Source organism: Electrophorus electricus, chromosome 18, assembly GCF_041902795.1.
Source record: "Electrophorus electricus isolate QZ-2024a chromosome 18, ASM4190279v1, whole genome shotgun sequence".
NCBI classification, from domain to species: Eukaryota; Metazoa; Chordata; class Actinopteri; order Gymnotiformes; family Gymnotidae; genus Electrophorus; species Electrophorus electricus.
The window spans coordinates 15500186-15569662 of NC_137514.1; the positions used below are offsets into that span (position 1 = coordinate 15500186).

At 40.0% G+C, this 69477-nt stretch overlaps 15 protein-coding genes and 3 pseudogenes across 15 annotated transcripts in view; 2 read left to right on the top strand and 16 right to left on the bottom strand.

The window, feature by feature from the left end:
* The first annotated feature begins 11071 nt into the window (after nucleotides 1-11071).
* LOC118242697 (histone H4) lies at nucleotides 11072-11500 on the top strand. The gene has a single exon (XM_035534813.2). The coding sequence runs from the start codon at nucleotides 11110-11112 to the stop codon at nucleotides 11419-11421; it is 312 nt and encodes a 103-aa protein (XP_035390706.1). The 5' UTR covers nucleotides 11072-11109; the 3' UTR covers nucleotides 11422-11500.
* A 472-nt stretch (nucleotides 11501-11972) lies between these two features.
* LOC118242693 (histone H2B 1/2-like) lies at nucleotides 11973-12467 on the top strand. Its single transcript, XM_035534808.2, has one exon. The coding sequence runs from the start codon at nucleotides 11973-11975 to the stop codon at nucleotides 12345-12347; it is 375 nt and encodes a 124-aa protein (XP_035390701.1). The 3' UTR covers nucleotides 12348-12467.
* A 134-nt stretch (nucleotides 12468-12601) lies between these two features.
* Nucleotides 12602-13249, bottom strand: LOC113568371 (histone H2B 1/2). Its single transcript, XM_035534802.2, has one exon. It carries the CDS (start codon nucleotides 13231-13233, stop codon nucleotides 12859-12861), a length of 375 nt encoding a protein of 124 aa, XP_035390695.2. The 5' UTR covers nucleotides 13234-13249; the 3' UTR covers nucleotides 12602-12858.
* Nucleotides 13250-13772: 523 nt separating this feature from the next.
* LOC113568370 (histone H4-like) lies at nucleotides 13773-14048 on the bottom strand. The gene has a single exon (XM_026996562.2). It carries the CDS (start codon nucleotides 14046-14048, stop codon nucleotides 13773-13775), a length of 276 nt encoding a protein of 91 aa, XP_026852363.2.
* Nucleotides 14049-22219: 8171 nt separating this feature from the next.
* On the bottom strand, nucleotides 22220-23509 carry LOC118242673 (histone H3). The gene has a single exon (XM_081700921.1). It carries the CDS (start codon nucleotides 23507-23509, stop codon nucleotides 23099-23101), a length of 411 nt encoding a protein of 136 aa, XP_081557047.1. The 3' UTR covers nucleotides 22220-23098.
* Nucleotides 23510-23616: 107 nt separating this feature from the next.
* LOC145652000 (histone H2A) lies at nucleotides 23617-24525 on the bottom strand. Its single transcript, XM_081700922.1, has one exon. It carries the CDS (start codon nucleotides 24507-24509, stop codon nucleotides 24123-24125), a length of 387 nt encoding a protein of 128 aa, XP_081557048.1. The 5' UTR covers nucleotides 24510-24525; the 3' UTR covers nucleotides 23617-24122.
* A 1105-nt stretch (nucleotides 24526-25630) lies between these two features.
* LOC145651999 (histone H1 pseudogene) lies at nucleotides 25631-26705 on the bottom strand (annotated as a pseudogene).
* A 4649-nt stretch (nucleotides 26706-31354) lies between these two features.
* Nucleotides 31355-33599, bottom strand: LOC145652001 (histone H2B 1/2-like). Its single transcript, XM_081700923.1, has one exon. The coding sequence runs from the start codon at nucleotides 33586-33588 to the stop codon at nucleotides 33214-33216; it is 375 nt and encodes a 124-aa protein (XP_081557049.1). The 5' UTR covers nucleotides 33589-33599; the 3' UTR covers nucleotides 31355-33213.
* A 432-nt stretch (nucleotides 33600-34031) lies between these two features.
* Nucleotides 34032-34405, bottom strand: LOC145652002 (histone H4). Its single transcript, XM_081700925.1, has one exon. The coding sequence runs from the start codon at nucleotides 34403-34405 to the stop codon at nucleotides 34094-34096; it is 312 nt and encodes a 103-aa protein (XP_081557051.1). The 3' UTR covers nucleotides 34032-34093.
* A 5134-nt stretch (nucleotides 34406-39539) lies between these two features.
* LOC118242684 (histone H3) lies at nucleotides 39540-41090 on the bottom strand. Its single transcript, XM_035534795.2, has one exon. It carries the CDS (start codon nucleotides 40827-40829, stop codon nucleotides 40419-40421), a length of 411 nt encoding a protein of 136 aa, XP_035390688.1. The 5' UTR covers nucleotides 40830-41090; the 3' UTR covers nucleotides 39540-40418.
* A 196-nt stretch (nucleotides 41091-41286) lies between these two features.
* LOC113568938 (histone H2A) lies at nucleotides 41287-41829 on the bottom strand. The gene has a single exon (XM_026997077.3). It carries the CDS (start codon nucleotides 41827-41829, stop codon nucleotides 41443-41445), a length of 387 nt encoding a protein of 128 aa, XP_026852878.2. The 3' UTR covers nucleotides 41287-41442.
* Nucleotides 41830-42962: 1133 nt separating this feature from the next.
* Nucleotides 42963-44037, bottom strand: LOC118242677 (histone H1 pseudogene; annotated as a pseudogene).
* A 4717-nt stretch (nucleotides 44038-48754) lies between these two features.
* On the bottom strand, nucleotides 48755-51116 carry LOC145652140 (histone H2B 1/2-like). Its single transcript, XM_081701734.1, has one exon. The coding sequence runs from the start codon at nucleotides 51114-51116 to the stop codon at nucleotides 50742-50744; it is 375 nt and encodes a 124-aa protein (XP_081557860.1). The 3' UTR covers nucleotides 48755-50741.
* Nucleotides 51117-51602: 486 nt separating this feature from the next.
* Nucleotides 51603-51933, bottom strand: LOC145652091 (histone H4). Its single transcript, XM_081701542.1, has one exon. The coding sequence runs from the start codon at nucleotides 51931-51933 to the stop codon at nucleotides 51622-51624; it is 312 nt and encodes a 103-aa protein (XP_081557668.1). The 3' UTR covers nucleotides 51603-51621.
* Nucleotides 51934-59456: 7523 nt separating this feature from the next.
* Nucleotides 59457-61007, bottom strand: LOC118242682 (histone H3). Its single transcript, XM_035534790.2, has one exon. The coding sequence runs from the start codon at nucleotides 60744-60746 to the stop codon at nucleotides 60336-60338; it is 411 nt and encodes a 136-aa protein (XP_035390683.1). The 5' UTR covers nucleotides 60747-61007; the 3' UTR covers nucleotides 59457-60335.
* A 196-nt stretch (nucleotides 61008-61203) lies between these two features.
* On the bottom strand, nucleotides 61204-61746 carry LOC118242690 (histone H2A). Its single transcript, XM_081700933.1, has one exon. The coding sequence runs from the start codon at nucleotides 61744-61746 to the stop codon at nucleotides 61360-61362; it is 387 nt and encodes a 128-aa protein (XP_081557059.1). The 3' UTR covers nucleotides 61204-61359.
* Nucleotides 61747-62873: 1127 nt separating this feature from the next.
* On the bottom strand, nucleotides 62874-63948 carry LOC145652005 (histone H1 pseudogene; annotated as a pseudogene).
* A 4647-nt stretch (nucleotides 63949-68595) lies between these two features.
* The window catches only part of LOC145652007 (histone H2B 1/2-like), a 2243-nt gene continuing 1361 nt past the window's right edge, over nucleotides 68596-69477 (bottom strand). The window contains exon 1 of the mRNA XM_081700935.1: nucleotides 68596-69477. This exon is cut by the window's right edge and continues 1361 nt beyond it. The gene's annotated coding sequence lies outside the window, so the exon portion shown is untranslated.

Sequence of the window (69477 nt, forward strand, 5' to 3'; positions counted from 1 at the left end):
CAAATTGAGATTATGACTGCATGAATAAATGCCTTGTTGCACAATGAATGAAGAATGGGATAAATATGTTAAAACAGACTTTAAGAGAATAAGGACAAATGTGTGTCGGATCTGCCACTTTGGCTCCCAAACTTCCATATAATTGTGATGTGTTAGATGTAAAGAAAACCGATCCTGTGTGACTCGTGTAAAAAAAGGTTTTATTTAATAGAAAAATTAGACATGCAGTGTAGATAAAGATGACAAAGTTTGAGCAGTGATTCAGATGACAGACTGATTAATGGTAACTGAGGGTTGAACAGTACTCTAGTATGCAGACAATTTAACATGGTGGAAAAAGAACAGATATGCAGAGAAAGGTCTACAAGACTGCTGAAACACCTGGCTGATGGTTTTAAAATCTGTGCTTGATTAACTGCAATATTATCAAAACAAGCATCTCAAAAGAAGTCACAAACTCCCAGGAGCACAGACAGGCTATCAAGACATTTAAACCACAGTACTGTAATAACCGCCACAAGTACAGCTGTGTACTTAGATAATAGATAAATGTTAGTCATCTAAAAGATGTTAGAAACATTAAGGAGAACCCCCCCCCCCCCACCCCCAACAAATTAGAATTAGTGTGAAGTAGTGTGTGCATGTTCCTTTTTTGTCTTGGTTACCCTTTTCTCAGACAACATGACCTGAGGGGGGTTGTTTACAACCTGCTACCCACACAACTATTTTCACTATTTCACACTGGCACTTCTGTAGCATTGTAGCATTTAGCTGATTTTTGTTACAACTGAAAAATGACAATTATGTGGACAATGAAAGTTGTATCATGAGCAATGTTTTAAGTTACATAGCTGGCATGCATCTGAAAATCTCAAAGACTTGTATTATCTCTACAAATATCCATGACATGGACGTAAAAATCATATGAGATGTGTACCCGCTATATCGAATCACTTATGGATTTCTCATTTTCTAACCACTTACATGATAATGATCAGGCCAGCGCCACCTCATTGATATGAAGACATTTTAAAAAGAAATCCAAACAAATATCTTTACCTCAGTGAAAATATGCAAGTGTGGAATAATATGTGTTTAATGCTACTTTTCCATAATTAGTGCTTTCAACTGTTTCAAATGGGTTCACCCCATTTATTTCCAGTGCAACCTCTGTGACTTCTCAACATTGGACATAAAAGAAAGAGAATGAAAAAAAGGGAACACTCTAAAAGAAATGACTTGTGGAAACGCCCCAGAAAAAAAGAAACTGCTGTTGTGTAAAGCCTAGTTTCACAAAAATATGACATGGGAAAACATTTTAAGTGCCCATTGCACTCTCAACATACTGGGGTTCTCCTAGTTACATTATAGCCAGGGGGAATAGTCTTTGCCAATAAAATCCCTCACTTATATAATAACTTTTGCATGCTAGTTTGTATTCACACTGCATTGTTCAGACTCAAACAGACCATTTCTTATTAGAGGTCTTAACAAAAAGCTATATGGGAGGGGTGACATCAGCCTTGTGATTGAATAGGGTAAGCCTACAAAATTGTACCAAAGATTACAACTGCCTTAGATTTTAATAAGCCTGCTAAGTGGATGTTCTGTTTGTTTCTCCCTGGTTTCTCTTCTCTTCCCACAGCCCCGACCGAGGCAAATGTCCCATCACTGAACTTCATATCTGGTGGCTGGATCTGGCTCAAGACCCACCTGGAGGGGGGATAAAGGGAAGAGCCTCTGAGTGTTTATCTGGATATCTGGTTGCTTGTGCCCCAATACAGAGTAACCTGTTAGAGAGAATAACCCGATACAGTTCTCTCTGTAAATTTGTTTGTGTATTTTGAGGAGCATTGATAGTTGCTGCACTGCTGGCTGTGCAACAAACCTCCCCCTTGGGGTTAATGTTTACCTTGAGAGTAGTCAAGTCTTCTGTCATGTAGAGCAGAGAGGAGAGTCAAATGCAGATAAATAGTACTCAGGTTTAATTGAAGTATAGACAGAAATACAAACGACAAAAGGAAAACCAGAGTAGTACTGTAAAACTGTATAAACAAGCAAAATACATAAGGGTGAAGCAAACAAACTCAAATTAACAGGCAAACAGGTTGGTACATGAGAAACTGAAAGGCTCTGAAGCTTTATGCAAAGGAGAAACAAGATTTTGCAAATCAAGTGCAAACATGGAACATGCATACAAAAATGGAAGTGAGGAACAGGTCCACATAATAGTCAAGTGATCTGAAACGGTGCATAGTTGTGAGGTTGGCTGTATCGCGGGAGGGGTGGAGAACAAAACACACTTGCGAAGTGGCGGCGCGTTGGATGTTAAGCAAAACTGAACTAACTAGGTAAACCATAATATATGGGGCGGATGGGATAGAATGTGTTTAACAGACAGACACAGACTAACCATACCGAATAGAACAAAGAAAAAAAGACAGACAAACAAGAGGAACTGGCTAACAGAACAATAACAGGTTACTAGGGTAAGGGCGAGACTAAGTTAGACAAAATATTACAGAAGAGGGAACAACAGAGAACTAAACAAGGATAGCAACATAGACAGCGAGGGTAACTAAACAGGAAGTGTGGGGAGAAAACATGAACGTTAGGCAAGGAACAAGATGCGAGATTCAACAGGAATATACAAACTACATACAAGCAAGGAGCAAGAACAAACAAACTGTAATCTGAGACAACCATGAGCTTAGTAGAGACAATGAATGACCAACAAACAAGAGACGCAGGAATGGGGTTTACATAGGAATGCAATTAGGGACAAATTCGGAACAGCTGGACACAAAAGGGAGAAGACACGGAACCATGGAGACGGACGAAAACCCGGAAGTGACTCGGTTGCTAGGGAAACGGGGGACGTTCAGGTCTGCGTACGTGACACTGGTGAGGAGTGCTGGGATTGGTTTGCTGGTGAGGGCATGACAGACACAAAGCATGACTAAACACTAATGTATCTTACAGAAGATCATTAACTGCTAATATATCTTACACAGCATCATTAACTACTAATGTATTTTACACAACATCACTAACTCTTTTGACTCTGCCAGGATGGCACCTCAACCCTATTATCAGTTCTTCAAAGCCACTCTGTAAGAAAGATTTATCACTTCTGCAAGGACACATGGCCATAAAGACCATAAACACAAAGACCATAAAATACCCCAGAGTTCACAGCCCAGAATACGTAGATCTGTAAGACTTATTAAAAGTCCATATTCTTAAAGGACGACTGGATTTTACTATTTCCCATGCAAAGGGCCTTTTTGCGAGTGAGCATTGTAGCCTGTTCGTGTTGCTTGTATTTTTGTTATAGCCTGCATCCCATTTTTGTCATTGTGTTTTGTTTCATGTAGTTTATTATGTATTCCCCAACACTTCGTATTGGCTCCTTGACCCTGGACCATGACTATGACTCTGATTATGTATTTGCCCTTGATAAATATGGCTCTTCTCAGCATGTGTCCGCCTCATGATCGCTCCACATTACAGATATTACAGGAGTTTACTGGTATTTTCATGGCTGGGAAAATACGTAGCCATTCAGTTTTCTCCTAAAGGGGACACATTCCAGATTTTTCTATGTTATAAATTATTTCATAAATTTTCCTCAATGATGTGTAATGTCCATTTTTGGTACCATGTACACTTTACAAGCCCTTTGTTATATTATATTTGTGACATTTTCTTGAAGCCAGGAGAAAGGGTTGAGTTAGTTGGTCGACACTCAAAAGAACCAGTGCTTTAGTAGCATAGCTGAGAGGGCAAATCATGCAGGATTGTCGGAACCATCAATGCAAAGCACTTGACTCAGGCACCTTTGAGGATGGAATAAGTGAGAGAAAATGATAATGAAGATGTGAAAATGAAGAACTTCTGTGCAATAGTCAATGAACTGATGCTTTTGAATGTGGAAGAGGAACGGTGTGACAATTACTGGGAGTCCTGGCTGGGTACCGGCCAGGGTAATTGAAACTGTATGAACAGTCCAAGGTCAAACAATCCATAGACAATCCAGTGTAAACTGGAGACTAATTTAACATGTAAATTTCATTATGTATGATCAGCTAAACATAAATAGGGAAGTAAACAAATGTCACGGGACACTCCCCACCCCATGAGTCACGTGATACGGCCTGCCGCATGCAGGGGGGTTCACGCGTGTTTGGAGCCACACCCCCGTGAAAGTACGCACCTGTACGGAGTTAAGTGTTAGTGTGTGTCTGTCTATTTAAACCCACGTCAGTGCGTGCCTCACCGTTGGTCTTTGTCTATGTGTCAGTCAGAACATATGTTAGCGTCCATGTTTGTAGCAATCTTTATCGTTAGTGTTAAGTGTGAGTATGTTCATTGTTCACTGATGTTGTGTGAGTGTCACCGTTATCTGTTACATGTTGTGTCATTAAATGTTTCACAATGTCGATAGAGTCTGTGCATTCTGTTCCACGTCCTGCGGTACTCGGGCAACGTGACAACAAATAAATGATTAAATTAATGATTAATTAAATTAATTATTTAAATAATCCTAATTTGATCAAATTATTAATTATGATGAAATAACGAAATAAAATCAAGCAGTATAAATTAAGTCAAAGCAGTTTATGGAAGCATGAAGTGATATAAAATAAATGAACATCAAATAGGTACATACTTCTGAGTTTCATTTTACAAGGTTGTAAGTGCAGTCGGGGGTTTTAAGAATTGGTAAGACGTTATGGACAATATGGTAAAAACAACGGTGTGCATAAAGGGAATTAGAAAGTGTTGTAGTAGGCTACTACTATTATTATTACTACTAGGACTTCTTTACATGTTAGTATTCAGAAAACAGGGCTTAGAATATCTTTCCATAATTGCTTACACTGTTTTAAGAGCTAGTTCAAATAAAAAAAAATGTTGATTCAAATCGGTGTAAATGTTTACAATTGGTGTAGTACTGTAAAATTGGTGGTTCCCTCTCCAATCCGGTGTTAATCAGGTGTTAAGGTGTTAATATTCAAAAATGGGTATAATGTGCTCTCAGCTTGCATTTGCCTATTATCCTCAACATGAATATATAGTTAGTTATATATAGATATAGTTATAGTTATATATAGATAGTCCTATATTGACTAACTGAAAATAGTACTTATTGTAGGGTATTGTTTATTTCACTGATGTTGTCTAACAAACTCTGAGTACTTACTGTTTATTGCACTTATCATTGTCTAAGATAGACCTTATGTATTTTGTACTTCTGGGCATCAGCAGTGATCCCTGTAAGTCTACAGCTCATTGGTATATTGGACTCTAACCTACTCTACTCGCTAGGATGTATCTTTGAGTAAATGACAAAGCAATTTTGTAAGTTGCTCTGGATAAGAGCATCTGCTAAATGCTGTAAATGTAAATGTAAACATGAAAATTTTATGTAAATTTCAGACTAATATGATATTAATTTTAATGCTTATTTTTTATTCTGTCGCATTTCCTATTCATAAATGTATTAAAATATCTATTATTAAACATATGTACAATTAAAATTCACAAACATTTATATACAGCCTGTTTTGTGAATACTATTTGACTATTTGAGACACACCACCCTCCCTTAACCTCAGCAGGCTGCTCCACAAATTTTAATAAATATTCTAGGTTTTTGTATATTCATTAATAAATATGTATTGAAAGTCTTTATTTCAATCACTCTGCATCCCTGCGTAACTTGTCATTATTGCCAAAATGTCATTATGCTTAACATTTCTAACTAGGGGCGCAACCACCCATTTGTTAAGGGGTAACCGAACTGCCAATCCAGTATTGACAGAAGCCAGTCCTATTGGGTTGGACATATATGTACTGTGACGTGTGGAGGCAAAGCAGGATGCTGGGACGACTCGTGTCTAACACACCAAATGTTTTTATTTGACACAGACGACAACAGGGTTAGCGAACTAACCTGGTTCAAACATCGACACACCTATACGTAGACACAGGACTTATATGGGGGTGGCTGCTCTGGCTTCAGTGCGCGTGCCTCCAGAGATGCCTTAGCTGATTGGCCCGTCTCAGGGGCAGGCACCGATGACTCCGCCTTCTTGCTTTTGCGTGGCTGCGGCTTAGGCGCTTGAGCTCTGGTGCTGCGATCCTTCACTGAGGGAGTGTCCTCCTCTGGGGACAATACCCCCTGCAAGCCCCATTTGGGCCGCCTGCTTGTACCGGAGCGGAGCCGGTGGTACCTTGGGTGCTGCAGGCTCTTCGCTTTCAGAGTCCATCGACACGGTGTCCATCTCCGAAGGAGAATCCCTATGAAGAGCCTCCTCCATCTCCATCGCCGGATTCTTCTGCTGGTAGACCTCCGAGACCGATCGGAAGCTGACATCAGTGTATTCCGATTGGAGGTTGGTGTCTGTTTGGCACTCACTCCGATCGCGCTCCTCATAAGGGTAATAGGACACCGCGGTGTCCGGACCCTGAGACTGGTCTCCTCAGTACCAGCTCTCATGGTTCGTTAGGGGCCTGTAGGACTCCGTGGAGCTCCCCCAATTCCTGCGGAGCACTCTTCCCTGTCGTTGCAGTATTCAGAGTGCCCAGGAATGTGGAAGGATTCCCCTTAAGGGCTAGGGAGGAACCTTCTTCCCCTTCTTCTTCGTTTTTCCCGGCATCCTTCGATGGTCGATATTTCTGTGATATGCGGAGACAAGCCGTGTCTAGCACAACAAACATTTTTATTCGACACAAAGACGACAACGTGGTTAGCGAACTAATCTGGTTCAAACATTGACACACCTATACGTAGACACAGGGCATACAGGACATACAGACACTAACGACACACAATAATGAGCAGGTGTGAAACACAGAGAGGGAGTGATCATACAGACGAACACACGCACACGCGCAAACACAGAGAGACATTTGGGGAGAGGGGCTGTACCCTGACATACAAAAATGCAAACGCTGTTTCTTTGCTTGAACATATACATGTTATTTAAAAGTTCTAATTAAGTTACATTTCATAACTGTGCACTAGTATCTACCAAGCTTGAACTACCATAACATCATTTTTTACAACAAATTAAAGCTCCTATTGCATGCACAACCTCTAGCTGTTCTGCGGGCAAGACAGAGATGTCACACTCAAATACATCACTTGATAGCATTGAATATTCTAAAAATAAAGTCCATCTACCCGCAAAAACTTCTTACAACTAATATAAATACCTGCGTACCGATTTTCAGCCATTTACGTACAACTGTTTCCAGGCACAGTTGGCATGATTGGCAACTGTTTCAACAAACAGGATGCTTAGACAAAAATGTAGAGTCCTCATTTGCTTTATATTTTCCCCACTGTGTGAGGTACATCGATGTGCTCAGCAAAGCATTGCTTTTAAAGTGCGTCCTAAAGTGTAACGCATGTATATGACAGTTTGGGGAAACTGACACAGTCATGGATTGTTTTTAGTAAATAATTTGATTGACAATACTTTTGGACATCATGGAAAGGAAGAGGCTTATTTTAGATGAAGTTTGTCTGGAGTTATTTGGGTGTAGTTATGAGCTGGAAGCTGAGAGATGGTTCAGTGGCTTCTAGCCTAGACTGGCTATGATATTTGCATTGCAAACCACTGGATGCTTCCAGCTGTAAAAAAATCAGAATCCTGCTACAAATTGTAGGTATAAATGAAAAAATATTAATTCTTTACAGTATTACAGCATTTACAGTGTTACAGTATTTTCACCAATATAACCCTTTAGCCTAATAGCAATGAAGCTATAATGAAGCTAATATTGTCTTTTAGTAAGTTGTTAATCATTGTTGTGATGTTTTAGAAAAAAAAACATTGCACATTCAATATATAGTGACTAATGACTTTGTATGCATTTTGAGAGGTTTTGGGGCACTTTGGAGATATCTAGGACACCTAGTGGAAAATACTCTTTTCCACTATAACAAAAAAGGAAAAGGGCCCAAAGCAAAACTTCGGGCACACCACATGCTTAGTACCTAGTAGCACCCGTTTTGGCAAGCATCACATTTTGTAAACACTTTTTCTAGCCAGCCAAGAGTCTTCTGATTCTTGTTTAAGGGATTTTCATCCATTCTTCATTGCAACAGTCTTCTAGTTTTGTGAGATTCCTGGGCTGCCTTACATGCACTGTTCTTTTGATGTCTATCCACAGATTTTCAATGCTGTTTGGATCAGGGCACTCTGAGGACCATGGTAAAACCTTCAACTTGCACCTTTTGAGGTAGTTTATTGTGGATTTTGAGGTGTGTTTAGGATCATTATCCATTTGTAGAAGCCGTCCTCTTTTCAACCTCAGCATTTTTACAGAATGGTGTTATGTTTGCTTCCAGATTTTGCTGGAAATTCATTGAATCCATTGTTCCCGCTACCCATGAAATGATTCTGAAATGTTTTATGGCCTTCCAGACCCCTTATCTTGACTGCCACTATTCCTGTTAAGCACCATTTTATAATTACATTTCAAACTGAGGAAATGGCAAACTGAAAACACATTGTTGTCTTCCTATAGCTTTCTCCTGTTTTATAGGCCTGAAGTATTTTCATTTTCATTTTGCTAGGCAGCGGCTTAGAAGAACCCATGGCTGCTGGTTTCTGGGACAAGGTTAGAGGAGTCTGTGTATTTATAAAGCTATGAAATTTGCATCATAGCCTTTCCCATCAATTGGCCTTTCCTAACAATGTTTGTAAACAAGCCATAAGCCTAACAGGCTAATGAAGGTCTGAGACTGTGGTCAAAGTTATTTGAGTGGTCAAATCTCCAAGGTACTTTTTTTTTTTTTTTTTTTTTTTGCTGAAAATGTTGAAAAGTGTGTTTCATCTTTTAACTTGATGCCTTTTGGAGATAATTTCATCTTCAACTTGATTAACTGTTCACAGTAACATATTTTGTCCAGGGGTGCTCAAATCTTTGCATGCCACTGTATGACTGCACTTCTATTTTGTTCTTTCAGAAGACAGCTTAAATCTTTTTATTAACAATTTCCTTCTTTACCCTCACAATATGTTCTTAGCCAAATCTGTCTTCTTCTTGATTATGCGATGGTCTATTTTTTCTACTGTGGGTATGTGTGGGTGCGTGTGCGTGTGCGTGTTTGTCTATCTCTGCATTTCCATTTCCTGAAAGAAAAGGGATGAAAGAAATAATTACAAAGAATAACAATAGCACTGGAAGAACAAGTACAATTTATCATTTATTTATTCAGGGTTTGACAAATATTACTGACACATGGTTCTAAGCTATCACTTTTGAACATGCCTTCAAATCACTTTGGCATCCACTGTTGAAAACACGACTATCGTTACAACACAAGCTTTAAGATGTTCCACAAATTTAATAATAAATGGCTAACAGTCTTTGATTCCAAATGCAATTGTCCCTTCATGCCTCTTGAAGACAGAAATAAGTCAACTCTCATTGTGTTGTGGCTGGTTTTACAGTTTGGCCACAAGATGGTAGCGAAGGTCCATCTATCACAACATCCCAAACAGTATTGGTGGGTTTTACTTGAAATCATTTAGTTAATTTATTTTTCTTGTTACTTTATTTGAAATGTACTTCTATTCCTCCTTCTCCTCCTCTTCCTACTGTTAATAATAATAATAATAATAATAATAGTGGTGGAAATAATGTTAACAAAAATATTCATGATAATAGGGTTGTTTCCTTGTGCTGAGTTCAGGTCACCCTCCAGTACCGGTTTCAAGCTTTACATTTTAAGTAAAGCTGCTTGACAGTGATGATGAAATTCCCAATACAGCAGATGATTCATACTCTTTACAACATTTTTTTGAGCATTTTTTTAGACTGCAGTCTTTGAAGGCCTTTGAAGGCTGTATTCAACCTTTAGGGCATACAAGTGCGTTTTCCTATGATTTACAAGCGTAGTGATGTCCTTTATTAATGCTTGAAAAGTGTCCCATGTTCATTACTTTGGAGCGTTCTCTGTCTGGGTTTTCATGTAGAAATTGAACATACACATCTAGAACTCTCTTGAGACACATTTCCAGGTCCTCATGAAAGGTCAGTATGATGTACCATTGCATTGGAATATGTTCATTGGTCCTTGTTGTACAACAGTGGTTATCAGCAGCATAAGGCGTCAATGGATGAGGGTACATGAATGGAGTTATGGTATGTGAAAAAAGCAGTTAAGCTGCCACTGTTGCAGAGGAAGATGAAAGTGAGAAGACAGCAGATGAGTATGCATTGTGATAAAAAAAAAAGTTTACCTGTTTTCTGTTTGTAGAGGTCATATGAGGCTAGTCATAAAAGTAGGCCTAGACCATGAAGAATGGAATGAGTGACGTGCTATCAAAGCAGTTTGAGTTGCTTGCAAAGAATAGTTGTCCTCTGTAAACAGCACAAGGAGTGAGCAAATCACTAAACATCTCTTAACTGGACTATGTGGCTTTAAAATATGGGCCTTGACCCCACTGCCTCAATCTATTTGTGTGTTTTCCTAAAAATGTCATGCTCTGTCCATTTCTGTTATTAATTTGAAATTGAGATCTTCCAACCTAGCAATTTGAAACCCATCATGTTTCTCTAACCTGAACTACATGCTGTTCTTGGATTGGTGGGAACCCTAAGAGGCCTAGTGAACACACGCGTTAGGAGTGTGCATCTAATTCCTATATTTTCCAGCAATAGTCTTTAAACTTGGGGGTTTTCAGCACCCGTGCTGAGGACCTACTTCCATTCTGACTCTTCTTCTTATTAGTAGCAGTAGTAACAGTAGTAGGCCAGCTTATGCTGCACTGAATCTTTTGTTGTCTTTGCTTGTTTGTTTATCGTTCTTTTTCTTCCCTTACGTTGTTGTTCGTTATTATTGTCTAAGCTATCTTATATTTTACATATATGAATTGTCTTTTTTGTGAAATAGTATGGAGTTTTTATTCCAGTCTGGCTAAGTGTGGTGCTGGAGGCGTTTGGAGGAGCGTGGTCTTTAGCTCCGCCTCCTCGAGTGCTCCTTGTCTTCAACCAGGTCCTTTAGACGAGAATAATATGGGCGCACTGGGCGCGGAAGCGTCATTATTTCACTTTTCTTCGAGTAGTGCAAGAAGTCTATAAGGGATGTCTGGCAGAGGAAAGGGTGGTAAGGGCCTGGGAAAAGGTGGCGCTAAGCGTCACCGTAAGGTACTCCGCGACAACATCCAGGGTATCACTAAGCCAGCTATCCGCCGTCTGGCTCGTCGTGGCGGTGTGAAGCGCATCTCCGGTCTGATCTACGAGGAGACCCGTGGCGTGTTGAAAGTGTTTCTGGAGAACGTCATTAGGGACGCGGTTACCTACACCGAGCATGCCAAGAGAAAGACTGTCACCGCCATGGATGTGGTTTATGCTCTGAAACGCCAGGGACGTACTCTGTACGGCTTCGGAGGGTAAACACTGAGTTCAAACGAAACCAACGGCTCTTTTAAGAGCCACCCATACATTCAGTTAAAGAGTTGTTCCGTGCGGCTATGGCCGCCTAAACGCGCCCAAATGTCCTATATTGATAAGGGCTGTAACACAGGACTTTTTGTCCTATACTGAGAAGAGCCATAGCACGGTTGTAAACGTCTGCATGTTGTATACATGCAGATCGCAGCCCAAAATAAGTCACGGTAATGTTAAAAACATTTCCCAAAGTAAGAGAAAAGAAGCAAAGAATGAGCATTGTGGAGATTTGGCTTGGCTTTCTGCGCCACCTTCCTAAGAAGGGGCGGGAAAGTTAAAGATAGACATGGCAGGGTGGGATTAAGAGGTAAACGCTATGGAGTGGCGGAGCAACGATAGGAGGTTCCTGTGAGAGGCGGGGTTGTTTTCTAGCCAATGATGGCTTGTTATGACCGAGGAGGCGAGGGTATGTTCTAATTAGAATACCAGAGTCTAAATAAACTGGGTGTTAACGCCCTGTTTCTCATTCCGTTGTGGTTTATTTAACGACGAACGTCATGCCCGAACCAGCGAAGTCCGCCCCAAAAAAGGGATCTAAGAAAGCCGTGACCAAGACGACTGGTAAAGGAGGCAAGAAGCGCAGAAAGACCAGGAAGGAGAGTTATGCTATCTACGTGTACAAAGTCTTGAAGCAGGTCCACCCCGACACCGGTATCTCTTCTAAGGCTATGGGGATCATGAATTCCTTTGTGAATGATATCTTCGAGCGCATCGCTGGTGAGGCTTCTCGTCTCGCTCACTACAACAAGCGTTCGACCATCACCTCCAGAGAGATCCAGACGGCCGTGCGTCTGCTGCTTCCCGGTGAGCTGGCCAAACACGCCGTATCTGAGGGTACAAAGGCCGTCACCAAGTACACCAGTTCCAAGTAAAGCGTCATAGTGCGACTTGACTAACCCAAAGGCTCTTTTAAGAGCCACCCACGTTTCCACCAAAGACATTTTCCATCGTGTGAGTGTGCATGTGCGGTAAAACGAGAAAAGAAAGTTGTAGCTGAAGTAGCGCTTGTGTTCTTGTGCGCTGTGCCGTCGTCTTTCTTCCCCTTTCCCGCGCGTTTTATTAATTTTATTTTCGTATGCTTTATTCGGCCGTATGTAGCTTGTAATTTAAATGAAACTTTGTCGTCTTGTATTAACAATTTCATCTTTATGGAAGTGCTTAATATGTGTAATTGGCTCTGATGTAGCCTACAAGCATGTCGAGTCACCATGGCAACTATTGTTGTAATCTTCATTACCCACATTGACATTTCCTGTTACATTTTATTAGTAGCTATTAATATTCTTTTCACATGTTTTGTCTTGTTTGCAGTAGATGAAGCCTAGTCATCTGCTGAGAAGGGTTAAAAGAGCCTTTGGGTTAGTCAAGTTGCACTATGACGCTTTACTTGGAGCTGGTGTACTTGGTGACGGCCTTTGTACCCTCAGATACGGCGTGTTTGGCCAGCTCACCGGGAAGCAGCAGACGCACGGCCGTCTGGATCTCTCTGGAGGTGATGGTCGAACGCTTGTTGTAGTGAGCGAGACGAGAAGCCTCACCAGCGATGCGCTCGAAGATATCATTCACAAAGGAATTCATGATCCCCATAGCCTTAGAAGAGATACCGGTGTCGGGGTGGACCTGCCTCAAGACTTTGTACACGTAGATAGCATAACTCTCCTTCCTGGTCTTTCTGCGCTTCTTGCCTCCTTTACCAGTCGTCTTGGTCACGGCTTTCTTAGATCCCTTCTTTGGGGCGGACTTCGCTGGTTCGGGCATGACGTTCGTCGTTAAATAAACCACAACGGAATGAAAAACGGGGAGTGAACACCCAGTTTATTTAGACTCTGGTATTCTAATTAGAACATACCCTCCCCTCCTCGATCTTGACAAGCTATCATTAGCTAGAAAATAACCCCGCCTCTCACTGGAACCGCCTATCGTTGCTCCGCTACTCCATAGCGTTTACCTCTTAATACCGCCCTGCCATGTCTTTAACTTTCCCGCCCCATCTTAGGAAGGAGGTGCAGAAAGCCAAGCCAAGCCAAGCCTCCACAATACTTATTCTTTGCTTCTTTTCTTACTTTGGGAAAGATGTTTTTAACATTATCGTGGCTTATTTTGGGCTGGGATTTGGAGTCTGCAACATGCAGACGTTTACAACCGTGCTATGGCTCTTCTCAGTATAGGACAAAAAGTCCTTTGTACGTGTTTAGGCACTAAGCGCTTATAAGCAGCCATATATATACGGAAAAGCGCTTTAACTGAAAGCATGGGTGACTCTTAAAAGAGCCGTTGGTTTCGTTGGAACTCAGCGTTTACACTCCGAAGCCGTACAGAGTACGTCCCTGGAGTCTAAGAGCATAAATTACATCGATGTCGGTGACAATCATTCTCTTAGCGTGCTCGGTGCAAGTAACCGCGTCCCTGATGACGTCCTCAAGAAAGACTTCCAACACGCCAAGGGTCTCCTCGTAGATCAGACCGGAGATGGGCTCCACACCGCCACGACGAGCCAAACGGCGTATAGCTGCCTTATTGATACCCTGGATGTTGTCACGGAGTACCTTACCACCCTTTCCTCTGGCAGACATCCCTTAGCCTTCTTGCACTATTCGAAGAAAAGTGAAATAATGAAGCCTCCATACCCAGAGCGGCACTATTATTCTCTTCTAAAGGACCTGGTTGAAGACAAGGAGCACTCGCGGAGGCGGAGCTAAAGACCACGCGCCTCCAAACGTCTCCAGCACCACACTTAGCCAGACTGGAATAAAAACTTCATATTATTTCACAAAAACGACAATTAATATATGTAAAATATAAGGTAGCTTAGACAATAATAACGAACAACAACGTAAGGGAAGAAAAAGAACGATAACAAACAAACAAGCAAAGACAACAAAAGATTCAGTGCAGCATAAGATGGTCTACAACTGTTACTACTGCTACTAAGAAGAAGAAGAGTCAGAATGGAAGGAGATCCTCAGCACTGGTGCTGAAAACCCCCAAGTTTAAAGACTCTTGCTGGAAAATATATAAATTATATGCAAACTCCTAATCTGTGTGTTCACTAGGCCTCTTAGGGTTCCCACCAATCCAAGAACAGCATGTGGTTCAGGTTAGAGAAACATGATGGGTTTCAAATTGCTAGGTTGGAAGATCTCAATTTCAAATTAATAACAGAAATGGACAGAGCATGACATTTTTAGGAAAACACACAAATAGATTGAGGCAGTGGGGTCAAGGCCCATATTTTAAAGCCACATAGTCCAGTTAAGAGATGTTTAGTGATTTGCCCACTCGTTGTGCTTCTTACAGAAGACAACTATTCTTTGCAGGCAACTCAAACTGCTTTGATAGCACATTACTCATTCCATTCTTCATGGTCTAGGCCTACTTTTATGTCTAACCTCATATGACCTCTACAAACAGAAAACAGGCAAACTTTTTTTTTTTAATCACAGTGCATACTCATCTGCTGTCTTCCCACTTTCATCTTCCTCTGCAACAGTGGCAGCTTAACTGCTTTTTTCACATACCATAACTCCATCCATGTGCCCTCATCCATTGAGGCCTTATGCTGCTGATAACCACTGTTGTACAACAAGGACCAATGAACATATTCCAATGCAATGGCACATCATACTGACCTTTCATGAGGACCTGGAAATGTGTCTCAAGAGAGTTCTAGATGTGTATGTTCAATTGCTACATGAAAACCCAGACAGAGAATGCTCCAAAGTAATGAACATGGGATACTTTTCAAGCATTAATAAAGGACATCACTACGCTTGTAAATCATAGGAAAACACACTTGTATGCCCTAAAGGTTGAATATAGCCTTCAAAGGCCTTCAAAGACTGCAGTCTAAAAAAATGCTCAATAAAATGTTGTAAAGAGTATGAATCATCTGCTGTATTGGGAATTTCATCATCACTGTGAAGCAGCTTTACTTAAAATGTAAAGCTTGAAACCGGTACTGGAGGGCAACCTGAACTCAGCACAAGGAAATGACCTTATTATCATGAATATTTTTGTTAACATTATCTCTACCACTATTATTATTATTATTATTATTATTATTATTATTATTATTATTATTATTATTATTAACAGCAGGAAGAGGAGGAGGAGGAGGAGGAGGAATAGAAGTACATTTCAAATAAATTAACAAGAAAAATAAATTAACTAAATGATATCAAGTAAAACCCACCAATACTGTTTGAGATGCTGTGATAGATGGACCTTTGCTGCCATCTTGTGGCCAAACTGTAAAACCAACCACAACAAAATGAGAGTTGACTTATTTCTGTCTTCAAGAGACATGAAGGGACAGTTGCATTTGGAATCAAAAACTGTAAGCCATTTATTATTAAATTTGTGGAAAACCTTAAAGCTTGTGTTGTAACGATAGTCGTGTTTCCAACAGTGGATGCCAAAGTGATTTGAAGGCATGTTCAAAAGTGATAGCTTAGAACCATGTGTCAGTAATATTTGTCAAACCCTGAATAAATAAATGATAAATTGTACTTGTTCTTCCAGTGCTATTGTTATTCTTTGTAGTTATTTCTTTCATCCCTTTTCTTTCAGGAAATGCAAATGCAGAAATACGCTCGCACACACCGACACGCACACGCACCCACACATACACACAGTAGAAAAAATAGACCATCGCATAATCAAGAAGAAGACAGATTTGGCTAAGAACATATTGTGAGGGTAAAGAAGGAAATTGTTAATAAAAAGATTTAAGCTGTCTTCTGAAAGAACAAAATAGAAGTGCAGTCATACAGTGGCATGCAAAGATTTGAGCACCCCTGGACAAAATATGTTACTGTGAACAGTTAATCAAGTTGAAGATGAAATTATCTCCAAAAGGCATCAAGTTAAAAGATGAAACAAACTTTTCAACATTTTCAGCAAAAAAAAAAAAAAAAAAAAAAAAGACTACCTAGGAGATTTGAACACTCAAATAACTTTTCAACGACAAAATACTAGTCCTCTCACATTTTTGAACCATTACGAATATGGTTCAAAATAACATTTTGAATATTATGGAATGTTTCCATTTTGGCCACAAGATGGAAGCAGAGGATCATCTATTTTATCACCTCCCATGGCGATTGGTCTACTAGACGGTTTTACTTGTATTTTTAGTCACGTTTTAGGTTTAGAAATACATCAATTTAAATGGAAAATGTGGAGCTCCATCAGAAACATGGCACTTGTAGAATAATAATAATAATAATAATAAGTTTCATTTATATAGAAACTGTCACAGACTCAAGGTCGCTTTACTATGACAAAGATGCAGAAAAAATACATTAAAACAATCAACACATTAATTAACAAATAAGAATAAGAAGAGAAGTTATGAGAAATGTTGAGGTGAGAGGTATGTTTTAAGTAGTCTAAAGCATAGCCTAAAAAAGTTGTAGAAATGTACAGAAAGAAGTTTAAATGCATTATATTGAAAGGAAACAGTAGTCATGAATTTTTTGGCCAAAACAGTTATATATTTTTATATGTTTTACTATTAAGAATTCAACGACAAAATACTAGTCCTCTCACATTTTTGAACCATTACCGCTATCCATAAGGCATGTAAACAACAACAATAAAGAGAAGTAAAATAATAAATAAAACATGAACATGAAATAATAGATAAAACAAAAGCATGAAGAACATAAATCAACAATAATACATTCTAAAATTAACAATGAATATCAGTTTACATTACATATATGGAATTAAAAATGTACCTTTGAATGGAATCAGTCTGTATCCACTGTTACTTCAGGTCCAGTGTTGTAGAGGTATGAAAGACATTTCATTCACTTCTCCTAGACCTTTCTTATGGTCACAGTTTGGACAAAAATGTTTGTTTCACCTTGAGGGATTTTCTCTTCACCTGACGATGATGCACCATGCTCTGGGTTGAATTCTTCCTCATCTCCTTCAGACACCTCCTCCTCTTCTAAATCATTGTTCTCGTGTTCACTTCTGAGCATCTGGAAAAATGCACATCTACAAGCTGTTTGGCATTGAGATGTGTACCCATGGATTCTGCAAAAAAAGAGAACTGGGGGTATTGTCATATGCAGCACCTTTAAAGTTTCTGGCTGCATTCACCATTAGCAAACAATGCTTGCAGAAAATGTTGCTTTTGTGTGAAATTGTTCTTCTATTGTTTGTAAACTTTGATAATGTGTGAGGTCATAAAGGGAAGATACTGCATATTCAAAAGAGCATTTTAATTTTGTTTGAGTTCAATCAGTAGCATACACTCACCATTATTATGTGTGTATGTTTGCGTGCACGCACATCTTGTTTAAATGTCAGGTCAAAAATGATGAAACACACTTTTCAACATTTTCAGCAATGTCAGTGTATTAGTTTGTTTTATACAATTGTGAAAAAAAAAAAAGAGTACCTAGGAGATTTGAACACTCAAATAACTTTGACGACAGTCTCAGACCTTCATTAGCCTGTTAGGCTTATGGCTTGTTTACAAACATTGTTAGGAAAGGCCACATGATGCAAATTTCAAAGCTTTATAAATACCCAGACTCCTCTAACCTTGTCCCAGAAACCAGCAGCCATGGGTTCTTCTAAGCCGCTGCCTAACAAAATGAAAATGAAAATACTTCAGGCCTATAAAACAGGAGAAAGCTATAGGAAGACAACAATGTGTTTTCAGTTTGCCATTTCATGAGTTTGAAATGTAATTATAAAATGGTGCTTAACAGGAATAGTGGCAGTCAAGATAAGGGGTCTGGAAGGCCATAAAACATTTCAGAATCATTTCATGGGTAGAGGGAACAATGGATTCAATGAATTTCCAGCAAAATCTGGAAGCAAACATAACACTATTCTGTAAAAATGCTGAGGTTGAAAAGAGGACGGCTTCTACAAATGGATAATGATCCTAAACACACCTCAAAATCCACAATAAACTACCTCAAAAGGTGCAAGTTGAAGGTTTTACCATGGTCCTCAGAGTGCCCTGATCCAAACAGCATTGAAAATCTGTGGATAGACATCAAAAGAACAGTGCATGCAAGACAGCCCAGGAATCTCATAAAACTAGAAGACTGTTGCAATGAAGAATGGATGAAAATCCCTTAAACAAGAATCAGAAGACTCTTGGCTGGCTAGAAAAAGTGTTTACAAAATGTGATGCTTGCCAAAGCGGGTGCTACTAGGTACTAAGCATGTAGTGTGCCCGAAGTTTTGCTTTAGGCCCTTTTCCTTTTTTGTTATTTTGAAAATGTAAAAGATGTAAAAAAAAAAAAAAAAAAAAAAAAAAAAGTTTCAGTTTAAAATACAAAAGGAATGCGTCATCTTAAACTTTATGCCTTTTGGAGAGCATTTCATCTTCAACTTGCTTAACAGTTGACAGTAACATGCATTTTGACCAGATGTGCCCAAACCTTTGCATGCCACTGTAGATACTGTTATATGATATGATATCTGTTAAAAGGGCCTGGTGTATGGTACAGCAAACAAATTAACTATGGGGTTCCAGATGGGTAACTTCAGGAGTTCAGGAAAAAAAAAAGACCATAATGAGATTATGGAAATAAATGCATGAAAAGCATGCTTTGATCTCACATATTAAGTGCTTGTTGAACATGAATAAAATAAATACATACAGAAATAAATGCAAGTCTCCTATAACTAACCACGAGTAGGCTTACAATAAGAAGAAGAAGAAAAAGAAGAATCATCATGAAAGGCAAGTCAATTTCTATAAATATTTTTATTTGTCTTCAGAGCATTTTTTAGTTATTGTTTTAGGGCTTTTCTTTTTATGATGAAAGACAATTATTGTGTTTATTTCAACAGCAGATACAAAAGCAAACAAACCTTTATGAGAGTGGCTGTCAGCTAAGCCTAGAAATTATTTCTGAGAAGGACATACCCATTCCATAGGTTTATTATTATTGTTGGTGTTGTTTTTTTGTTGTTGTTGTTTCTCCCAAGAGAAACTGGCTAATTGTTCTGCATTATACATTTATATTCTGACAGCATTCTGATTAAAACTAGGTGCCCTTAATGATTGAATATTATGGAATGTTTCCATTTTGGCCACAAGATGGAAGCAGAGGATCATCTATTTTATTACCTCCCATGGCGATTGGTCTACTAGACGGTTTTACTTGTATTTTTAGTCACGTTTTAGGTTTAGAAATACATCAATTTAAATGGAAAATGTGGAGCTCCATCAGAAACATGGCACTTGTAGAATAATAATAATAATAATAATAAGTTTCATTTATATAGAAACTGTCACAGACTCAAGGTCGCTTTACTATGACAAAGATGCAGAAAAAATACATTAAAACAATCAACACATTAATTAACAAATAAGAATAAGAAGAGAAGTTATGAGAAATGTTGAGGTGAGAGGTATGTTTTAAGTAGTCTAAAGCATAGCCTAAAAAAGTTGTAGAAATGTACAGAAAGAAGTTTAAATGCATTATATTGAAAGGAAACAGTAGTCATGAATATTTTGGCCAAAACAGTTATATATTTTTATATGTTTTACTATTAAGAATTCAACGACAAAATACTAGTCCTCTCACATTTTTGAACCATTACCGCTATCCATAAGGCATGTAAACAACAACAATAAAGAGAAGTAAAATAATAAATAAAACATGAACATGAAATAATAGATAAAACAAAAGCATGAAAAAATTAATTTAACAATAATACATTCTAAAATTAACAATGAATATCAGTTTACATTACATATATGGAATTAAAAATGTACCTTTGAATGGAATCAGTCTGTATCCACTGTTACTTCAGGTCCAGTGTTGTAGAGGTATGAAAGACATTTCATTCACTTCTCCTAGACCTTTCTTATGGCCACAGTTTGGACAAAAATGTTTGTTTCACCTTGAGGGATTTTCTCTTCACCTGACGATGATGCACCATGCTCTGGGTTGAATTCTTCCTCATCTCCTTCAGACACCTCCTCCTCTTCTAAATCATTGTTCTCGTGTTCACTTCTGAGCATCTGGAAAAATGCACATCTACAAGCTGTTTGGCATTGAGATGTGTACCCATGGATTCTGCAAAAAAAGAGAACTGGGGGTATTGTCATATGCAGCACCTTTAAAGTTTCTGGCTGCATTCACCATTAGCAAACAATGCTTGCAGAAAATGTTGCTTTTGTGTGAAATTGTTCTTCTATTGTTTGTAAACTTTGATAATGTGTGAGGTCATAAAGGGAAGATACTGCATATTCAAAAGAGCATTTTAATTTTGTTTGAGTTCAATCAGTAGCATACACTCACCATTATTATGTGTGTATGTTTGCGTGCACGCACATCTTGTTTAAATGTCAGGTCAAAAATGATGAAACACACTTTTCAACATTTTCAGCAATGTCAGTGTATTAGTTTGTTTTATACAATTGTGGAAAAAAAAAAAGAGTACCTAGGAGATTTGAACACTCAAATAACTTTGACGACAGTCTCAGACCTTCATTAGCCTGTTAGGCTTATGGCTTGTTTACAAACATTGTTAGGAAAGGCCACATGATGCAAATTTCAAAGCTTTATAAATACCCAGACTCCTCTAAGCTTGTCCCAGAAACCAGCAGCCATGGGTTCTTCTAAGCCGCTGCCTAGCAAAATGAAAATGAAAATACTTCAGGCCTATAAAACAGGAGAAAGCTATAGGAAGACAACAATGTGTTTTCAGTTTGCCATTTCATGAGTTTGAAATGTAATTATAAAATGGTGCTTAACAGGAATAGTGGCAGTCAAGATAAGGGGTCTGGAAGGCCATAAAACATTTCAGAATCATTTCATGGGTAGAGGGAACAATGGATTCAATGAATTTCCAGCAAAATCTGGAAGCAAACATAACACTATTCTGTAAAAATGCTGAGGTTGAAAAGAGGACGGCTTCTACAAATGGATAATGATCCTAAACACACCTCAAAATCCACAATAAACTACCTCAAAAGGTGCAAGTTGAAGGTTTTACCATGGTCCTCAGAGTGCCCTGATCCAAACAGCATTGAAAATCTGTGGATAGACATCAAAAGAACAGTGCATGCAAGACAGCCCAGGAATCTCACAAAACTAGAAGACTGTTGCAATGAAGAATGGATGAAAATCCCTTAAACAAGAATCAGAAGACTCTTGGCTGGCTAGAAAAAGTGTTTACAAAATGTGATGCTTGCCAAAGCGGGTGCTACTAGGTACTAAGCATGTAGTGTGCCCGAAGTTTTGCTTTAGGCCCTTTTCCTTTTTTGTTATTTTGAAAATGTAAAAGATGTAAAAAAAAAAAAAAAAAAAAAAAAAAGTTTCAGTTTAAAATACAAAAGGAATGCGTCATCTTAAACTTTATGCCTTTTGGAGAGCATTTCATCTTCAACTTGCTTAACAGTTGACAGTAACATGCATTTTGACCAGATGTGCCCAAACCTTTGCATGCCACTGTAGATACTGTTATATGATATGATATCTGTTAAAAGGGCCTGGTGTATGGTACAGCAAACAAATGAACTATGGGGTTCCAGATGGGTAACTTCAGGAGTTCAGGAAAAAAAAAAGACCATAATGAGATTATGGAAATAAATGCATGAAAAGCATGCTTTGATCTCACATATTAAGTGCTTGTTGAACATGAATAAAATAAATACATACAGAAATAAATGCAAGTCTCCTATAACTAACCACGAGTAGGCTTACAATAAGAAGAAGAAGAAAAAGAAGAATCATCATGAAAGGCAAGTCAATTTCTATAAATATTTTTATTTGTCTTCAGAGCATTTTTTAGTTATTGTTTTAGGGCTTTTCTTTTTATGATGAAAGACAATTATTGTGTTTATTTCAACAGCAGATACAAAAGCAAACAAACCTTTATGAGAGTGGCTGTCAGCTAAGCCTAGAAATTATTTCTGAGAAGGACATACCCATTCCATAGGTTTATTATTATTGTTGGTGTTGTTTTTTTGTTGTTGTTGTTTCTCCCAAGAGAAACTGGCTAATTGTTCTGCATTATACATTTATATTCTGACAGCATTCTGATCAAAAATGAGCCACCACTAAATAAATAGTTCTCCGCAACTTGAAAGCTAACGACTTTCACAGAAAACAAAACAAATCATTTAAAAAATGAAACATTGTTTTTGTTCATTTTTTCCATGAAAGTTGTGTTACCACCAAGACACAAAGGTTAATAGAGAACAGGTCTGAAAACCACGTCCGTGTCTAGAATTTAGTTAATAGCACCAGTACATATTTATTTCAGTCGAAGAAAAGACACTGACATCTCTGAAAGACTTGTATCAGTTTCGTTTCTCAGTGATACATTTTGATGACGTGAACGTCATACTCCCGCTAGAGCACCGCTAACCCAGACGACCTTACTACAAAGTTTCTTGTCGACTCACAATACAACGCTCCTTACCGTTGCCATAGTTTCTCAGCTATGGAATTAACCCTCATAGCAAACTAGGTTGCCCGTAATCTAGAAGCACATGTCAGATGCACGTTATAATAACGACGTATCGGTGAGAAGCGTTGCCAAGGCGACTTGCTCATTTTGCAGCGAAACAATTTAGGTGGCTCTTAAAAGAGCCTTTGGGTATTTTGGGATATTACGCCGAGCGAGCAGTTTAAGCACGCTCTCCGCGAATGCGGCGGGCCAACTGGATGTCCTTGGGCATGATGGTGACTCTCTTGGCGTGGATAGCGCACAAGTTAGTATCCTCGAACAGGCCGACCAGGTATGCCTCGCTAGCCTCCTGCAAGGCCATGACGGCAGAGCTCTGGAAACGGAGATCGGTCTTGAAATCCTGAGCAATTTCTCTCACCAGGCGCTGGAAGGGCAGCTTGCGGATCAGCAACTCGGTCGACTTCTGATAACGACGAATCTCCCTCAGAGCTACGGTACCAGGCCTGTAACGATGAGGCTTCTTCACGCCGCCGGTGGCTGGGGCGCTCTTACGAGCGGCCTTGGTGGCAAGCTGCTTCCTCGGGGCTTTACCACCGGTGGACTTACGGGCGGTCTGCTTTGTTCTTGCCATAGCAACGCAATTCTACTCTTAACTGACGAAGAAAGAGAATAAGACACAACCACGACGACATCCTTTTTAAGCCATAACGCCGACCTGCGCTCATTGGGCGTCTTCAGTAAGCATGCCGTCCATTGGACAAATAAAGATACGTCACATCAAGTCAATTGGCCCGTGTTCCACTACGCGCACATTTCAAAAAAGCAAGCCAGTAAGCCTACTTTTGAGCCGTGCTCTTTATGTGCCTGCAGTGTACATTGTTGAACGTACTCCCGGTTACTTTTTTTTTTTTACATGTTTGTAGCACCAACAGCATCTTATTTATATATATATATATATAAATAAAATATATACACACACACACAGCACTTCTACAAGTACGTATATAAATGTACGAGTACTAGCTTGCTTTCATCAGATGCTATTGGGCGCGTAAAAACGGGGAAGGTGTACGTGTGCTCAGACGTGGCGTGGTAATGGACAGCGGTGCCCGTTAGTCATTTAGTGCCCTCGAGAAAAATGCAAGGTAGAACACAGTAACATTAAAAAGTTGCACTTCCTCAGTCAGTGTGGGTGGCTCTTAAAAGAGCCTTTGGGATCTGCAGACAACGGAGCAGAGGTGAATTTACTTGGTCTTGACCGCCTTCTCGGTTTTCTTAGGCAGCAGAACAGCCTGAATGTTGGGCAGCACGCCACCTTGAGCAATAGTCACCCCTCCTAACAGCTTGTTCAACTCCTCGTCGTTACGCACGGCGAGCTGCAGATGACGAGGAATGATACGGGTCTTCTTGTTGTCACGGGCGGCGTTGCCTGCCAACTCGAGAATTTCAGCAGTCAGATACTCCAGCACAGCAGCCAAATAGACCGGAGCACCGGCACCAACGCGCTCGGCATAATTACCTTTGCGCAAAAGCCTGTGCACACGGCCCACAGGAAACTGCAGGCCAGCGCGAGAGGAGCGAGTCTTGGCCTTAGCCCTAGCCTTACCGCCGGTCTTCCCTCTTCCACTCATTATGGGTACAACAGCGTCTTGGGAGCAAAGCTGAAATAATCGCCTATCACCTACGAGCGCTTCAGATATAGCAAAATCAACAGCTCTCCTATTGGCTAAGGAGGACAGGACGAATAACCAATCGCGAAGCACTCGTCCACTTCCAAAGCCGGCCTCCCTTTCCTTAGCCTGCAACTCTCCCTCCCACACGGAATCACTTCCAGTTCTTGTCATTCTTCTTCATATGGATTTCAGTTTGGAGCAAATAGTCTAAATACTTCCAAGTTATTTTTATTATTATTATTATTATTATTATTATTATTATTATTAAGTCTTTTCATGATACGTACATGTATGATAAAGACAGGAGAGAATGTTCGAGGTACGGCATGGCTTATATCTTTTGGAAGATTGCCTGTACGATGTATTGTCAAATAGAGTTGTTTTGTTACAACTAAGGAATGTCCGATGTATAATTGCATGGCCGATGAAACGATAGAACATTTATTACTGCCGTGCACAAGGACTATTGAAATTTGGGAGAAAATGGAAGGTATTGGGTTTAAATGCGGTCGTAACAGCAAAAGTATTATGTATGGAGTGTTTAATGAGAATTTGACTGAGAATGTAAAGGACTTTTGTTGGATGATTGTTTGTGTGATAAATTCGAAGATTTGGAAAACACGACGTAAGATGATTATTGAACAATGTATAATACCTGCAGAAATAGTGTTTAAACAGATTGTGTGTGAGTTACAAAGGTTGAAGACGATTGATATGAGAGGAAAAAAGAAATTTCCCTGGACTCTTTTGGATATATAAATGGATAATGTATACCTAATTTACAGATATAAATTGTATTGTTAATTAGTAATCTATAGCGTGAAGGTAGTCTGGGTCCTCCGGTGGATATTGTTTGTGAGGTTTCTGTGGTGGAGTGTTTGCGTTGAATTGAATTTTCTTAATAATGGAAAGGGAGAAATAAACGGCACAGAAATCTGCTTAGGCTGTACAATATTTCTATGCAAAATGGAATTGGTCCTCGTTTTCCTTTCCATTTTTAAATTGACCGTATTAAAAAAAAATTCCATTCAATACAAACACCATCTAATGCTTCACTTTTCTTTTCCGTGTCCACTCAGTACGTCTATGGAAGAAATCGCACGTTAAAATAAACTCCGATTACACACTTGGCCGTATTAATTCGCTCGTAACCATTTCGAGAGTGTAAAGAAAACCGCTCTTTGGAAGAGAAAAGTGGGTGGCTCTTAAAAGAGCCTTTTGGGGATACCAAGACATGAAAACATGCACGTTTACTTCTTCTTGGGGGCAGCTTTTTTCGCCTTTGCAGCCTTTGGTTTGGCAGTCTTGGGCTTGGCGGTCTTTGCCTTCTTGGGGCTCTTGGCTGCCTTCTTCGGGGTGGCCGGCTTCTTTGCTTTCTTGGGGCTCTTGGTGGCTTTCGCGGCGGCAGCAGGCTTCTTCGCCTTCTTGGGCGACTTCTTTGCAGCGGCGGAGGCGGGCTTCTTTGCCGCTACCTTCTTGGGCTTTTTAGCCGCGGCAGGTTTCTTGGCGGGCGCTTTTTTCGCCTTAGGCGCGGCTTTCTTAGCGGGCTTTTTCTTGGCTTCGTCTTGCTTCTTGTTGAGCTTAAAAGAGCCAGAGGCACCGGTTCCTTTGGTCTGCACCAGAGTTTCCTTTGTCACCAAGCTTTTGATAGCAAGCTTGACGCGAGAGTTGTTCTTTTCCACGTCGTAACCACCCGCAGCCAAAGCTTTCTTCAGAGCGGCGAGAGAGACCCCGTTCCGTTCTTTGGAAGCAGAAACAGCTTTGACGATAAGCTCACCGACGCTGGGTCCCGCTTTCTTGGGTCTAGCGGCAGCTTTCTTCTTAGGCGCCTTGGCCGGCGCAGCGGCGGCTGGGGCTGGAGCTACTTCTGCCATCGTCGTGTTAACTACGAGAAATAGACGCGCGCAAACAGTACTCTACGTCGCACACACTGCTCTGTTGAGTTGAACCTCCCTCCTAGCGAGGGGCCGGCCTTAAAAGCCGCATGAGGACGGTGTAGACTCAACCCGCCCAGCACTCAGCGTCTGTGCTTCCGTGAGCTGCTCGCACTTGTGTTTTCTCATGACAAATCCGGGCCTAAATATACATGCTAAAACAATTTGTAAGTCGTCAAACAACGCGTTTCGCAAGAATGGGCTCTGTGGTTCACTTGCGTGCCAGAAAAGCCCGTGCAGCCCGATCTTGTTTTGCACAGCTGCCACAAAACGGTACTGCGCGACTGCCGCTCCAAATAAGATATGGTGTATTTCTAGGCATGTGGGGCGTGAAAATGTGAGAAATGAAGGCATACATCTAGCAAGTCCCAATATGCGCGTTGAAGGAGAGCCTGAGCAAAAGCATGGAGGTGCTAAGAGTGCGGCAGTGGTGTGTGTACTAGTTGAAAAAGGCCTTATGTACGTGCGAGTAAAACACAGGTGCAGGAGAGAGTGGCTGAGAGTGTACTTCCCGCAGCCAAGTGTCTTAGTCAAAGTAAAGCCACCAAAACCTGGCGCTCCTTGTCAGGTAGCTGGCCTCTAATTGGGCTGGAATCACGTGCTCCCCATTAGGGGAGGCAACCACGTGAGAACTCACGTCATTGCTGGGAGCCCAAGTTCTAACACTAAAGTAAATTACCCTGACCTCATCAGAACCCTCATTTGAATAACCCCAAGTTCCATCTAATCCAAAAGTGAATTAACCTTCCTCATCAGAACCCTCATTTGAATAACCACAAATTCACTCTAACCCTAAAGTGAATTACCCTGACCTCATCAGAACCCTCATTTGAATAACCCCAAACTCACCTTAAGAGATGTTTAGCATTTGCCCACTCTTTGTACTGCATACAGATCACAGCTATTCTTTACAGGCAATTCCTACAAGTTTCATAGCAGTTGATTCATTCCATTCTGAATGGTCTAGGGCTACGTGACCCCTTTGCCCCACAGGTCATTCGCAAGATGCATCTATAATGTCCCATGCAAGAGACGGAGAAGTCTTGGAAAACCTAGCATGTGAATGCGCACATATATATGCATGTGTGAGACAGATAGAGAGAGAGAAGTTGGAGTTGTGCAAGATATGTGTATTCTGGGAGTGCGATTACTGAGCCACAGGACTGTGACTCATAGAATCACATCATATTTAAAAAAATAAATAAATAAACTAATTACAATAATTTTGTAGATCTGACCCACTAAACAAACCTTATGCATGTTCTTTTGAACATTTTCTGGATCATGTCATCAATAAGGTGTTGACCTAAAATGAAAAATCACAAGGCAAGTTTATCTATTGGCATTCAAAGTGCACAAAGCAATACAGAAGGTATTGACAGGGCATCACAAAAACTAACTTTGTCTCTTCTTGTCATTAGGGTTCTGAAGAAGTTAAGGATTGCATCCCATCATATATTGCACTAAAGAAGTAAGTTATTCCTTCTCAGCAGATGACTAGGCTTCTTCTACTACAAACAAGGCAAAATAAGTGAAAATAATATTAAAAGCTACTAATGAAATGTAACAACAAGAAATAATGCCATAATGTGAGCAATGAAGATTACAACAATAGTTGCCAAGGTGACTTGACATGCTTGTAGGCTACATCAGAACCAAACATACATACATAAATACATACATATATATACACACACACACACACACACACAAATATATATAACACAAGTGTCTTTGTGTAGTCATATAAAGTGATCAAATACATTAAAAAAAAAAAATGCAACTAAATGATGCCCAGTAAAACACTGCAATACTGATTGGGATGCTCTGCTAGTTGGAGCTTTGCTCCCATCTTGTGGCCAAACTATAAAACCAGCCACAAAATGAGTTGACTTATTTCTGTGTTCAAGAGACCTGAAGGGACAGTTGCATTTGGAATCAAGAACTGTTAACCATTTATTATTAGATTTGTGGTACAGCTTAAAGCTTGTGCACCGTGTCATAATGATAGTCCTGTTTTCAACAGTGGTTGCCAAAGTGATTTGAAGGCTTGTTCAAAAGTGATAGCTTAGAACCATGTGTCAGTAATATTAGACTATTTATTCAGGGGTTTGAAAAATTGTACATTCTTATTGTACTTGTTCTTCCAGTGCTATTGTTATTCGTCGTATTTATTGTTACGACCCTGTCTAGGCGATGAGGTCGCAACAGCATTTTGAAAAGACTGGTAGCAGGATGGTAGGTGGAATAATTAGTCACAAGACTAAACTGGTAGATGAGGTGAAATGTGTATTTAAATGGTGAACAAAGACACACACATCTACCTACAAACACTGAATTACTTCAGGAGTTGCCAAAATAAACAAAACCCACACTACCAGAAGAAACACCACAACTAAATACACTTTACAGGACAAAAATAAAATACAATCCTACACTAACTCCCTGACAATAAACAGACAATAACCCCAAACCAACAGGCACCACTCCCTACAATCAGTAACTATACATAAACATACACAAAAACCGTTCAACTATCACAGCGATCACAATCATAAACAAAACATAGGGAATACTAACATACAGACAAGGAAAGCACAGCAAAGATTTCAAACTCTCAATTCATATAGCAAAACACTAACACAAAAAGGAGCTTGGGCAAGCCACTGGCTTCTTGCAGCAGGGTCCTTATATAAGCCACAGCAATCCCAGCAATCACTCAATGAGGGGCGGGGCTAGCAACGAGGTGCACAGACAGCCCCAAATGCAGAACTGGATCAGGAGCACACTGTAGCACTCCAGGAGTGTAACACCCAACTTACGTGTGAGAACTGGGGGAAACACGACTCCAGCATACCTTAAATTCTCAACAATGCGTCAGCATCACATTCGCTACACCTTTTTCATGAACCATCTTGAGAGGATTGAGAGGACAATCATTGACCATCGTACGAGTCGCTGGTTACACATCTTGCTCAAAAACACCAAAGGATTATGGTCAGTATAATCAGTGATTAGATCTGAACTACCATCAAGATACACTTCAAAGTGTTGCAGAGCAAAAAGGAGTGCAAGGGCTTCTTTCTCAATGGTACTATAAGCTAACTGATGTTTGGAGTCCATACAAGAGAAGTGTTTTTGCATGAAAGTGAAGTCAAAGGTAAGACAACATCTGAAAAGTTTTTACAAAAGCAACGATAGTAGCCAGCCATCCCCAAAAACCGACGTAGGTCCCGTTTTGTCCGAGGAACTGGAAAAGCTTTGATGGCTTCTACCTTAGCATCCAAGGGACGCACCTGTCCATGTCCCACTGTTTTCCAAGGTAGCGAACCACGCTTGTCCTCAAATTCACACTTTTCCAAATTTAACACTAATGAAGCATCTCGCAACTTAGAGATTACGGTCTCCAGTGTCTTCAAATGCTGTTCCCATGTATCTGAATATACAACAAGGTCATCGAGATAAGCTTCACAATTCAATACACCTTTCATAAACGCAATCCAAAAGGCATAAATGTATTGCAGAAAGGTGTCCAGGGTAGCAAAAGCAGAGATCTCTGATGCATGATCAGTAAGAGGGACCTGCCAATAACCTTTAAGTAAATCTAATTTGCTGACAAACTTTGCAGAACCTACTGCAAAGCACTCCAGGAGTGTAACATTATTTCTCTCATCCCTTTGCAAGCTTTTCTTTCAGGAAATGCAAATGCTGAGCTACATCAAAACACACACACACACACACACACACACACACAGTCCATCGCATAATCAAGCAGAAGTCCGATTTGGCTAAGAATATATTGTGAGGGTAGAGAAGGAAATTATTAATAAAAAGATTTGAGCTGTCTTCTGAAAGAACAAAATAGAATTGTAGTTATACAGTGGCATGCAAAAGAAAAGCTTGGGCACCCCTGGTCAAAATATATGTTACTGTGAACAGTTAATGCAGATGATGTAACAACTCAAAAAGAGTTAGATGGGATGTGCGAACATTTTGACTTGTACAAACGTGTATCCGAGGCATCTTTGAATCATTCCAAGACTGAGGCGGTTTGGATTGGGGAACAAGGAGGAAGGAGTGCTCTATGTATCAGTATGCATGAGGAAATTAAAATCATTGGAATTTATATCGGTAACGGAAATTTAGTTGAGAGCAACTGGCAGAGGAAGCTACAGGAAATCACAGAGGAATCAAAGAGAATTATACACTGGGGTGTGAGCTACAAATCGAAGATCAAACTAATTAAGACATTCGTTTTATCAAAACTATTGTTTCTGTCCATCGTTTTTCCTCCAGCGGAACAAAATAGTGACCGAACTGAATAAAATATATATTAGAACAATGTGGGGTAATAACAGAGAAGCTACAAAAAGGGAATGTGTATATAAGAATAAAGAAAATGGAGGCTTTAATTAAAAATAAGTTTTTGTAGACATGTCAATACAAGCACTGGTAGGAAAGCTAAATGAATTGGTGAAATCTCAGACTGGGAAAAGAAGAAAGGAAAGAAAAGGAAGAATGTACCATACTATAAACTTTTGTGCTCAGATTTTGTTGATAAATGTAAAAGTTGGAAGATCGATTGGAGAACGCAATCGAATAAAACTATTTATAAAAGTATAGCAGATCATAAGTACAGAGGGCAGATACAGTCTGGGGATTGCGATGAAAGGGAGAATAAAAATCTGTTGAATTTGCTATCAGGAGAACATGTTTCAGAGAAAATAAAGGCTAGGATGTGGCTTGCTGAAGTGGCTAGGCTACCAACGATGTCTGTGGTTAAACGGAGTTGCTTTGTGAAGACGGCCGAATGTCCAATGCTTAATTGTAAAGGGAAAGAAACAATAGGGAAGAAACAAAGGAAGAAACAATAGGGAAGAAACAATTTAATCACAAAAACATAATATATCGTGCTTATAATGTGAACATACATTGTAAAAAGATCATTTTGTTTTAGATAGGTATACCTGCACAATTGTGAAGCAAATTGGGTCTACAAGAGCTAAAATGACTATGGAAAATATTTTTTTGTCTAGTGAACAAGTAGTGAAACAATGTATAGTAATTTTTTTAAAAAAGAGAGACAAAAGGATGACGAGGTGAAATGTGGGAAATTTTAAAAAAAGTTTGTACTATGGATATGTGTGAAGTGTAAACATTTTGGAGAGTTTCATGTAAGATGTTTATCTGTGACTTAGCCCATTTGTAATCTTACTTTACTTTTCGTATGAAAATTATGAGAACTGACAGATAAAATTATTATAAAGTATAGATTCTCTCTTATGAAATATTGCTTTATAATGCCATTCGTATATAATGTTTTCATTGCTTGTTTTTGTGATATGAAAACGTAATAAAATCATTTAAAAACACAAGTGTCTGTCAAATCAGCCCAGTTTTAGTCAAAGGAAGCCCCCAAACCTGGCACTCTCACTTGAGCTGGCGCTCCTCGACAGGTGGCCGTCCTCTTATTTGTCTGGCATCAGGTGCACCTCATCAGGGGAGGCAACCACGTGAGCACTGTCAGGTGTCTGAGCTCACATCACTGCTGGGGGTAATGATGTTCCAACACTAACGTGAATTGCCCTCATCAGAACCCTCATTTGAATAACCCCAAGTTCACGCTAACCCTAATGTGCCTTACCCTGAACCCATCAGACCCCTCATTTGAATAACCCCAAATTCACGCTAACCCTAATGGGCATTACCCTGATGTCATCAGAACCCTCATCTGAATAACCCCAAAGTACACTCTAAACCTAATGGGCATTACCCTGATGTCATCAGAACCCTTATTTGAGTAAACCCAACTTCACTCCTACCCTAGAGTGAATAACCATAACTTCATCAGAACCCTACATTGGATTACCCCAAGTTGTTTTTCATCATAATGGGAAATAACTTGACCTCTTCATAACCCTGAATTCTGCATTAGCCTAATCTCTTTCCTAGCTTTACCCTCTTACAAACCCCAATAACATTTCCAGTACCACACTTCCATGGTATGGCACATGTGTAACCTACTTCCAAATAGAATATCACTACAAGGCCTATCTGGACATTTTTCTCCTAACTTACTTCTTTAGCGCAATATATGATGGGATGCAATCCTTAACCCTTCTCAGCAAATGACTAGGCTTCATCTACTGCAAACAAGGCAAAAGATGTGAAAAGAATATTAATAGCTACTAATAAAATGTAACAACAGGAAATGTCAATGTGGGCAATGAAGATTAAAGATTACAACAACAGTTGTCATGGTGACTTCACATACTTGTAGGTTACATCAGAGCCAATAATATATATACACAAAGATACTTGTCCTAAAGTGACAAAATGCATATAAAAAACAAAAAAACAAAGACAACCAAAAAAAGGTTTCATACAAGACTGTGACCCAGCTCTGGGGAGTAGAAACGGGTTTCCAAATCCCAATCTCAAGAACTTCAAGTTTCATTTAAATTACAAGATACATGCGGCCGAATAAAGCACACGAAAATAATTTAATAAAACGCGCGGGAAAGGGGAAGACGGACGACGTCAAAGCGCACAAAGGGAAGAAAGACGACGGCACAGCGCACAAAAACACAAGCGCTACTTCAGCTACTACTCCTTTCCTTTTCTCGTTTTACGGTACATGCACACCCACACGATGGAAAATGTCTTTGGTGAAAACGTGGGTGGCTCTTAAAAGAGCCTTTGGGGTAGTCAAGTCGCACTATGACGCTTTACTTGGAACTGGTGTACTTGGTGACGGCCTTTGTACCCTCAGATACGGCGTGTTTAGCCAGCTCACCGGGAAGCAGCAGGCGCACGGCCGTCTGGATCTCTCTGGAGGTGATGGTCGAACGCTTGTTGTAGTGAGCGAGACGAGAAGCCTCACCAGCGATGCGCTCGAAGATATCATTCACAAAGGAATTCATGATCCCCATAGCCTTAGAAGAGATACCGGTGTCGGGGTGGACCTGCTTCAAGACTTTGTACACGTAGATAGCATAACTCTCCTTCCTGGTCTTTCTGCGCTTCTTGCCTCCTTTACCAGTCGTCTTGGTCACCGCTTTCTTAGATCCCTTCTTCGGGGCGGACTTCGCTGGTTCGGGCATGACGTTCGTCGTTGAATAAACCACAACGGAATGAGAAACGGCGCCTGCACACCCAGTTTATTTAGACTCTGGTATTCTAATTAGAACATACCCTCGCCTCCTCGGTCATGACAAGCCATCATTGGCTAGAAAACAACCCCTCCTCTCACAGGAACCTCCTATCGTTGCTCCGCCACTCCATAGCGTTTACCTCTTAATCCCGCCCTGCCATGTCTATCTTTAACTTTCCCGCCCCTTCTTAGGAAGGAGGCGCAGAAAGCCAAACCAAGTCTCCACAATGCTTATTCTTTGCTTCCTTTCTTACTTTGGGAAATATGTTTTAAACATTATCGTGACTTATTTTGGGCTGGGATCTGCATGTATACAACATGCAAACAGCCCTTATCAATATAGGACAATAAGTCCTTTGGGCGCTTATAGGCGGCCATAGCCGCACGGAACAACTCTTTAACTGAATGTATGGGTGGCTCTTAAAAGAGCCGTTGGTTTCGTTTGAACTCAGTGTTTACCCTCCGAAGCCGTACAGAGTACGTCCCTGGCGTTTCAGAGCATAAACCACATCCATGGCGGTGACAGTCTTTCTCTTGGCATGCTCGGTGTAGGTAACCGCGTCCCTGATGACGTTCTCCAGAAACACTTTCAGCACGCCACGGGTCTCCTCGTAGATCAGACCGGAGATGCGCTTCACACCGCCACGACGAGCCAGACGGCGAATAGCTGGCTTAGTGATACCCTGGATGTTGTCGCGGAGTACTTTACGGTGACGCTTAGCGCCACCTTTCCCCAGACCCTTACCACCCTTTCCTCTGCCAGACATCCCTTAGCCTTCTCACACTATTCGAAGAAAAGTGAAATAATGAAGCCTCCATACCCAGAGCGGCACTATTATTCTCGACTAAAGGACCTGGTTGAAGACAAGGGGCACTCGAGGAGGCGGAGCTAAAGACCACGCGCCTCCAAACGCCTCCAGCACCACACTTAGCCAGACTGGAATAAAAACTCCATACTATTTCACAAAAACGACAATTCATATATGTAAAATATAAGATATCTTAGACAATAATAACGAACAACAACATAAGGGAAGAAAAAGAACGATAACAAACAAACAAACAAAGACAACAAAAGATTCAGTGCAGCATAAGATGGCCTACTACTGTTACTACTGCCACTAATAAGAAGAAGAGTCAGAATGGAAGTAGATCCTCAGCACTGGTGCTGAAACCCCCCAAGTTTAAAGTCTCTTGCTGGAAAATATAGAAATTATATGCACACTCCTAATCCGTGTGTTCACTAGGCCTCTTAGGGTTCCCACCAATCCAAGAACAGCATGTGGTTCAGGTTAGAGAAACATGATGGGTTTCAAATTTCTAGGTTGGAAGATGTCAGTTTCAAATTAATAACAGAAATGGACAGAGCATTACATTTTTAGGAAAACACACAAATAGATTGAGGCAGTGGGGTCAAGGCCCATATTTTAAAGCCACATAGAGGACAACTATTCTTTGCAGGCAACTCAAACTGCTTTGATAGCACGTCACTCATTCCATTCTTCATGGTCTAGGCCTACTTTTATGTCTAGCCTCATATGACCTCTACAAACAGAAAACAGGCAAACCTTTTTTTTTTATCACATTGCATACTCATCTGCTGTCTTCTCACTTTCATCTTCTGCTGCAACAGTGGCAGCTTAACTGCTTTTTTCACATACCATAACTCCATCCATGTGCCCTCATCCATTGAGGCCTTATGCTGCTGATAACCACTGTTGTACAACAAGGACCAATGAACATATTCCAATGCAATGGCACATCATACTGACCTTTCATGAGGACCTGGAAATGTGTCTCAAGAGAGTTCTAGATGTGTATGTTCAATTGCTACATGAAAACCCAGACAGAGAATGCTCCAAAGTAATGAACATGGGATACTTTTCAAGCATTAATAAAGGACATCACTACGCTTGTAAATCATAGGAAAACACACTTGTATGCCCTAAAGGTTGAATACAGCCTTCAAAGGCCTTCAAAGACTGCAGTCTAAAAAAATGCTCAATAAAATGTTGTAAAGAGTATGAATCATCTGCTGTATTGGGAATTTCATCATCACTGTGAAGCAGCTTTACTTAAAATGTAAAGCTTGAAACCGGTACTGGAGGGCAACCTGAACTCAGCACAAGGAAACAACCTTATTATCATGAATATTTTTGTTAACATTATCTCTACCACTATTATTATTATTATTATTATTATTATTATTATTATTATTATTATTATTATTATTATTATTATTAACAGCAGGAAGAGGAGGAGGAGGAGGAGGAGGAGGAGGAGGAGGAGGAATAGAAGTACATTTCAAATAAATTAACAAGAAAAATAAATTAACTAAATGATATCAAGTAAAACCCACCAATACTGATTGGGATGCTGTGATAGATGGACCTTTGCTGCCATCTTGTGGCCAAACTGTAAAACCAGCCACAACAAAATGAGAGTTGACTTATTTCTGTCTTCAAGAGACATGAAGGAACAGTTGCATTTGGAATCAAAAACTGTAAGCCATTTATTATTAAATTTGTGGAAAACCTTAAAGCTTGTGACGTAACGATAGTCGTGTTTTCAACAGTGGATGCCAAAGTGATTTGAAGGCATGTTCAAAAGTGATAGCTTAGAACCATGTGTCAGTAATATTTGTCAAACCCTGAATAAATAAATGATAAATTGTACTTGTTCTTCCAGTGCTATTGTTATTCTTTGTAGTTATTTCTTTCATCCCTTTTCTTTCAGGAAATGCAAATGCAGAGATACGCTCGCACACACCGACACGCACACGCACCCACACATACACACAGTAGAAAAAATAGACCATCGCATAATCAAGAAGAAGACAGATTTGGCTAAGAACATATTGTGAGGGTAAAGAAGGAAATTGTTAATAAAAAGATTTAAGCTGTCTTCTGAAAGAACAAAATAGAAGTGCAGTCATACAGTGGCATGCAAAGATTTGAGCACCCCTGGACAAAATATATGTTACTGTGAACAGTTAATCAAGTTGAAGATGAAATTATCTCCAAAAAGCATAAAGTTAAAAGATGAAACACACTTTTCAACATTTTCAGAAAAAAAAAAAAAAAAAAAAAAAAAAAAGAGTACCTAGGAGATTTGAACACTCAAATAACTTTTCAACGACAAAATACTAGTCCTCTCACATTTTTGAACCATTACGAATATGGTTCAAAATAACATTTTGAATATTATGGAATGTTTCCATTTTGGCCAAAAGATGGAAGCAGAGGATCATCTATTTTATCACCTCCCATGGCGATTGGTCTACTAGACGGTTTTACTTGTATTTTTAGTCACGTTTTAGGTTTAGAAATACATCAATTTAAATGGAAAATGTGGAGCTCCATCAGAAACATGGCACTTGTAGAATAATAATAATAATAATAATAATAATAAGTTTCATTTATATAGAAACTGTCACAGACTCAAGGTCGCTTTACTATGACAAAGATGCAGAAAAAATACATTAAAACAATCAACACATTAATTAACAAATAAGAATAAGAAGAGAAGTTATGAGAAATGTTGAGGTGAGAGGTATGTTTTAAGTAGTCTAAAGCATAGCCTAAAAAAGTTGTAGAAATGTACAGAAAGAAGTTTAAATGCATTATATTGAAAGGAAACAGTAGTCATGAATTTTTTGGCCAAAACAGTTATATATTTTTATATGTTTTACTATTAAGAATTCAACGACAAAATACTAGTCCTCTCACATTTTTGAACCATTACCGCTATCCATAAGGCATGTAAACAACAACAATAAAGAGAAGTAAAATAATAAATAAAACATGAACATGAAATAATAGATAAAACAAAAGCATGAAAAAATTAATTTAACAATAATACATTCTAAAATTAACAATGAATATCAGTTTACATTACATATATGGAATTAAAAATGTACCTTTGAATGGAATCAGTCTGTATCCACTGTTACTTCAGGTCCAGTGTTGTAGAGGTATGAAAGACATTTCATTCACTTCTCCTAGACCTTTCTTATGGTCACAGTTTGGACAAAAATGTTTGTTTCACCTTGAGGGATTTTCTCTTCACCTGACGATGATGCACCATGCTCTGGGTTGAATTCTTCCTCATCTCCTTCAGACACCTCCTCCTCTTCTAAATCATTGTTCTCGTGTTCACTTCTGAGCATCTGGAAAAATGCACATCTACAAGCTGTTTGGCATTGAGATGTGTACCCATGGATTCTGCAAAAAAAGAGAACTGGGGATATTGTCATATGCAGCACCTTTAAAGTTTCTGGCTGCATTCACCATTAGCAAACAATGCTTGCAGAAAATGTTGCTTTTGTGTGAAATTGTTCTTCTATTGTTTGTAAACTTTGATAATGTGTGAGGTCATAAAGGGAAGATACTGCATATTCAAAAGAGCATTTTAATTTTGTTTGAGTTCAATCAGTAGCATACACTCACCATTATTATGTGTGTATGTTTGCGTGCACGCACATCTTGTTTAAATGTCAGGTCAAAAATGATGAAACACACTTTTCAACATTTTCAGCAATGTCAGTGTATTAGTTTGTTTTATACAATTGTGGAAAAAAAAAAAGAGTACCTAGGAGATTTGAACACTCAAATAACTTTGACGACAGTCTCAGACCTTCATTAGCCTGTTAGGCTTATGGCTTGTTTACAAACATTGTTAGGAAAGGCCACATGATGCAAATTTCAAAGCTTTATAAATACCCAGACTCCTCTAACCTTGTCCCAGAAACCAGCAGCCATGGGTTCTTCTAAGCCGCTGCCTAGCAAAATGAAAATGAAAATACTTCAGGCCTATAAAACAGGAGAAAGCTATAGGAAGACAACAATGTGTTTTCAGTTTGCCATTTCATGAGTTTGAAATGTAATTATAAAATGGTGCTTAACAGGAATAGTGGCAGTCAAGATAAGGGGTCTGGAAGGCCATAAAACATTTCAGAATCATTTCATGGGTAGAGGGAACAATGGATTCAATGAATTTCCAGCAAAATCTGGAAGCAAACATAACACTATTCTGTAAAAATGCTGAGGTTGAAAAGAGGACGGCTTCTACAAATGGATAATGATCCTAAACACACCTCAAAATCCACAATAAACTACCTCAAAAGGTGCAAGTTGAAGGTTTTACCATGGTCCTCAGAGTGCCCTGATCCAAACAGCATTGAAAATCTGTGGATAGACATCAAAAGAACAGTGCATGCAAGACAGCCCAGGAATCTCACAAAACTAGAAGACTGTTGCAATGAAGAATGGATGAAAATCCCTTAAACAAGAATCAGAAGACTCTTGGCTGGCTAGAAAAAGTGTTTACAAAATGTGATGCTTGCCAAAGCGGGTGCTACTAGGTACTAAGCATGTAGTGTGCCCGAAGTTTTGCTTTAGGCCCTTTTCCTTTTTTGTTATTTTGAAAATGTAAAAGATGTTAAAAAAAAAAAAAAAAAAAAAGTTTCAGTTTAAAATACAAAAGGAATGCGTCATCTTAAACTTTATGCCTTTTGGAGAGCATTTCATCTTCAACTTGCTTAACAGTTGACAGTAACATGCATTTTGACCAGATGTGCCCAAACCTTTGCATGCCACTGTAGATACTGTTATATGATATGATATCTGTTAAAAGGGCCTGGTGTATGGTACAGCAAACAAATGAACTATGGGGTTCCAGATGGGTAACTTCAGGAGTTCAGGAAAAAAAAAAGACCATAATGAGATTATGGAAATAAATGCATGAAAAGCATGCTTTGATCTCACATATTAAGTGCTTGTTGAACATGAATAAAATAAATACATACAGAAATAAATGCAAGTCTCCTATAACTAACCACGAGTAGGCTTACAATAAGAAGAAGAAGAAAAAGAAGAATCATCATGAAAGGCAAGTCAATTTCTATAAATATTTTTATTTGTCTTCAGAGCATTTTTTAGTTATTGTTTTAGGGCTTTTCTTTTTATGATGAAAGACAATTATTGTGTTTATTTCAACAGCAGATACAAAAGCAAACAAACCTTTATGAGAGTGGCTGTCAGCTAAGCCTAGAAATTATTTCTGAGAAGGACATACCCATTCCATAGGTTTATTATTATTGTTGGTGTTGTTTTTTTGTTGTTGTTGTTTCTCCCAAGAGAAACTGGCTAATTGTTCTGCATTATACATTTATATTCTGACAGCATTCTGATCAAAAATGAGCCACCACTAAATAAATAGTTCTCCGCAACTTGAAAGCTAACGACTTTCACAGAAAACAAAACAAATCATTTAAAAAATGAAACATTGTTTTTGTTCATTTTTTCCATGAAAGTTGTGTTACCACCAAGACACAAAGGTTAATAGAGAACAGGTCTGAAAACCACGTCCGTGTCTAGAATTTAGTTAATAGCACCAGTACATATTTATTTCAGTCGAAGAAAAGACACTGACATCTCTGAAAGACTTGTATCAGTTTCGTTTCTCAGTGATACATTTTGATGACGTGAACGTCATACTCCCGCTAGAGCACCGCTAACCCAGACGACCTTACTACAAAGTTTCTTGTCGACTCACAATACAACGCTCCTTACCGTTGCCATAGTTTCTCAGCTATGGAATTAACCCTCATAGCAAACTAGGTTGCCCGTAATCTAGAAGCACATGTCAGATGCACGTTATAATAACGACGTATCGGTGAGAAGCGTTGCCAAGGCGACTTGCTCATTTTGCAGCGAAACAATTTAGGTGGCTCTTAAAAGAGCCTTTGGGTATTTTGGGATATTACGCCGAGCGAGCAGTTTAAGCACGCTCTCCGCGAATGCGGCGGGCCAACTGGATGTCCTTGGGCATGATGGTGACTCTCTTGGCGTGGATAGCGCACAAGTTAGTATCCTCGAACAGGCCGACCAGGTATGCCTCGCTAGCCTCCTGCAAGGCCATGACGGCAGAGCTCTGGAAACGGAGATCGGTCTTGAAATCCTGAGCAATTTCTCTCACCAGGCGCTGGAAGGGCAGCTTGCGGATCAGCAACTCGGTCGACTTCTGATAACGACGAATCTCCCTCAGAGCTACGGTACCAGGCCTGTAACGATGAGGCTTCTTCACGCCGCCGGTGGCTGGGGCGCTCTTACGAGCGGCCTTGGTGGCAAGCTGCTTCCTCGGGGCTTTACCACCGGTGGACTTACGGGCGGTCTGCTTTGTTCTTGCCATAGCGACGCAATTCTACTCTTAACTGACGAAGAAAGAGAATAAGACACAACCACGACGACATCCTTTTTAAGCCATAACGCCGACCTGCGCTCATTGGGCGTCTTCAGTAAGCATGCCGTCCATTGGACAAATAAAGATACGTCACATCAAGTCAATTGGCCCGTGTTCCACTACGCGCACATTTCAAAAAAGCAAGCCAGTAAGCCTACTTTTGAGCCGTGCTCTTTATGTGCCTGCAGTGTACATTGTTGAACGTACTCCCGGTTACTTTTTTTTTTTTACATGTTTGTAGCACCAACAGCATCTTATTTATATATATATATAAATAAAATATATACACACACACACACAGCACTTCTACAAGTACGTATATAAATGTACGAGTACTAGCTTGCTTTCATCAAATGCTATTGGGCGCGTAAAAACGGGGAAGGTGTACGTGTGCTCAGACGTGGCGTGGTAATGGACAGCGGTGCCCGTTAGTCATTTAGTGCCCTCGAGAAAAATGCAAGGTAGAACAGACAGTAACATTAAAAAGTTGCACTTCCTCAGTCAGTGTGGGTGGCTCTTAAAAGAGCCTTTGGGATCTGCAGACAACGGAGCAGAGGTGAATTTACTTGGTCTTGACCGCCTTCTCGGTTTTCTTGGGCAGCAGAACAGCCTGAATGTTGGGCAGCACGCCACCTTGAGCAATAGTCACCCCTCCTAACAGCTTGTTCAACTCTTCGTCGTTACGCACGGCGAGCTGCAGATGACGAGGAATGATACGGGTCTTCTTGTTGTCACGGGCGGCGTTGCCTGCCAACTCGAGAATTTCAGCAGTCAGATACTCCAGCACAGCAGCCAAATAGACCGGAGCACCGGCACCAACGCGCTCGGCATAATTACCTTTGCGCAAAAGCCTGTGCACACGGCCCACAGGAAACTGCAGACCAGCGCGAGAGGAGCGAGTCTTGGCCTTAGCCCTAGCCTTACCGCCGGTCTTCCCTCTTCCACTCATTATGGGTACAACAGCGTCTTGAGAGCAAAGCTGAAATAATCGCCTATCACCTACGAGCGCTTCAGATATAGCAAAATCAACAGCTCTCCTATTGGCTAAGGAGGACAGGACGAATAACCAATCGCGAAGCACTCGTCCACTTCCAAAGCCGGCCTCCCTTTCCTTAGCCTGCAACTCTCCCTCCCATACGGAATCACTTCCAGTTCTTGTCATTCTTCTTCATATGGATTTCAGTTTGGAGCAAATAGTCTAAATACTTCCAAGTTATTTGTATTTTTATTATTATTATTATTATTATTATTATTATTATTATTATTATTAAGTCTTTTCATGATACGTACATGTATGATAAAGACAGGAGAGAATGTTCGAGGTACGGCATGGCTTATATCTTTTGGAAGATTGCCTGTACGATGTATTGTCAAATAGAGTTGTTTTGTTACAACTAAGGAATGTCCGATGTATAATTGCATGGCCGATGAAACGATAGAACATTTATTACTGCCGTGCACAAGGACTATTGAAATTTGGGAGAAAATGGAAGGTATTGGGTTTAAATGCGGTCGTAACAGCAAAAGTATTATGTATGGAGTGTTTAATGAGAATTTGACTGAGAATGTAAAGGACTTTTGTTGGATGATTGTTTGTGTGATAAATTCGAAGATTGGGAAAACACGACGTAAGATGATTATTGAACAATGTATAATACCTGCAGAAATAGTGTTTAAACAGATTGTGTGTGAGTTACAAAGGTTGAAGACGATTGATATGAGAGGAAAAAAGAAATTTCCCTGGACTCTTTTGGATATATAAATGGATAATGTATACCTAATTTACAGATATAAATTGTATTGTTAATTAGTAATCTATAGCGTGAAGGTAGTCTGGGTCCTCCGGTGGATATTGTTTGTGAGGTTTCTGTGGTGGAGTGTTTGCGTTGAATTGAATTTTCTTAATAATGGAAAGGGAGAAATAAACGGCACAGAAATCTGCTTAGGCTGTACAATATTTCTATGCAAAATGGAATTGGTCCTCGTTTTCCTTTCCATTTTTAAATTGACCGTATTAAAAAAAAATTCCATTCAATACAAACACCATCTAATGCTTCACTTTTCTTTTCCGTGTCCACTCAGTACGTCTATGGAAGAAATCGCACGTTAAAATAAACTCCGATTACACACTTGGCCGTATTAATTCGCTCGTAACCATTTCGAGAGTGTAAAGAAAACCGCTCTTTGGAAGAGAAAAGTGGGTGGCTCTTAAAAGAGCCTTTTGGGGATACCAAGACATGAAAACATGCACGTTTACTTCTTCTTGGGGGCAGCTTTTTTCGCCTTTGCAGCCTTTGGTTTGGCAGTCTTGGGCTTGGCGGTCTTTGCCTTCTTGGGGCTCTTGGCTGCCTTCTTCGGGGTGGCCGGCTTCTTTGCTTTCTTGGGGCTCTTGGTGGCTTTCGCGGCGGCAGCAGGCTTCTTCGCCTTCTTGGGCGACTTCTTTGCAGCGGCGGAGGCGGGCTTCTTTGCCGCTACCTTCTTGGGCTTTTTAGCCGCGGCAGGTTTCTTGGCGGGCGCTTTTTTCGCCTTAGGCGCGGCTTTCTTAGCGGGCTTTTTCTTGGCTTCGTCTTGCTTCTTGTTGAGCTTAAAAGAGCCAGAGGCACCGGTTCCTTTGGTCTGCACCAGAGTTTCCTTTGTCACCAAGCTTTTGATAGCAAGCTTGACGCGAGAGTTGTTCTTTTCCACGTCGTAACCACCCGCAGCCAAAGCTTTCTTCAGAGCGGCGAGAGAGACCCCGTTCCGTTCTTTGGAAGCAGAAACAGCTTTGACGATAAGCTCACCGACGCTGGGTCCCGCTTTCTTGGGTCTAGCGGCAGCTTTCTTCTTAGGCGCCTTGGCCGGCGCAGCGGCGGCTGGGGCTGGAGCTACTTCTGCCATCGTCGTGTTAACTACGAGAAATAGACGCGCGCAAACAGTACTCTACGTCGCACACACTGCTCTGTTGAGTTGAACCTCCCTCCTAGCGAGGGGCCGGCCTTAAAAGCCGCATGAGGACGGTGTAGACTCAACCCGCCCAGCACTCAGCGTCTGTGCTTCCGTGAGCTGCTCGCACTTGTGTTTTCTCATGACAAATCCGGGCCTAAATATACATGCTAAAACAATTTGTAAGTCGTCAAACAACGCGTTTCGCAAGAATGGGCTCTGTGGTTCACTTGCGTGCCAGAAAAGCCCGTGCAGCCCGATCTTGTTTTGCACAGCTGCCACAAAACGGTACTGCGCGACTGCCGCTCCAAATAAGATATGGTGTATTTCTAGGCATGTGGGGCGTGAAAATGTGAGAAATGAAGGCATACATCTAGCAAGTCCCAATATGCGCGTTGAAGGAGAGCCTGAGCAAAAGCATGGAGGTGCTAAGAGTGCGGCAGTGGTGTGTGTACTAGTTGAAAAAGGCCTTATGTACGTGCGAGTAAAACACAGGTGCAGGAGAGAGTGGCTGAGAGTGTACTTCCCGCAGCCAAGTGTCTTAGTCAAAGTAAAGCCACCAAAACCTGGCGCTCCTTGTCAGGTAGCTGGCCTCTAATTGGGCTGGAATCACGTGCTCCCCATTAGGGGAGGCAACCACGTGAGAACTCACGTCATTGCTGGGAGCCCAAGTTCTAACACTAAAGTAAATTACCCTGACCTCATCAGAACCCTCATTTGAATAACCCCAAGTTCCATCTAATCCAAAAGTGAATTAACCTTCCTCATCAGAACCCTCATTTGAATAACCACAAATTCACTCTAACCCTAAAGTGAATTACCCTGACCTCATCAGAACCCTCATTTGAATAACCCCAAACTCACCTTAAGAGATGTTTAGCATTTGCCCACTCTTTGTACTGCATACAGATCACAGCTATTCTTTACAGGCAATTCCTACAAGTTTCATAGCAGTTGATTCATTCCATTCTGAATGGTCTAGGGCTACGTGACCCCTTTGCCCCACATTGCATTCGCAAGATGCATCTATAATGTCCCATGCAAGAGACGGAGAAGTCTTGGAAAACCTAGCATGTGAATGCGCACATATATATGCATGTGTGAGACAGATAGAGAGAGAGAAGTTGGAGTTGTGCAAGATATGTGTATTCTGGGAGTGCGATTACTGAGCCACAGGACTGTGACTCATAGAATCACATCATATTTAAAAAAATAAATAAATAAACTAATTACAATAATTTTGTAGATCTGACCCACTAAACAAACCTTATGCATGTTCTTTTGAACATTTTCTGGATCATGTCATCAATAAGGTGTTGACCTAAAATGAAAAATCACAAGGCAAGTTTATCTATTGGCATTCAAAGTGCACAAAGCAATACAGAAGGTATTGACAGGGCATCACAAAAACTAACTTTGTCTCTTCTTGTCATTAGGGTTCTGAAGAAGTTAAGGATTGCATCCCATCATATATTGCACTAAAGAAGTAAGTTATTCCTTCTCAGCAGATGACTAGGCTTCTTCTACTACAAACAAGGCAAAATAAGTGAAAATAATATTAAAAGCTACTAATGAAATGTAACAACAAGAAATAATGCCATAATGTGAGCAATGAAGATTACAACAATAGTTGCCAAGGTGACTTGACATGCTTGTAGGCTACATCAGAACCAAACATACATACATAAATACATACATATATATACACACACACACACACACACACAAATATATATAACACAAGTGTCTTTGTGTAGTCATATAAAGTGATCAAATACATTAAAAAAAAAAAATGCAACTAAATGATGCCCAGTAAAACACTGCAATACTGATTGGGATGCTCTGCTAGTTGGAGCTTTGCTCCCATCTTGTGGCCAAACTATAAAACCAGCCACAAAATGAGTTGACTTATTTCTGTGTTCAAGAGACCTGAAGGGACAGTTGCATTTGGAATCAAGAACTGTTAACCATTTATTATTAGATTTGTGGTACAGCTTAAAGCTTGTGCACCGTGTCATAATGATAGTCCTGTTTTCAACAGTGGTTGCCAAAGTGATTTGAAGGCTTGTTCAAAAGTGATAGCTTAGAACCATGTGTCAGTAATATTAGACTATTTATTCAGGGGTTTGAAAAATTGTACATTCTTATTGTACTTGTTCTTCCAGTGCTATTGTTATTCGTCGTATTTATTGTTACGACCCTGTCTAGGCGATGAGGTCGCAACAGCATTTTGAAAAGACTGGTAGCAGGATGGTAGGTGGAATAATTAGTCACAAGACTAAACTGGTAGATGAGGTGAAATGTGTATTTAAATGGTGAACAAAGACACACACATCTACCTACAAACACTGAATTACTTCAGGAGTTGCCAAAATAAACAAAACCCACACTACCAGAAGAAACACCACAACTAAATACACTTTACAGGACAAAAATAAAATACAATCCTACACTAACTCCCTGACAATAAACAGACAATAACCCCAAACCAACAGGCACCACTCCCTACAATCAGTAACTATACATAAACATACACAAAAACCGTTCAACTATCACAGCGATCACAATCATAAACAAAACATAGGGAATACTAACATACAGACAAGGAAAGCACAGCAAAGATTTCAAACTCTCAATTCATATAGCAAAACACTAACACAAAAAGGAGCTTGGGCAAGCCACTGGCTTCTTGCAGCAGGGTCCTTATATAAGCCACAGCAATCCCAGCAATCACTCAATGAGGGGCGGGGCTAGCAACGAGGTGCACAGACAGCCCCAAATGCAGAACTGGATCAGGAGCACACTGTAGCACTCCAGGAGTGTAACACCCAACTTACGTGTGAGAACTGGGGGAAACACGACTCCAGCATACCTTAAATTCTCAACAATGCGTCAGCATCACATTCGCTACACCTTTTTCATGAACCATCTTGAGAGGATTGAGAGGACAATCATTGACCATCGTACGAGTCGCTGGTTACACATCTTGTTCAAAAACACCAAAGGATTATGGTCAGTATAATCAGTGATTAGATCTGAACTACCATCAAGATACACTTCAAAGTGTTGCAGAGCAAAAAGGAGTGCAAGGGCTTCTTTCTCAATGGTACTATAAGCTAACTGATGTTTGGAGTCCATACAAGAGAAGTGTTTTTGCATGAAAGTGAAGTCAAAGGTAAGACAACATCTGAAAAGTTTTTACAAAAGCAACGATAGTAGCCAGCCATCCCCAAAAACCGACGTAGGTCCCGTTTTGTCCGAGGAACTGGAAAAGCTTTGATGGCTTCTACCTTAGCATCCAAGGGACGCACCTGTCCACGTCCCACTGTTTTCCAAGGTAGCGAACCACGCTTGTCCTCAAATTCACACTTTTCCAAATTTAACACTAATGAAGCATCTCGCAATTTAGAGATTACGGTCTCCAGTGTCTTCAAATGCTGTTCCCATGTATCTGAATATACAACAAGGTCATCGAGATAAGCTTCACAATTCAATACACCTTTCATAAACGCAATCCAAAAGGCATAAATGTATTGCAGAAAGGTGTCCAGGGTAGCAAAAGCAGAGATCTCTGATGCATGATCAGTAAGAGGGACCTGCCAATAACCTTTAAGTAAATCTAATTTGCTGACAAACTTTGCAGAACCTACTGCAAAGCACTCCAGGAGTGTAACATTATTTCTCTCATCCCTTTGCAAGCTTTTCTTTCAGGAAATGCAAATGCTGAGCTACATCAAAACACACACACACACACACACACACACACACACACACACACACACACACACACACACACACACACACACACACACACACACACACACACACACACACACAGTCCATCGCATAATCAAGCAGAAGTCCGATTTGGCTAAGAATATATTGTGAGGGTAGAGAAGGAAATTATTAATAAAAAGATTTGAGCTGTCTTCTGAAAGAACAAAATAGAATTGCAGTTATACAGTGGCATGCAAAAGAAAAGCTTGGGCACCCCTGGTCAAAATATATGTTACTGTGAACAGTTAATGCAGATGATGTAACAACTCAAAAAGAGTTAGATGGGATGTGCGAACATTTTGACTTGTACAAACGTGTATCCGAGGCATCTTTGAATCATTCCAAGACTGAGGCGGTTTGGATTGGGGAACAAGGAGGAAGGAGTGCTCTATGTATCAGTATGCATGAGGAAATTAAAATCATTGGAATTTATATCGGTAACGGAAATTTAGTTGAGAGCAACTGGCAGAGGAAGCTACAGGAAATCACAGAGGAATCAAAGAGAATTATACACTGGGGTGTGAGCTACAAATCGAAGATCAAACTAATTAAGACATTCGTTTTATCAAAACTATTGTTTCTGTCCATCGTTTTTCCTCCAGCGGAACAAAATAGTGACCGAACTGAATAAAATATATATTAGAACAATGTGGGGTAATAACAGAGAAGCTACAAAAAGGGAATGTGTATATAAGAATAAAGAAAATGGAGGCTTTAATTAAAAATAAGTTTTTGTAGACATGTCAATACAAGCACTGGTAGGAAAGCTAAATGAATTGGTGAAATCTCAGACTGGGAAAAGAAGAAAGGAAAGAAAAGGAAGAATGTACCATACTATAAACTTTTGTGCTCAGATTTTGTTGATAAATGTAAAAGTTGGAAGATCGATTGGAGAACGCAATCGAATAAAACTATTTATAAAAGTATAGCAGATCATAAGTACAGAGGGCAGATACAGTCTGGGGATTGCGATGAAAGGGAGAATAAAAATCTGTTGAATTTGCTATCAGGAGAACATGTTTCAGAGAAAATAAAGGCTAGGATGTGGCTTGCTGAAGTGGCTAGGCTACCAACGATGTCTGTGGTTAAACGGAGTTGCTTTGTGAAGACGGCCGAATGTCCAATGCTTAATTGTAAAGGGAAAGAAACAATAGGGAAGAAACAAAGGAAGAAACAATAGGGAAGAAACAATTTAATCACAAAAACATAATATATCGTGCTTATAATGTGAACATACATTGTAAAAAGATCATTTTGTTTTAGATAGGTATACCTGCACAATTGTGAAGCAAATTGGGTCTACAAGAGCTAAAATGACTATGGAAAATATTTTTTTGTCTAGTGAACAAGTAGTGAAACAATGTATAGTAATTTTTTTAAAAAAGAGAGACAAAAGGATGACGAGGTGAAATGTGGGAAATTTTAAAAAAAAGTTTGTACTATGGATATGTGTGAAGTGTAAACATTTTGGAGAATTTCATGTAAGATGCTTATCTGTGACTTGGCCCATATGTAATCTTACTTTACTTTTCGTATGAAAATTATGAGAACTGACAGATAAAATTATTATAAAGTATAGATTCTCTCTTATGAAATATTGCTTTATAATGCCATTCGTATATAATGTTTTCATTGCTTGTTTTTGTGATATGAAAACGTAATAAAATCATTTAAAAACACAAGTGTCTGTCAAATCAGCCCAGTTTTAGTCAAAGGAAGCCCCCAAACCTGGCACTCTCACTTGAGCTGGCGCTCCTCGACAGGTGGCCGTCCTCTTATTTGTCTGGCATCAGGTGCACCTCATCAGGGGAGGCAACCACGTGAGCACTGTCAGGTGTCTGAGCTCACATCACTGCTGGGGGTAATGATGTTCCAACACTAACGTGAATTGCCCTCATCAGAACCCTCATTTGAATAACCCCAAGTTCACGCTAACCCTAATGTGCCTTACCCTGATGTCATCAGAACCCTCATCTGAATAACCCCCAAGTTCACTCTAAACCTAAAGTGATTTACCCTGAACCCATCAGACCCCTCATTTGAATAACCCCAAATTCACGCTAACCCTAATGGGCATTACCCTGATGTCATCAGAACCCTCATCTGAATAACCCCAAAGTACACTCTAAACCTAATGGGCATTACCCTGATGTCATCAGAACCCTCATCTGAATAACCCCAAAGTACACTCTAAACCTAATGGGCATTACCCTGATGTCATCAGAACCCTTATTTGAGTAAACCCAAGTTCACTCCTACCCTAGAGTGAATAACCATAACTTCATCAGAACCCTACATTGGATTACCCCAAGTTGTTTTTCATCATAATGGGAAATAACTTGACCTCTTCATAACCCTGAATTCTGCATTAGCCTAATCTCTTTCCTAGCTTTACCCTCTTACAAACCCCAATAACATTTCCAGTACCACACTTCCATGGTATGGCACATGTGTAACCTACTTCCAAATAGAATATCACTACAAGGCCTATCTGGACATTTTTCTCCTAACTTACTTCTTTAGCGCAATATATGATGGGATGCAATCCTTAACCCTTCCCAGCAAATGACTAGGCTTCATCTACTGCAAACATGGCAAAAGATGTGAAAAGAATATTAATAGCTACTAATAAAATGTAACAACAGGAAATGTCAATGTGGGCAATGAAGATTAAAGATTACAACAATTGTCATGGTGACTTCACATACTTGTAGGTTACATCAGAGCCAATAATATATATACACAAAGATACTTGTCCTAAAGTGACAAAATGCATATAAAAAACAAAAAAACAAAGACAACCAAAAAAAGGTTTCATACAAGACTGTGACCCAGCTCTGGGGAGTAGAAACGGGTTTCCAAATCCCAATCTCAAGAACTTCAAGTTTCATTTAAATTACAAGATACATGCGGCCGAATAAAGCACACGAAAATAATTTAATAAAACGCGCGGGAAAGGGGAAGACGGACGACGTCAAAGCGCACAAAGGGAAGAAAGACGACGGCACAGCGCACAAAAACACAAGCGCTACTTCAGCTACTACTCCTTTCCTTTTCTCGTTTTACGGTACATGCACACCCACACGATGGAAAATGTCTTTGGTGAAAACGTGGGTGGCTCTTAAAAGAGCCTTTGGGGTAGTCAAGTCGCACTATGACGCTTTACTTGGAACTGGTGTACTTGGTGACGGCCTTTGTACCCTCAGATACGGCGTGTTTAGCCAGCTCACCGGGAAGCAGCAGGCGCACGGCCGTCTGGATCTCTCTGGAGGTGATGGTCGAACGCTTGTTGTAGTGAGCGAGACGAGAAGCCTCACCAGCGATGCGCTCGAAGATATCATTCACAAAAGAATTCATGATCCCCATAGCCTTAGAAGAGATACCGGTGTCGGGGTGGACCTGCTTCAAGACTTTGTACACGTAGATAGCATAACTCTCCTTCCTGGTCTTTCTGCGCTTCTTGCCTCCTTTACCAGTCGCCTTGGTCACCGCTTTCTTAGATCCCTTCTTCGGGGCGGACTTCGCTGGTTCGGGCATGACGTTCGTCGTTGAATAAACCACAAAGGAATGAGAAACGGCGCGTGCACACCCAGTTTATTTAGACTCTGGTATTCTAATTAGAACATACCCTCGCCTCCTCGGTCATGACAAGCCATCATTGGCTAGAAAACAACCCCTCCTCTCACAGGAACCTCCTATCGTTGCTCCGCCACTCCATAGCGTTTACCTCTTAATCCCGCCCTGCCATGTCTATCTTTAACTTTCCCGCCCCTTCTTAGGAAGGAGGCGCAGAAAGCCAAACCAAGTCTCCACAATGCTTATTCTTTGCTTCCTTTCTTACTTTGGGAAATATGTTTTAAACATTATCGTGACTTATTTTGGGCTGGGATCTGCATGTATACAACATGCAAACAGCCCTTATCAATATAGGACAATAAGTCCTTTGGGCGCTTATAGGCGGTCATAGCCGCACGGAACAACTCTTTAACTGAATGTATGGGTGGCTCTTAAAAGAGCCGTTGGTTTCGTTTGAACTCAGTGTTTACCCTCCGAAGCCGTACAGAGTACGTCCCTGGCGTTTCAGAGCATAAACCACATCCATGGCGGTGACAGTCTTTCTCTTGGCATGCTCGGTGTAGGTAACCGCGTCCCTGATGACGTTCTCCAGAAACACTTTCAGCACGCCACGGGTCTCCTCGTAGATCAGACCGGAGATGCGCTTCACACCGCCACGACGAGCCAGACGGCGAATAGCTGGCTTAGTGATACCCTGGATGTTGTCGCGGAGTACTTTACGGTGACGCTTAGCGCCACCTTTCCCCAGACCCTTACCACCCTTTCCTCTGCCAGACATCCCTTAGCCTTCTCACACTATTCGAAGAAAAGTGAAATAATGAAGCCTCCATACCCAGAGCGGCACTATTATTCTCGACTAAAGGACCTGGTTGAAGACAAGGGGCACTCGAGGAGGCGGAGCTAAAGACCACGCGCCTCCAAACGCCTCCAGCACCACACTTAGCCAGACTGGAATAAAAACTCCATACTATTTCACAAAAACGACAATTCATATATGTAAAATATAAGATATCTTAGACAATAATAACGAACAACAACATAAGGGAAGAAAAAGAACGATAACAAACAAACAAACAAAGACAACAAAAGATTCAGTGCAGCATAAGATGGCCTACTACTGTTACTACTGCCACTAATAAGAAGAAGAGTCAGAATGGAAGTAGATCCTCAGCACTGGTGCTGAAACCCCCCAAGTTTAAAGTCTCTTGCTGGAAAATATAGAAATTATATGCACACTCCTAATCCGTGTGTTCACTAGGCCTCTTAGGGTTCCCACCAATCCAAGAACAGCATGTGGTTCAGGTTAGAGAAACATGATGGGTTTCAAATTTCTAGGTTGGAAGATGTCAGTTTCAAATTAATAACAGAAATGGACAGAGCATTACATTTTTAGGAAAACACACAAATAGATTGAGGCAGTGGGGTCAAGGCCACATAGAGGACAATTATTCTTTGCAGGCAACTCAAACTGCTTTGATAGCACGTCACTCATTCCATTCTTCATGGTCTAGGCCTACTTTTATGTCTAGCCTCATATGACCTCTACAAACAGAAAACAGGCAAACCTTTTTTTTTTTTATCACATTGCATACTCATCTGCTGTCTTCTCACTTTCATCTTCTGCTGCAACAGTGGCAGCTTAACTGCTTTTTTCACATACCATAACTCCATCCATGTGCCCTCATCCATTGAGGCCTTATGCTGCTGATAACCACTGTTGTACAACAAGGACCAATGAACATATTCCAATGCAATGGCACATCATACTGACCTTTCATGAGGACTTGGAAATGTGTCTCAAGAGAGTTCTAGATGTGTATGTTCAATTGCTACATGAAAACCCAGACAGAGAATGCTCCAAAGTAATGAACATGGGATACTTTTCAAGCATTAATAAAGGACATCACTACGCTTGTAAATCATAGGAAAACACACTTGTATGCCCTAAAGGTTGAATACAGCCTTCAAAGGCCTTCAAAGACTGCAGTCTAAAAAAATGCTCAATAAAATGTTGTAAAGAGTATGAATCATCTGCTGTATTGGGAATTTCATCATCACTGTCAAGCAGCTTTACTTAAAATGTAAAGCTTGAAATCGGTACTGGAGGGCAACCTGAACTCAGCACAAGGAAACAACCTTATTATCATGAATATTTTTGTTAACATTATCTCTACCACTATTATTATTATTATTATTATTATTATTATTATTATTATTATTAACAGCAGGAAGAGGAGGAGGAGGAGGAGGAGGAGGAGGAGGAATAGAAGTACATTTCAAATAAATTAACAAGAAAAATAAATTAACTAAATGATATCAAGTAAAACCCACCAATACTGATTGGGATGCTGTGATAGATGGACCTTTGCTGCCATCTTGTGGCCAAACTGTAAAACCAGCCACAACAAAATGAGAGTTGACTTATTTCTGTCTTCAAGAGACATGAAGGGACAGTTGCATTTGGAATCAAAAACTGTAAGCCATTTATTATTAAATTTGTGGAAAACCTTAAAGCTTGTGTCGTACCGATAGTCGTGTTTTCAACAGTGGATGCCAAAGTGATTTGAAGGCATGTTCAAAAGTGATAGCTTAGAACCATGTGTCAGTAATATTTGTCAAACCCTGAATAAATAAATGATAAATTGTACTTGTTCTTCCAGTGCTATTGTGATTCTTTGTAGTTATTTCTTTCATCCCTTTTCTTTCAGGAAATGCAAATGCAGAGATACGCTCGCACACACCGACACGCACACGCACCCACACATACACACAGTAGAAAAAATAGACCATCGCATAATCAAGAAGAAGACAGATTTGGCTAAGAACATATTGTGAGGGTAAAGAAGGAAATTGTTAATAAAAAGATTTAAGCTGTCTTCTGAAAGAACAAAATAGAAGTGCAGTCATACAGTGGCATGCAAAGATTTGAGCACCCCTGGACAAAATATATGTTACTGTGAACAGTTAATCAAGTTGAAGATGAAATTATCTCCAAAAAGCATAAAGTTAAAAGATGAAACACACTTTTCAACATTTTCAGAAAAAAAAAAAAAGAGTACCTAGGAGATTTGAACACTCAAATAACTTTTCAACGACAAAATACTAGTCCTCTCACATTTTTGAACCATTACCGCTATCCATAAGGCATGTAAACAACAACAATAAAGAGAAGTAAAATAATAAATAAAACATGAACATGAAATAATAGATAAAACAAAAGCATGAAGAACATAAATCAACAATAATACATTCTAAAATTAACAATGAATATCAGTTTACATTACATATATGGAATTAAAAATGTACCTTTGAATGGAATCAGTCTGTATCCACTGTTACTTCAGGTCCAGTGTTGTAGAGGTATGAAAGACATTTCATTCACTTCTCCTAGACCTTTCTTATGGCCACAGTTTGGACAAAAATGTTTGTTTCACCTTGAGGGATTTTCTCTTCACCTGACGATGATGCACCATGCTCTGGGTTGAATTCTTCCTCATCTCCTTCAGACACCTCCTCCTCTTCTAAATCATTGTTCTCGTGTTCACTTCTGAGCATCTGGAAAAATGCACATCTACAAGCTGTTTGGCATTGAGATGTGTACCCATGGATTCTGCAAAAAAAGAGAACTGGGGGTATTGTCATATGCAGCACCTTTAAAGTTTCTGGCTGCATTCACCATTAGCAAACAATGCTTGCAGAAAATGTTGCTTTTGTGTGAAATTGTTCTTCTATTGTTTGTAAACTTTGATAATGTGTGAGGTCATAAAGGGAAGATACTGCATATTCAAAAGAGCATTTTAATTTTGTTTGAGTTCAATCAGTAGCATACACTCACCATTATTATGTGTGTATGTTTGCGTGCACGCACATCTTGTTTAAATGTCAGGTCAAAAATGATGAAACACACTTTTCAACATTTTCAGCAATGTCAGTGTATTAGTTTGTTTTATACAATTGTGGAAAAAAAAAAAAGAGTACCTAGGAGATTTGAACACTCAAATAACTTTGACGACAGTCTCAGACCTTCATTAGCCTGTTAGGCTTATGGCTTGTTTACAAACATTGTTAGGAAAGGCCACATGATGCAAATTTCAAAGCTTTATAAATACCCAGACTCCTCTAACCTTGTCCCAGAAACCAGCAGCCATGGGTTCTTCTAAGCCGCTGCCTAGCAAAATGAAAATGAAAATACTTCAGGCCTATAAAACAGGAGAAAGCTATAGGAAGACAACAATGTGTTTTCAGTTTGCCATTTCATGAGTTTGAAATGTAATTATAAAATGGTGCTTAACAGGAATAGTGGCAGTCAAGATAAGGGGTCTGGAAGGCCATAAAACATTTCAGAATCATTTCATGGGTAGAGGGAACAATGGATTCAATGAATTTCCAGCAAAATCTGGAAGCAAACATAACACTATTCTGTAAAAATGCTGAGGTTGAAAAGAGGACGGCTTCTACAAATGGATAATGATCCTAAACACACCTCAAAATCCACAATAAACTACCTCAAAAGGTGCAAGTTGAAGGTTTTACCATGGTCCTCAGAGTGCCCTGATCCAAACAGCATTGAAAATCTGTGGATAGACATCAAAAGAACAGTGCATGCAAGACAGCCCAGGAATCTCACAAAACTAGAAGACTGTTGCAATGAAGAATGGATGAAAATCCCTTAAACAAGAATCAGAAGACTCTTGGCTGGCTAGAAAAAGTGTTTACAAAATGTGATGCTTGCCAAAGCGGGTGCTACTAGGTACTAAGCATGTAGTGTGCCCGAAGTTTTGCTTTAGGCCCTTTTCCTTTTTTGTTATTTTGAAAATGTAAAAGATGTTAAAAAAAAAAAAAAAAAAAAAGTTTCAGTTTAAAATACAAAAGGAATGCGTCATCTTAAACTTTATGCCTTTTGGAGAGCATTTCATCTTCAACTTGCTTAACAGTTGACAGTAACATGCATTTTGACCAGATGTGCCCAAACCTTTGCATGCCACTGTAGATACTGTTATATGATATGATATCTGTTAAAAGGGCCTGGTGTATGGTACAGCAAACAAATGAACTATGGGGTTCCAGATGGGTAACTTCAGGAGTTCAGGAAAAAAAAAAGACCATAATGAGATTATGGAAATAAATGCATGAAAAGCATGCTTTGATCTCACATATTAAGTGCTTGTTGAACATGAATAAAATAAATACATACAGAAATAAATGCAAGTCTCCTATAACTAACCACGAGTAGGCTTACAATAAGAAGAAGAAGAAAAAGAAGAATCATCATGAAAGGCAAGTCAATTTCTATAAATATTTTTATTTGTCTTCAGAGCATTTTTTAGTTATTGTTTTAGGGCTTTTCTTTTTATGATGAAAGACAATTATTGTGTTTATTTCAACAGCAGATACAAAAGCAAACAAACCTTTATGAGAGTGGCTGTCAGCTAAGCCTAGAAATTATTTCTGAGAAGGACATACCCATTCCATAGGTTTATTATTATTGTTGGTGTTGTTTTTTTGTTGTTGTTGTTTCTCCCAAGAGAAACTGGCTAATTGTTCTGCATTATACATTTATATTCTGACAGCATTCTGATTAAAACTAGGTGCCCTTAATGATTGAATATTATGGAATGTTTCCATTTTGGCCACAAGATGGAAGCAGAGGATCATCTATTTTATTACCTCCCATGGCGATTGGTCTACTAGACGGTTTTACTTGTATTTTTAGTCACGTTTTAGGTTTAGAAATACATCAATTTAAATGGAAAATGTGGAGCTCCATCAGAAACATGGCACTTGTAGAATAATAATAATAATAATAATAAGTTTCATTTATATAGAAACTGTCACAGACTCAAGGTCGCTTTACTATGACAAAGATGCAGAAAAAATACATTAAAACAATCAACACATTAATTAACAAATAAGAATAAGAAGAGAAGTTATGAGAAATGTTGAGGTGAGAGGTATGTTTTAAGTAGTCTAAAGCATAGCCTAAAAAAGTTGTAGAAATGTACAGAAAGAAGTTTAAATGCATTATATTGAAAGGAAACAGTAGTCATGAATTTTTTGGCCAAAACAGTTATATATTTTTATATGTTTTACTATTAAGAATTCAACGACAAAATACTAGTCCTCTCACATTTTTGAACCATTACCGCTATCCATAAGGCATGTAAACAACAACAATAAAGAGAAGTAAAATAATAAATAAAACATGAACATGAAATAATAGATAAAACAAAAGCATGAAGAACATAAATCAACAATAATACATTCTAAAATTAACAATGAATATCAGTTTACATTACATATATGGAATTAAAAATGTACCTTTGAATGGAATCAGTCTGTATCCACTGTTACTTCAGGTCCAGTGTTGTAGAGGTATGAAAGACATTTCATTCACTTCTCCTAGACCTTTCTTATGGCCACAGTTTGGACAAAAATGTTTGTTTCACCTTGAGGGATTTTCTCTTCACCTGACGATGATGCACCATGCTCTGGGTTGAATTCTTCCTCATCTCCTTCAGACACCTCCTCCTCTTCTAAATCATTGTTCTCGTGTTCACTTCTGAGCATCTGGAAAAATGCACATCTACAAGCTGTTTGGCATTGAGATGTGTACCCATGGATTCTGCAAAAAAAGAGAACTGGGGGTATTGTCATATGCAGCACCTTTAAAGTTTCTGGCTGCATTCACCATTAGCAAACAATGCTTGCAGAAAATGTTGCTTTTGTGTGAAATTGTTCTTCTATTGTTTGTAAACTTTGATAATGTGTGAGGTCATAAAGGGAAGATACTGCATATTCAAAAGAGCATTTTAATTTTGTTTGAGTTCAATCAGTAGCATACACTCACCATTATTATGTGTGTATGTTTGCGTGCACGCACATCTTGTTTAAATGTCAGGTCAAAAATGATGAAACACACTTTTCAACATTTTCAGCAATGTCAGTGTATTAGTTTGTTTTATACAATTGTGGAAAAAAAAAAAAGAGTACCTAGGAGATTTGAACACTCAAATAACTTTGACGACAGTCTCAGACCTTCATTAGCCTGTTAGGCTTATGGCTTGTTTACAAACATTGTTAGGAAAGGCCACATGATGCAAATTTCAAAGCTTTATAAATACCCAGACTCCTCTAACCTTGTCCCAGAAACCAGCAGCCATGGGTTCTTCTAAGCCGCTGCCTAGCAAAATGAAAATGAAAATACTTCAGGCCTATAAAACAGGAGAAAGCTATAGGAAGACAACAATGTGTTTTCAGTTTGCCATTTCATGAGTTTGAAATGTAATTATAAAATGGTGCTTAACAGGAATAGTGGCAGTCAAGATAAGGGGTCTGGAAGGCCATAAAACATTTCAGAATCATTTCATGGGTAGAGGGAACAATGGATTCAATGAATTTCCAGCAAAATCTGGAAGCAAACATAACACTATTCTGTAAAAATGCTGAGGTTGAAAAGAGGACGGCTTCTACAAATGGATAATGATCCTAAACACACCTCAAAATCCACAATAAACTACCTCAAAAGGTGCAAGTTGAAGGTTTTACCATGGTCCTCAGAGTGCCCTGATCCAAACAGCATTGAAAATCTGTGGATAGACATCAAAAGAACAGTGCATGCAAGACAGCCCAGGAATCTCACAAAACTAGAAGACTGTTGCAATGAAGAATGGATGAAAATCCCTTAAACAAGAATCAGAAGACTCTTGGCTGGCTAGAAAAAGTGTTTACAAAATGTGATGCTTGCCAAAGCGGGTGCTACTAGGTACTAAGCATGTAGTGTGCCCGAAGTTTTGCTTTAGGCCCTTTTCCTTTTTTGTTATTTTGAAAATGTAAAAGATGTTAAAAAAAAAAAAAAAAAAAAAGTTTCAGTTTAAAATACAAAAGGAATGCGTCATCTTAAACTTTATGCCTTTTGGAGAGCATTTCATCTTCAACTTGCTTAACAGTTGACAGTAACATGCATTTTGACCAGATGTGCCCAAACCTTTGCATGCCACTGTAGATACTGTTATATGATATGATATCTGTTAAAAGGGCCTGGTGTATGGTACAGCAAACAAATGAACTATGGGGTTCCAGATGGGTAACTTCAGGAGTTCAGGAAAAAAAAAAGACCATAATGAGATTATGGAAATAAATGCATGAAAAGCATGCTTTGATCTCACATATTAAGTGCTTGTTGAACATGAATAAAATAAATACATACAGAAATAAATGCAAGTCTCCTATAACTAACCACGAGTAGGCTTACAATAAGAAGAAGAAGAAAAAGAAGAATCATCATGAAAGGCAAGTCAATTTCTATAAATATTTTTATTTGTCTTCAGAGCATTTTTTAGTTATTGTTTTAGGGCTTTTCTTTTTATGATGAAAGACAATTATTGTGTTTATTTCAACAGCAGATACAAAAGCAAACAAACCTTTATGAGAGTGGCTGTCAGCTAAGCCTAGAAATTATTTCTGAGAAGGACATACCCATTCCATAGGTTTATTATTATTGTTGGTGTTGTTTTTTTGTTGTTGTTGTTTCTCCCAAGAGAAACTGGCTAATTGTTCTGCATTATACATTTATATTCTGACAGCATTCTGATCAAAAATGAGCCACCACTAAATAAATAGTTCTCCGCAACTTGAAAGCTAACGACTTTCACAGAAAACAAAACAAATCATTTAAAAAATGAAACATTGTTTTTGTTCATTTTTTCCATGAAAGTTGTGTTACCACCAAGACACAAAGGTTAATAGAGAACAGGTCTGAAAACCACGTCCGTGTCTAGAATTTAGTTAATAGCACCAGTACATATTTATTTCAGTCGAAGAAAAGACACTGACATCTCTGAAAGACTTGTATCAGTTTCGTTTCTCAGTGATACATTTTGATGACGTGAACGTCATACTCCCGCTAGAGCACCGCTAACCCAGACGACCTTACTACAAAGTTTCTTGTCGACTCACAATACAACGCTCCTTACCGTTGCCATAGTTTCTCAGCTATGGAATTAACCCTCATAGCAAACTAGGTTGCCCGTAATCTAGAAGCACATGTCAGATGCACGTTATAATAACGACGTATCGGTGAGAAGCGTTGCCAAGGCGACTTGCTCATTTTGCAGCGAAACAATTTAGGTGGCTCTTAAAAGAGCCTTTGGGTATTTTGGGATATTACGCCGAGCGAGCAGTTTAAGCACGCTCTCCGCGAATGCGGCGGGCCAACTGGATGTCCTTGGGCATGATGGTGACTCTCTTGGCGTGGATAGCGCACAAGTTAGTATCCTCGAACAGGCCGACCAGGTATGCCTCGCTAGCCTCCTGCAAGGCCATGACGGCAGAGCTCTGGAAACGGAGATCGGTCTTGAAATCCTGAGCAATTTCTCTCACCAGGCGCTGGAAGGGCAGCTTGCGGATCAGCAACTCGGTCGACTTCTGATAACGACGAATCTCCCTCAGAGCTACGGTACCAGGCCTGTAACGATGAGGCTTCTTCACGCCGCCGGTGGCTGGGGCGCTCTTACGAGCGGCCTTGGTGGCAAGCTGCTTCCTCGGGGCTTTACCACCGGTGGACTTACGGGCGGTCTGCTTTGTTCTTGCCATAGCGACGCAATTCTACTCTTAACTGACGAAGAAAGAGAATAAGACACAACCACGACGACATCCTTTTTAAGCCATAACGCCGACCTGCGCTCATTGGGCGTCTTCAGTAAGCATGCCGTCCATTGGACAAATAAAGATACGTCACATCAAGTCAATTGGCCCGTGTTCCACTACGCGCACATTTCAAAAAAGCAAGCCAGTAAGCCTACTTTTGAGCCGTGCTCTTTATGTGCCTGCAGTGTACATTGTTGAACGTACTCCCGGTTACTTTTTTTTTTTTACATGTTTGTAGCACCAACAGCATCTTATTTATATATATATATAAATAAAATATATACACACACACACACAGCACTTCTACAAGTACGTATATAAATGTACGAGTACTAGCTTGCTTTCATCAAATGCTATTGGGCGCGTAAAAACGGGGAAGGTGTACGTGTGCTCAGACGTGGCGTGGTAATGGACAGCGGTGCCCGTTAGTCATTTAGTGCCCTCGAGAAAAATGCAAGGTAGAACAGACAGTAACATTAAAAAGTTGCACTTCCTCAGTCAGTGTGGGTGGCTCTTAAAAGAGCCTTTGGGATCTGCAGACAACGGAGCAGAGGTGAATTTACTTGGTCTTGACCGCCTTCTCGGTTTTCTTGGGCAGCAGAACAGCCTGAATGTTGGGCAGCACGCCACCTTGAGCAATAGTCACCCCTCCTAACAGCTTGTTCAACTCTTCGTCGTTACGCACGGCGAGCTGCAGATGACGAGGAATGATACGGGTCTTCTTGTTGTCACGGGCGGCGTTGCCTGCCAACTCGAGAATTTCAGCAGTCAGATACTCCAGCACAGCAGCCAAATAGACCGGAGCACCGGCACCAACGCGCTCGGCATAATTACCTTTGCGCAAAAGCCTGTGCACACGGCCCACAGGAAACTGCAGACCAGCGCGAGAGGAGCGAGTCTTGGCCTTAGCCCTAGCCTTACCGCCGGTCTTCCCTCTTCCACTCATTATGGGTACAACAGCGTCTTGGGAGCAAAGCTGAAATAATCGCCTATCACCTACGAGCGCTTCAGATATAGCAAAATCAACAGCTCTCCTATTGGCTAAGGAGGACAGGACGAATAACCAATCGCGAAGCACTCGTCCACTTCCAAAGCCGGCCTCCCTTTCCTTAGCCTGCAACTCTCCCTCCCATACGGAATCACTTCCAGTTCTTGTCATTCTTCTTCATATGGATTTCAGTTTGGAGCAAATAGTCTAAATACTTCCAAGTTATTTGTATTTTTATTATTATTATTATTATTATTATTATTATTATTATTAAGTCTTTTCATGATACGTACATGTATGATAAAGACAGGAGAGAATGTTCGAGGTACGGCATGGCTTATATCTTTTGGAAGATTGCCTGTACGATGTATTGTCAAATAGAGTTGTTTTGTTACAACTAAGGAATGTCCGATGTATAATTGCATGGCCGATGAAACGATAGAACATTTATTACTGCCGTGCACAAGGACTATTGAAATTTGGGAGAAAATGGAAGGTATTGGGTTTAAATGCGGTCGTAACAGCAAAAGTATTATGTATGGAGTGTTTAATGAGAATTTGACTGAGAATGTAAAGGACTTTTGTTGGATGATTGTTTGTGTGATAAATTCGAAGATTTGGAAAACACGACGTAAGATGATTATTGAACAATGTATAATACCTGCAGAAATAGTGTTTAAACAGATTGTGTGTGAGTTACAAAGGTTGAAGACGATTGATATGAGAGGAAAAAAGAAATTTCCCTGGACTCTTTTGGATATATAAATGGATAATGTATACCTAATTTACAGATATAAATTGTATTGTTAATTAGTAATCTATAGCGTGAAGGTAGTCTGGGTCCTCCGGTGGATATTGTTTGTGAGGTTTCTGTGGTGGAGTGTTTGCGTTGAATTGAATTTTCTTAATAATGGAAAGGGAGAAATAAACGGCACAGAAATCTGCTTAGGCTGTACAATATTTCTATGCAAAATGGAATTGGTCCTCGTTTTCCTTTCCATTTTTAAATTGACCGTATTAAAAAAAAATTCCATTCAATACAAACACCATCTAATGCTTCACTTTTCTTTTCCGTGTCCACTCAGTACGTCTATGGAAGAAATCGCACGTTAAAATAAACTCCGATTACACACTTGGCCGTATTAATTCGCTCGTAACCATTTCGAGAGTGTAAAGAAAACCGCTCTTTGGAAGAGAAAAGTGGGTGGCTCTTAAAAGAGCCTTTTGGGGATACCAAGACATGAAAACATGCACGTTTACTTCTTCTTGGGGGCAGCTTTTTTCGCCTTTGCAGCCTTTGGTTTGGCAGTCTTGGGCTTGGCGGTCTTTGCCTTCTTGGGGCTCTTGGCTGCCTTCTTCGGGGTGGCCGGCTTCTTTGCTTTCTTGGGGCTCTTGGTGGCTTTCGCGGCGGCAGCAGGCTTCTTCGCCTTCTTGGGCGACTTCTTTGCAGCGGCGGAGGCGGGCTTCTTTGCCGCTACCTTCTTGGGCTTTTTAGCCGCGGCAGGTTTCTTGGCGGGCGCTTTTTTCGCCTTAGGCGCGGCTTTCTTAGCGGGCTTTTTCTTGGCTTCGTCTTGCTTCTTGTTGAGCTTAAAAGAGCCAGAGGCACCGGTTCCTTTGGTCTGCACCAGAGTTTCCTTTGTCACCAAGCTTTTGATAGCAAGCTTGACGCGAGAGTTGTTCTTTTCCACGTCGTAACCACCCGCAGCCAAAGCTTTCTTCAGAGCGGCGAGAGAGACCCCGTTCCGTTCTTTGGAAGCAGAAACAGCTTTGACGATAAGCTCACCGACGCTGGGTCCCGCTTTCTTGGGTCTAGCGGCAGCTTTCTTCTTAGGCGCCTTGGCCGGCGCAGCGGCGGCTGGGGCTGGAGCTACTTCTGCCATCGTCGTGTTAACTACGAGAAATAGACGCGCGCAAACAGTACTCTACGTCGCACACACTGCTCTGTTGAGTTGAACCTCCCTCCTAGCGAGGGGCCGGCCTTAAAAGCCGCATGAGGACGGTGTAGACTCAACCCGCCCAGCACTCAGCGTCTGTGCTTCCGTGAGCTGCTCGCACTTGTGTTTTCTCATGACAAATCCGGGCCTAAATATACATGCTAAAACAATTTGTAAGTCGTCAAACAACGCGTTTCGCAAGAATGGGCTCTGTGGTTCACTTGCGTGCCAGAAAAGCCCGTGCAGCCCGATCTTGTTTTGCACAGCTGCCACAAAACGGTACTGCGCGACTGCCGCTCCAAATAAGATATGGTGTATTTCTAGGCATGTGGGGCGTGAAAATGTGAGAAATGAAGGCATACATCTAGCAAGTCCCAATATGCGCGTTGAAGGAGAGCCTGAGCAAAAGCATGGAGGTGCTAAGAGTGCGGCAGTGGTGTGTGTACTAGTTGAAAAAGGCCTTATGTACGTGCGAGTAAAACACAGGTGCAGGAGAGAGTGGCTGAGAGTGTACTTCCCGCAGCCAAGTGTCTTAGTCAAAGTAAAGCCACCAAAACCTGGCGCTCCTTGTCAGGTAGCTGGCCTCTAATTGGGCTGGAATCACGTGCTCCCCATTAGGGGAGGCAACCACGTGAGAACTCACGTCATTGCTGGGAGCCCAAGTTCTAACACTAAAGTAAATTACCCTGACCTCATCAGAACCCTCATTTGAATAACCCCAAGTTCCATCTAATCCAAAAGTGAATTAACCTTCCTCATCAGAACCCTCATTTGAATAACCACAAATTCACTCTAACCCTAAAGTGAATTACCCTGACCTCATCAGAACCCTCATTTGAATAACCCCAAACTCACCTTAAGAGATGTTTAGCATTTGCCCACTCTTTGTACTGCATACAGATCACAGCTATTCTTTACAGGCAATTCCTACAAGTTTCATAGCAGTTGATTCATTCCATTCTGAATGGTCTAGGGCTACGTGACCCCTTTGCCCCACAGGTCATTCGCAAGATGCATCTATAATGTCCCATGCAAGAGACGGAGAAGTCTTGGAAAACCTAGCATGTGAATGCGCACATATATATGCATGTGTGAGACAGATAGAGAGAGAGAAGTTGGAGTTGTGCAAGATATGTGTATTCTGGGAGTGCGATTACTGAGCCACAGGACTGTGACTCATAGAATCACATCATATTTAAAAAAATAAATAAATAAACTAATTACAATAATTTTGTAGATCTGACCCACTAAACAAACCTTATGCATGTTCTTTTGAACATTTTCTGGATCATGTCATCAATAAGGTGTTGACCTAAAATGAAAAATCACAAGGCAAGTTTATCTATTGGCATTCAAAGTGCACAAAGCAATACAGAAGGTATTGACAGGGCATCACAAAAACTAACTTTGTCTCTTCTTGTCATTAGGGTTCTGAAGAAGTTAAGGATTGCATCCCATCATATATTGCACTAAAGAAGTAAGTTATTCCTTCTCAGCAGATGACTAGGCTTCTTCTACTACAAACAAGGCAAAATAAGTGAAAATAATATTAAAAGCTACTAATGAAATGTAACAACAAGAAATAATGCCATAATGTGAGCAATGAAGATTACAACAATAGTTGCCAAGGTGACTTGACATGCTTGTAGGCTACATCAGAACCAAACATACATACATAAATACATACATATATATACACACACACACACACACACACAAATATATATAACACAAGTGTCTTTGTGTAGTCATATAAAGTGATCAAATACATTAAAAAAAAAAAATGCAACTAAATGATGCCCAGTAAAACACTGCAATACTGATTGGGATGCTCTGCTAGTTGGAGCTTTGCTCCCATCTTGTGGCCAAACTATAAAACCAGCCACAAAATGAGTTGACTTATTTCTGTGTTCAAGAGACCTGAAGGGACAGTTGCATTTGGAATCAAGAACTGTTAACCATTTATTATTAGATTTGTGGTACAGCTTAAAGCTTGTGCACCGTGTCATAATGATAGTCCTGTTTTCAACAGTGGTTGCCAAAGTGATTTGAAGGCTTGTTCAAAAGTGATAGCTTAGAACCATGTGTCAGTAATATTAGACTATTTATTCAGGGGTTTGAAAAATTGTACATTCTTATTGTACTTGTTCTTCCAGTGCTATTGTTATTCGTCGTATTTATTGTTACGACCCTGTCTAGGCGATGAGGTCGCAACAGCATTTTGAAAAGACTGGTAGCAGGATGGTAGGTGGAATAATTAGTCACAAGACTAAACTGGTAGATGAGGTGAAATGTGTATTTAAATGGTGAACAAAGACACACACATCTACCTACAAACACTGAATTACTTCAGGAGTTGCCAAAATAAACAAAACCCACACTACCAGAAGAAACACCACAACTAAATACACTTTACAGGACAAAAATAAAATACAATCCTACACTAACTCCCTGACAATAAACAGACAATAACCCCAAACCAACAGGCACCACTCCCTACAATCAGTAACTATACATAAACATACACAAAAACCGTTCAACTATCACAGCGATCACAATCATAAACAAAACATAGGGAATACTAACATACAGACAAGGAAAGCACAGCAAAGATTTCAAACTCTCAATTCATATAGCAAAACACTAACACAAAAAGGAGCTTGGGCAAGCCACTGGCTTCTTGCAGCAGGGTCCTTATATAAGCCACAGCAATCCCAGCAATCACTCAATGAGGGGCGGGGCTAGCAACGAGGTGCACAGACAGCCCCAAATGCAGAACTGGATCAGGAGCACACTGTAGCACTCCAGGAGTGTAACACCCAACTTACGTGTGAGAACTGGGGGAAACACGACTCCAGCATACCTTAAATTCTCAACAATGCGTCAGCATCACATTCGCTACACCTTTTTCATGAACCATCTTGAGAGGATTGAGAGGACAATCATTGACCATCGTACGAGTCGCTGGTTACACATCTTGCTCAAAAACACCAAAGGATTATGGTCAGTATAATCAGTGATTAGATCTGAACTACCATCAAGATACACTTCAAAGTGTTGCAGAGCAAAAAGGAGTGCAAGGGCTTCTTTCTCAATGGTACTATAAGCTAACTGATGTTTGGAGTCCATACAAGAGAAGTGTTTTTGCATGAAAGTGAAGTCAAAGGTAAGACAACATCTGAAAAGTTTTTACAAAAGCAACGATAGTAGCCAGCCATCCCCAAAAACCGACGTAGGTCCCGTTTTGTCCGAGGAACTGGAAAAGCTTTGATGGCTTCTACCTTAGCATCCAAGGGACGCACCTGTCCACGTCCCACTGTTTTCCAAGGTAGCGAACCACGCTTGTCCTCAAATTCACACTTTTCCAAATTTAACACTAATGAAGCATCTCGCAACTTAGAGATTACGGTCTCCAGTGTCTTCAAATGCTGTTCCCATGTATCTGAATATACAACAAGGTCATCGAGATAAGCTTCACAATTCAATACACCTTTCATAAACGCAATCCAAAAGGCATAAATGTATTGCAGAAAGGTGTCCAGGGTAGCAAAAGCAGAGATCTCTGATGCATGATCAGTAAGAGGGACCTGCCAATAACCTTTAAGTAAATCTAATTTGCTGACAAACTTTGCAGAACCTACTGCAAAGCACTCCAGGAGTGTAACATTATTTCTCTCATCCCTTTGCAAGCTTTTCTTTCAGGAAATGCAAATGCTGAGCTACATCAAAACACACACACACACACACACACACACACAGTCCATCGCATAATCAAGCAGAAGTCCGATTTGGCTAAGAATATATTGTGAGGGTAGAGAAGGAAATTATTAATAAAAAGATTTGAGCTGTCTTCTGAAAGAACAAAATAGAATTGTAGTTATACAGTGGCATGCAAAAGAAAAGCTTGGGCACCCCTGGTCAAAATATATGTTACTGTGAACAGTTAATGCAGATGATGTAACAACTCAAAAAGAGTTAGATGGGATGTGCGAACATTTTGACTTGTACAAACGTGTATCCGAGGCATCTTTGAATCATTCCAAGACTGAGGCGGTTTGGATTGGGGAACAAGGAGGAAGGAGTGCTCTATGTATCAGTATGCATGAGGAAATTAAAATCATTGGAATTTATATCGGTAACGGAAATTTAGTTGAGAGCAACTGGCAGAGGAAGCTACAGGAAATCACAGAGGAATCAAAGAGAATTATACACTGGGGTGTGAGCTACAAATCGAAGATCAAACTAATTAAGACATTCGTTTTATCAAAACTATTGTTTCTGTCCATCGTTTTTCCTCCAGCGGAACAAAATAGTGACCGAACTGAATAAAATATATATTAGAACAATGTGGGGTAATAACAGAGAAGCTACAAAAAGGGAATGTGTATATAAGAATAAAGAAAATGGAGGCTTTAATTAAAAATAAGTTTTTGTAGACATGTCAATACAAGCACTGGTAGGAAAGCTAAATGAATTGGTGAAATCTCAGACTGGGAAAAGAAGAAAGGAAAGAAAAGGAAGAATGTACCATACTATAAACTTTTGTGCTCAGATTTTGTTGATAAATGTAAAAGTTGGAAGATCGATTGGAGAACGCAATCGAATAAAACTATTTATAAAAGTATAGCAGATCATAAGTACAGAGGGCAGATACAGTCTGGGGATTGCGATGAAAGGGAGAATAAAAATCTGTTGAATTTGCTATCAGGAGAACATGTTTCAGAGAAAATAAAGGCTAGGATGTGGCTTGCTGAAGTGGCTAGGCTACCAACGATGTCTGTGGTTAAACGGAGTTGCTTTGTGAAGACGGCCGAATGTCCAATGCTTAATTGTAAAGGGAAAGAAACAATAGGGAAGAAACAAAGGAAGAAACAATAGGGAAGAAACAATTTAATCACAAAAACATAATATATCGTGCTTATAATGTGAACATACATTGTAAAAAGATCATTTTGTTTTAGATAGGTATACCTGCACAATTGTGAAGCAAATTGGGTCTACAAGAGCTAAAATGACTATGGAAAATATTTTTTTGTCTAGTGAACAAGTAGTGAAACAATGTATAGTAATTTTTTTAAAAAAGAGAGACAAAAGGATGACGAGGTGAAATGTGGGAAATTTTAAAAAAAGTTTGTACTATGGATATGTGTGAAGTGTAAACATTTTGGAGAGTTTCATGTAAGATGTTTATCTGTGACTTAGCCCATTTGTAATCTTACTTTACTTTTCGTATGAAAATTATGAGAACTGACAGATAAAATTATTATAAAGTATAGATTCTCTCTTATGAAATATTGCTTTATAATGCCATTCGTATATAATGTTTTCATTGCTTGTTTTTGTGATATGAAAACGTAATAAAATCATTTAAAAACACAAGTGTCTGTCAAATCAGCCCAGTTTTAGTCAAAGGAAGCCCCCAAACCTGGCACTCTCACTTGAGCTGGCGCTCCTCGACAGGTGGCCGTCCTCTTATTTGTCTGGCATCAGGTGCACCTCATCAGGGGAGGCAACCACGTGAGCACTGTCAGGTGTCTGAGCTCACATCACTGCTGGGGGTAATGATGTTCCAACACTAACGTGAATTGCCCTCATCAGAACCCTCATTTGAATAACCCCAAGTTCACGCTAACCCTAATGTGCCTTACCCTGAACCCATCAGACCCCTCATTTGAATAACCCCAAATTCACGCTAACCCTAATGGGCATTACCCTGATGTCATCAGAACCCTCATCTGAATAACCCCAAAGTACA

What these genes read in the sequence shown, in the direction of transcription:
- LOC118242697 (XM_035534813.2), top strand. Translation starts at nt 11,110, where the DNA reads ATGTCTGGCAGAGGAAAGGGTGGTAAGGGCCTGGGAAAAGGTGGCGCT.
- LOC118242693 (XM_035534808.2), top strand. Translation starts at nt 11,973, where the DNA reads ATGCCCGAACCAGCGAAGTCCGCCCCAAAAAAGGGATCTAAGAAAGCC.
- LOC113568371 (XM_035534802.2), bottom strand. Translation starts at nt 13,233, where the DNA reads ATGCCCGAACCAGCGAAGTCCGCCCCAAAGAAGGGATCTAAGAAAGCC.
- LOC113568370 (XM_026996562.2), bottom strand. Translation starts at nt 14,048, where the DNA reads ATGTCTGCCAGAGGAAAGGGTGGTAAGGTACTCCGTGACAACATCCAG.
- LOC118242673 (XM_081700921.1), bottom strand. Translation starts at nt 23,509, where the DNA reads ATGGCAAGAACAAAGCAGACCGCCCGTAAGTCCACCGGTGGTAAAGCC.
- LOC145652000 (XM_081700922.1), bottom strand. Translation starts at nt 24,509, where the DNA reads ATGAGTGGAAGAGGGAAGACCGGCGGTAAGGCTAGGGCTAAGGCCAAG.
- LOC145652001 (XM_081700923.1), bottom strand. Translation starts at nt 33,588, where the DNA reads ATGCCCGAACCAGCGAAGTCCGCCCCGAAGAAGGGATCTAAGAAAGCG.
- LOC145652002 (XM_081700925.1), bottom strand. Translation starts at nt 34,405, where the DNA reads ATGTCTGGCAGAGGAAAGGGTGGTAAGGGTCTGGGGAAAGGTGGCGCT.
- LOC118242684 (XM_035534795.2), bottom strand. Translation starts at nt 40,829, where the DNA reads ATGGCAAGAACAAAGCAGACCGCCCGTAAGTCCACCGGTGGTAAAGCC.
- LOC113568938 (XM_026997077.3), bottom strand. Translation starts at nt 41,829, where the DNA reads ATGAGTGGAAGAGGGAAGACCGGCGGTAAGGCTAGGGCTAAGGCCAAG.
- LOC145652140 (XM_081701734.1), bottom strand. Translation starts at nt 51,116, where the DNA reads ATGCCCGAACCAGCGAAGTCCGCCCCGAAGAAGGGATCTAAGAAAGCG.
- LOC145652091 (XM_081701542.1), bottom strand. Translation starts at nt 51,933, where the DNA reads ATGTCTGGCAGAGGAAAGGGTGGTAAGGGTCTGGGGAAAGGTGGCGCT.
- LOC118242682 (XM_035534790.2), bottom strand. Translation starts at nt 60,746, where the DNA reads ATGGCAAGAACAAAGCAGACCGCCCGTAAGTCCACCGGTGGTAAAGCC.
- LOC118242690 (XM_081700933.1), bottom strand. Translation starts at nt 61,746, where the DNA reads ATGAGTGGAAGAGGGAAGACCGGCGGTAAGGCTAGGGCTAAGGCCAAG.